The following is a 72,089-nucleotide window of genomic DNA, read 5'->3' as shown; positions in this document are numbered from 1 at the left end:
AAGATGTTGAAATGGAGAGGTTCCTGGTGAGAAACGTTGACACGAAAGAGATGCTTCGGGAAAGGTCACATCATTTACATCATTGCCTCCTGGAGTCATATGGAATAGGTGTGTGAGCTTCTCTTTGCACCGAGTGGATGCCTGCATTCTTTCTTACGTCCGAACGTATCCATTCCAGAGGACAAATGTGTGTGTGTTTATACTGCATGAGGGTTTGAGTGTGCACGTCTGCTCTAGTATCTGACACTCTCAGACAGCCAGTAGCATGGCTCAGTGAGAGAGATGGCGTGATCACTGGACCGTGGTCCGTCTTATCCTGTCACACACACACACACACACACACACACACACACACACACTGCCTAGATAGCCACTGAGGCAAACAACATAATGCACCTCTCCAGTACTGGTTTTACACCTTAAATCAGGATTTTTCTTTTACAAACTAACTAATAGTATTGCACATTACAGCTACATAATTCCTAAACTTCCTTTGCAGATGTACATCATGCAGTTGTATGATTTGGACTAAGATCTTTATTTCTTTCTTTTTCAAAATATGTTAAGCATTTGTCTATGTTTTCTTTCCATTCAAATACCTGCAAGGAACAAACACCCAAGACATACTGTGTGTTAAAAGACAAACAATGATCTTATCTTCTCTAACTCTTCCTCTATCTTCTTTCCCTTCTCTCCTAGATTTCTATCCAACACAACGTTTGAGGGCCAGAGCGGCTCTATATCCAGAGACGCTGACAGCCAGACTGTCATCACAGACGCCCATCACTACATCTGGTCGCTGCAGCTGGACCCCCTAGGCCAGCCCACCTGGACCCGTCTGGGACGCTGGCGCAGGGGCAACGTTCTGATGGACAAGGGGGCCTGGAAAAACTACCAGGGTTCCGGGGCCGGAGGGGACTGGCGCCGAACAACGCGGCTGCACAAGAGGGTGGTGACGCTGGTGGAGCACCCCTTTGTATTTACCCGCGAGGTGGACGGCGACGGTTTGTGTCCCGCAGGCACACTGTGTCTGGACCCTCTCACCAACGAATCTTCGGTTTTGGACAAGCTCTTTCACAACCTGGCGGGGCCCAACGCATCTCTCCCCACGGATCTCAAGAAGTGCTGCTACGGTTACGTCGTTGACCTGCTGGAGAAGCTGGCAGAGGACATGGGCTTCACATATGACCTCTACATCGTAGGCGACGGCAAGTACGGGGGCTTCAAGAACGGCCGCTGGACGGGATTGGTGGGCGATCTGCTCAGTGGAGCCGCCCATCTGGCAGTGGGATCTTTCAGTATCAATTCAGCCAGGAGCAAAGTCATCGACTTCACCTCACCCTTCTTCTCCACCAGCCTGGGGATTCTGGTCAGTGCTGCTCTTTCCCTCATTTTATACAGTTTTCTTTATATCTCCGCTTGTTAAAGGTGCTCCGAGGAACTTTCAGTTTGTGATATTTCTTGCACCGCCTTTGGACAAAAGCGGTGGTGTTTATACTACTCCATCTGTAGTTCCTGGGTGAGCGTACCCATGACAAAGGCATTACAAAAGACTATATATACAAATAAAATTCTTTGCACTGATGATCTTGTTTGCTGTTACATGTAATGTATGATCATCAGAGGAAAAATTAAACTGTTTCAGAGTATTTAAAAGTTCCTTGTAGCACTTATCCTTATCCGCTTCCTGCCATTGACCTAGCTTCAACTCTCTCCGCTTGTATGGTATGCCGGTGGTCAGTATCAATACAGCAATTTTATTACTGCAAGAAGCCCAACCTGATTGGTTTCTAATGCAATTCTCCATAAGGGTATAGACTGGTGAGTGGACATCTTTGTGGGTTGACCCCATTACTACAATTACTATACCTAATCCCACTGGCTGACGGTCTTAGTAATGGTGGTAATCACTCGCTCTTCTCTCTTCCTTTCAACATGCCACTATAGAGAAAGATGTGTTACAGTCGCTGTCTCTTCTACTATCTCTGGTATCTCTCTCCCAAACAACAGTGTCACAGACGGCGTCCTTATCTGCAGTTGCGATGGCATTTGATAACAGTACACTAGTTAGATTGTGCCATTTCCGTAGCTCTCAATATATTTTCATCCCATTCGTCTTGCTTCATCGACTTTTTGCGAGACTCCTGATCCTGCTTCAGTTCCAAACTCAAATTGGTGAAATAAGCCCAGAAAGAAACAGCAGTGGCATATCAAACATCAAATAGACAATACTCTATAAAACAAGATGCAAATACTTTCCAAATGCCATCCACACTTTTATGAAATCGTAGTCTTTACCCTATGGACAGTGACACCATTTTCTTACTTTTATAATTTCCCCCCACTACCCAGGTCCGTACTCGTGACACAGCCGCCCCCATCGGTGCCTTCATGTGGCCTCTTCACTGGTCCATGTGGCTGGGCATCTTCGTCTCCCTCCATGTCACCGCTGTCTTCCTCACCCTGTACGAGTGGACCAGCCCTTTCGGCATGACGCCCCGCGGACGCAACCGCGACCGCGTCTTCTCCTTCTCCTCGGCGCTCAACGTGTGCTACGGCATTCTCTTCGGGAGAACGGTGGCCATCAAGCCGCCAAAGTGCTGGACGGGCCGCCTGCTGATGAACCTCTGGGCCATCTTCTGTCTGTTCTGTCTGTCCCAGTACACCGCTAACCTAGCCGCCGTCATGGTCGGCGAGAAGACCTACGAACAACTGTCAGGGATACACGACCCAAAGGTAGGCTACACAAGTCAGGGACATGTTGAAGGCGCTCAAAGCATATCCAGGGCTTGTCGCACAGAGGGCGTAAGTGACATTTTCAGAATTTTACAGGAGATTAAAAACAAACTTTTTATTGACCATAAATATTTAATAAAAAACAGCATATGGAAGCAATCTCTACCTTAATAGAGATTATGTTTCAAGGAATTCATATTTTAGAAAAAAATAATAATAATTTTAAATATATTTATTAAAATGAAATAAAAAATAAAGTGTTTATTTTAGTGTCCAAATTGTCTCCATCATATGTGGGTATATCAAATTCTACAAACATATTCAAAAACACGTTTTCTGTAGTGTAAATGTTGGTCTTTTCTGCAATCCCTCCATATTGTCAGCTCTTGAGCCTATTTATGATGCACTTACGCCTTTTGTGCGCCAAGCTCGGTGCACTTACGCCTTTTTTGCTCCAAACTCAACTGAAGGTTTTCACTTACGCCTTTATGTTTTCAGCCTTTATTTCAAAAAGTAAAATGTTTAGTGACGTTATTCTTGAACTAATCAAGACCTTTAAAAAGATATATAAAAGTAATTTTCGCAAAATATGTCACTTACGCCCCTTTTGCTCCAAGCCCTCGATATTTACGAAGTCTCTAAGTTTTAAACGTCTCAAGAGTAATGCTTAAAACATATTTACTTATTTCTGAAGCTTTAATTTGATCGACAAATGTGTTTTCAGCAGTTTAAATTTAATCTAAAGTCAATCTTCATATTCACTTTCCATATATTTCATTACTTTATCAATTTGGATTAGGCTATACAGTATGTGTTTGAGATGATTTTCCACCAACATCTTTTTCAATTAAACAACAGGTGATGTATTTCCGCACATGTATTTCCACAGACGTCATTTTTCAATTACAAATATGGTTTTGGAAATAGGTTTAATTTGTATTGTTTGTTCTTATATTCCTGGTACACCTTTTTATTTCATTTGAGTATGTCTGCAAACATCGTTTTGTTTATCTGTAGTTGATTCACAGGCTGTTGTGTACAAGCTTTCAAATACGCATTTGCATTATTACATCACCTTTGTAAGGGCCACTGGGGGCAGGAAATGAATTTTTTTCGTCAAATCACCAAGTCCTTGAATCACTAGAGAGCAAGGATATTGAAAGTCGGTTTGAGAAAAGAAAACACAAATCACTGTGGATTGCACACACACTTTCTGTCTGCATTTGAACGTTAACAATTCCAACTGAAGGAAAAGACAAACACAAGACTGAAGCGTTTTAAGCTCATTAATATGTATGCTTTGTGAAGTCATTTTAGGGGTAACATTTGGGTTTCTTTCTTGCAGTTGCACCATCCCTCTCAGGGATTCCGATTTGCCACAGTGAGAGAGAGCAGCGCCGAGGACTACCTCAAGAAGAGTTTCCCCGAGATGGCCGACTACATGCGAAGATTCAACGTCCCGGCAACGCCAGATGGCATCCACAATCTCAAGTAAAGACAATGTTATACATGCTCTTCTGTCCACATACACCATGTAGAGACACAAACATGAGCATTCAGGCGCACACACACTCACGGGAAATAATGTACTGTACGTTCAGGGTAAGCGTCACTGAACATGGAACACACTGAGAACTCACATTTAAGTATCTTAAAGTGATCTCTTGTTGCCATAACTCCCTGATAAACAATAGAGGTACGAAACTGTGTCATCTTTGAAAAAAAATGGATTGTTGAAAAGTGCTGCATGTCCATGGAAAGTCAGAATTTGAGGGGGGAGGGGAAATGTGCTGTCATTCCCCAACCCGAAACACGCCTGCCTGTTGGCATTCACATCTCAGCCTCCTCCTTACCCTGCCATTGCTGTCATCCTAAGCTGCTTCAACATTCAACTGGCATCCCCCATGGAGCAAAGCAGAATATAGTCAGGAAAGGAAACTGGAACAGAGGCCGCAGCAGCTGGATAGGACACAATTTTAACGGATGAAACAAGATTTATATATTTTCTTTTTTTTTCTTTTACTGAGCTTGTAAAATGCTGATTAAGAGGGTTCGAGGAAATATGTCGTCTTTAGAAAAATTACAACTGAGGGAACGAGACAGCATTCAAGTGTGCCGTGGTAATGCATCTGTGAACACTCAGGTCTCAGCGTTCACTCCCCAAGGCACCAAGCATTAGTTATCACTGAGAAAGGCATGTCTGCACTAGAACCTTAAATCCCACGTTATAGTACAATGTATCTACTATGTACTGCATTGACAGGAGTTTCCCCATGTGGAGATTAAACTCAGAATTCATGAATTTAACCAATTAAAACTGGATTTTAAGACCGCTATGGTTACCTTTCTGCACAGATCAAGTGTTGAATGCGCTATTTAGAATACATGTTATTGCATAGTTTGAAGAAAACAAATTTTAGATTTTTATCATGATCATATTTTGGGTCAAATATGTTTTTTTATTTTTATTATGAGTGATAAAAAAATCCCATCACCCCTGATTGCTATACCGCCATTGCAGGTTTGGAGATGTATTCAAATGTAGATGTCTGTTTGCAGTTGTCATGGTTGTCATCGCTGCACAATATGCACCTATTACGGTATGTGTTTTTCCCAATGTGTGTCTCATCCCAGCAATTGAAGCTGTAGCAACAACAAATCACAGGCTGCCTGCAATATAATCATAATTTGTACGAAAGTGTACTGGCGGGGGCATTATTAGCCATCAGGAAACTTGCTTTTTTAAAGTGGTAGCGATATTGGAAATGCGGCTTTTATTATGCCTTTATGCAGTCTTGAATAACAAGCTCATACCAGAAATGATAAAAAAATCGAAGTATTTTTACCTAGATGCTAACAGGTCTTTCCGTTATGACTTGTCCGTGATCAACCTCCCTGTGATTCAACATGAATGTTACCGCTGTGTCTGACATTAGCCTTGTATTAAATGTCGTGTCACTAGTGGCATTTCCTTGTCATGCCCCTAGCGTGCAAACACATGATTCAGTTACTTATACAAGCTTTACTGATGCAGGTTAGGTAATCTGTCAATGTCAAGGAAGTGCTCTGTTCTTTAAAAAAAAACACAGTAGCATCAATCAATAGCATACCATGGTTTGAGAGACCAAAAAACATAAGCTGTAAGCTAAGTCCCCATGCAATAATCAACCACCAGCTTCTGCTCAAAAGATAGCTGAGGATTTTCTAACACTGTCCTTGATAACAAGCAAATATAATACAGAGAATACAGTATATTGAAAAAGGCTTTGGAGCATGTATATTGTGCTAGGCTTTAGCTGTCAGTAAATACATTTTGAGTTGATTGTGTAAAAGCTTCACTGACTGTGTTGTGACTTATTAATATCACACCTCTACATAAGAGGCTTGAAATGAGGAATGCGAGTAAATTGGCAGAGAGACAGGCAGTAATTTGTCTTGCATATAACGCCAAAGTGAAGTGAAACCTTTTAAAGTGTACGTCCAAAACAAGAAAAAAATAACTTTTTTTTCTTTCTTTACACTCTCTGTAAGGTCAGAGGTTTGACATTAGGACCTGGAGTGAGATGACAAAGTAAGGTCTATTTTAGTGTATGTCTCAGGAGACGTTAAAGGGCCTAAGTTGTAATGTGAGTGCTTTCAAATAAATGTTTCTGGAGTTGGTTCCAGGAAGATGTAAGATTTCTGTGTGTGTGCTATTGTTATACATGCTATCCCAATTAAATGACTAGGGTGGCTATGGATCTGTCTCTGAAAGGCACATTTGAGGTCAACACTGCCACACATTGCATGCTGTAAAATCAGGTAAAAATTGGAGCTTTTGCCATCTCAGTCAGAAATTGTTCATTGCACTCCCTAGTCCAACATTGTTTGCAGCAGTGGATTGTTGTCTAGAGTGTGTGAAGTGAAAGAATATGACTTGCTTTTGCGACATCTTGAAGTGCACTTTGTGTTTTATCAACCTGCTGTGTGTTTACAGGGCTGACCCTCAGAAGCTGGATGCCTTCATCATGGACAAAGCTCTGCTGGATTATGAAGTCTCCATAGACGCAGACTGTAAAACACTGACAGTCGGAAAACCCTTTGCTATAGAAGGTATCATGACACATCATTGACAAAAGACTTGCTTATTTAGGACACACATTCAGCATAGTGGATGTTTTGAGCAATCGAATAGAGAATTTGTAGATGAAGAACATTTTAGATTAAGGTTATGACTCAATTATAATTTTGATCAGTTTGTATTGGTAGATAGTCTGATTTCTGAATTCACAAGTGTGTTTTGCTTTTGAATTATAATTAAATATCATTTGGTCTTCCTGCATAACAGCACACTAACTGACTATGAGAATGTTAGCGCAGACCTCATTTTTACAATATCCATCACTCAACAATTTGCACACCAGTTAATCTTAGGGCTCTCAACAGATTATCTCCTGTAAATCTGTGGTCCTTTTAGCATATTTTCTTCCTCCCAACGGTCAGGTCACCATAGTCCCAGATTCCAGTGTTGTTGGTAATTACTTAATGCACCCTTACGCCTTCACTCACCACACAATGCAAATCAATCAGTGTGCTTCCTACCGAGGCAAGGTACTTCTGTAATTGGCTATTGCTGAATTTGTCACACTTTCCTAGCATGCTAATTCTGAGATTTGCTTGCCAAAGTCAAGTGCTACTTTTAGAGAAATAATGGTGTTTTTTTTCTGACCACTGGCAGTTTTTGCCAAGACTCCCCTTCTTCGTGCTCAGCAGTTATTTCCCTTATTCTTGAGCGCAGCCTTTATCCAATCAAAGCAAAAAAAAAAATGGCAGTTCATAGTGGGTGAAGTGAGATTTTTTTTTTTTGCTGTTGTGACAGAGGAATAATGAGCCTGCACTGTGTATTTCCACTGGCAGGCTATGGAATTGGCCTCCCTCAGAACTCTCCGCTCACCTCCAACATCTCGGAGCTTGTTAGTCAGTACAAGTCGGACGGTTTCATGGACACGCTGCATGACAAATGGTACAAGGTGTTGCCCTGCGGGAAGCGCTCCTTCGCTGTGACCGAGGTAGGAAAAAAAAAACAGCAGCAAATTGTTATTGTCTTGTACGATGGGAGACATTGAAATTGATGTTGATGTACAGTATCTGTATCTTCCTTATCCCCATCCATGGATTATCGTATCACAGGTTTTTTTTTCCTTCCTGCCAAATATATGAAAGGCAAAGAAAATTGGAATGTAATAATCAAACTATTTCTAATATGAAATGGGTCGCTTATGAAATGCCTGCAATTGTAACCAAACACTTCATCTTGCTGCTCTCATCATCCCCTTCTCCAACTTCAGCAGATTTATTGAGGAGCGGGGGAACATTGTTAAGCACTTAGCAGCTTAAGAAGCCACATATCGTCCCTTTGGAGTAAGTTGAGTCCAAAGTGAGAGTGACTATTGTAAGTATTGGTTTGGAAACAGGAAAACACACTGGAAACGTGACTTTGAATGATTGATAATGTTGCTCAGCCTTGGCAGGTCATGTTTGCCACCACACAAATATAAGGAGTATACGCATCACTGTAGTGTTTACAACTTATCTCACTGCCCTCAAGTGCCCGAAACTAAAATCAAATGCAGCTTTAAGTAATGCACTATACAGCATATTTATTATTTCACTGGGTACAGTCTGTATCATAGAACATAAAATGACATATACTTTGGCATAATTCCAAATTCAGACTATACCATCATTGTATGAAAGTAGCTTTCCTTCCCCTTAGCAAAGCCCTATAAAACCCTTCGTACCAAAGGGACCCGCTCCAAGTTTCACCATTTTTCTTGCTGATCTTTCAGAATACTTGCACCGCCTCCATTACCTCCATGTTCAGTAATTGGCCCTTGCTAATTCAAAGCCTGGCCCCCTGACCCTGCAGCTGTGAACCAAGCTGTGTCCCCATTACTTCACTCCTAAACAGTGTGCAGGCCCCCGGTGCTCCGTTGTGTTCTGCTATTACCGAACACTTATAGCTCTCTTAGCAGCCTGGCCGTGTCTCCGCCCAGCTGTGGCTTCGGGAATCCCCAAAAGTGGCTCCAACCTCAGGGCCGACTCAGCTGCACTCTCCCTGTTATCAAGCACTACGTCTAAAAACGTACTTCTTCAAAGGACTCTGTGTCCCCACTCTGTCCCATCTTCCTTCCGTAATTTTGTGGCGTTCTTTTTCATTATTTATTTTTCTTAGGTAGACTACTGTATGACAGTTTTCTTTTTCATATAGCCGTATTGCCCCTAGCTGCTGGTTGCTCGTTATGCTGTCTCATTAAGAAGCACTCCTGCCGTGTGCCTTGTAATGACAGCATTACCTAAATACTTAATACGTTAATGTAAATTACCACCTCATGAGTCTCGTCTGAGTAGCAGAGGAAGTGAAGCGTGTTCCCCTGTTGCAACAGTCAGACCTGTAGCAGATGCAGACGTTGACATAGCTCCAGGTCCATTTCATTTAGCACTATCATGCCTCCACCTGCCCACGGCGACGGCCGAGTGAGCTGCTCAAAAAAAGTATGGTTTGTGCAGTGTGCTGATCATGTGCACACACACACGTCTGGCTCCTTACCACATTATCTGCTTACAGATAATGTGGTAAAATAAATTATATAGATATTATGTATCATCCAATTAAATCAACCCAAACTTTAAACATCACCTTGCTCACTTGCATAATGCAGCCAAGTTCTAACTAAAGCGGCATGTTTTGGCACAGTGACAATGTGCTGTCACAATGAACACTTGACGGTATCGGCGGGAGATTTATGTGATTTCAGCAATATGAACTACTGACTAGGCCGTCTTCAGTTTAGTCCTCCTCAGCATTTCTTTAACAATCTCTTATTGGGATGAATGACTGCTACACCACCAGCGGCCAACCGGCGATTCTGAAGAGAAAGAAAAGAAAGAAAGAAAGAAAAAAAGAAAGTAAGAAAGAAAGAAAGAAAGAAAGAAAGAAAGAAAGAAAGAAAGAAAGAAAGAAAGAAAGAAAGAAAGAAAGAAAGAAAGAAAGAAAGAAAGAAAGAAAGAAAGAAAGAAAGAAAGAAAGAAAGAAAGAAAGATCTGATGGATTGGCTTCAGTGAGGCAGCCAAAAACTCTCTGGCACTGGGCCAGCTTCTCTGTCGCCCCCAAAGAAGTTGATCCCATTTATAGTAATACAATCAATACCAATAAATGACATAGTATTGAATTACCTTACATAAAAGAGGCCAGACGTAACATTACCGAGAGATGAATTGTGATCGAAAGGGACGAAGATTATCAGTGCTATGTGCTTTTATTAGAAGTTATCCATACAATGTTCGGCATATTTATATTATATTTTTCATATTTATTCAATGAGTGAAGTGAACCAAAGGAAGGTTAAGAAAAAAAAAACATGGAAGTGGATGTGTGCATTATGTGTTATGAGTGTTACCTTCAGTGAAAAAAAGACAGAAAGTGTATCTGTTGCCAAAAAGTGGTAGAATATGCTGAAATGTGCTGATACAAGGAACGGCCAGAACTGTGAGGAATCTTGGAGGGGGTTGATATATACGAAATAATTTACACTGCTTCTTTTATGCACTGGAGTTAGTTAGGTATTAAATTAGATCACTGCCATTTATCCTTAGCAAGATTGTCTTGCCGCTAAAGGATAACACCACTGAATATATCTCCCTGTGTCAATTAATTCCCACAAAGTTTCAAATCTCCTTTCCAGCCGTCAGATGCGACTACTGTCTGTGCGGCCAACATTTCATTGCAGCCGGCTCGCCAAGTCACAACACAGCAATGAGGAATTTAATCCATCATGTATTTATTTTTTTCCAACGTGACTCTATATTGCGGTCATTGCAGCCGTGTCACAAGCTGTTCCATACTCGGCAGTAAAAAGATTCATAGGAGAATGGGCTACTGCTGTAACAAGTGCTCAATTAGGAAAAGTGCGCTGTCACAGGAGTAGAGTTTACACTTGCAGACTCATGATACCTCTCTTTCTCTAAAGTGACACGTTTAGAATAGAGTTAAGTGATACAGTAATTTAAGATGGCGGGGGGAAAATGTATAGTCTCTTTTCAGTTTCATAACTCATAGTGAGACTATCTGAGGATTTTCTCTGGAGCAGAATCTCTAGAGAATAAAAACAAAACAGTAAAAAAAAAAGTCACATTGATATGAAATGAAACCTGTGCTGTATTTTTCCAGGGAAGTAACAGAGTGGAAGGTGACATCTGATTTCCAATTTCTCATTGAAAAATACAAGGCTGAATTGAGAACTGTATGCAGGCATTGCAGTTTACACTTGCCGACTTTCTAATCCTGTTAAATCCCCGTTTTGGTGACACTATTATCACTTTTTCCACTGCTTTGTGGTGTAACTTCTGGTAGGAGTTCAAAGCAGACCTCAGCAATAGTCTCCTCACGCTCATTTTCTTTGGAGTAGGAAGCTTTTACAGCTGCAGTGGCAGTGATTGTGGTGTTGTAAAGTCAAGCTATGAGAGGAGAAAAAAAATACATGATGCATTTTGATTGTCGGTGCGGCGTTTTGACGAAGCGAGCTGTTTTTAATGGCACTTTGAAAACAAGCGGGAAGCCAATCACTCCCGGGAGGTCGGCCAAAAGTCCTGTAATAGAGACGGTGGACATTTTGACTGTGGTGAATCCATCAATGAAAACACGCAGTTCAAGGGTACTTATATCACAAAAAAAGAACTGAGTTGAATTACACTGGTATACTCCTGAAAGGGAGAGCTGGAGAAATATGTCTTACAACCTAAAGCGACTGCCATGCCTACTACTGAAAAGTGCTTAGATAAGATAAGGAAGCCCAAACAAAATGGAGGTTTATTATTGTTCTCAATCATAAGTTTTTTTTTTTGCAGATTGCAGTGTGAAGTGGCAAGATGAAATCACTGTACTTTTCCATTACGGGCATTCTACTTTTTGTCACCCCTGTCCTTTCTTCCCTTGTCTGTCTCCAGACACTGCAGATGGGCATAAAGCATTTCTCTGGACTGTTTGTGATGCTCTGTGTGGGCGTGGCCTTATCTCTGCTGACCACACTAGGAGAACACATCGTATACAAGCTGGTGATCCCGAGGGTCAAGGAGCCACGCTACAAATACTGGCTGCACACCAGCCAGGTATGGAGCTTGCACACAAATACACGCACATACAACACAGTCCTGCAACGTTTCAATCATGATTTAGCAATAAAATATGATTGCCGGTTTAAGTTTTCTGATTATTTAAAGGTGCTCCAAGGAACTTTCAGTTTGTTTTCATTCTTGGGCCTCCTTTGGACAAAAGTGCAAGTATTTTTACTATGCAAGCTGTAGTTCCTGGGTGAGCATACCCATGACAAACACATTAAGAAAAAACGATATAAATTAGTCGTTTGCTGTTACATGTAATTTATGATCATCAGAGGAGACATTAGACTGTTTCAGAAATGTTTTAAAGTTCCTTGTAGCACATTTAAATTAGTAAAAAGAAAATCTGTTACAGAATGTATAAAGAAGTATTTGTTCCAAAGTGTTCTTACTTTTGAAGTCCATTTGTATTTAGACGGTGAAACATGAATTTTTGTTGTTGCTGTTTTCCCTCTCTTTCTCACACAGCCTTTCAAGTTCACCAGAAGAATAACCATATATAGAGAAAGAGACCAAGCCATACTCAGTTAGCATTTGACAGCTAATTTGTTGCTTTTTTCCCCCAGAGATTACACCGAGCCCTCAACTCAGTCTTCAATGATGACAAACTATCGACCGTCGCCAAGCCTGAAAAGAGGTACTGTCCTTGTTATCGAAGGCTGGGCCCAATACAGTGTCAGTTCAATCACATAAATCAAGGGGACATGTACAGCACTATAATGTATTCATGCTTAAAGTAATGAGTTTTTTTTATTTAAGAAAACTCCATCCCTGTGTGATTGAACTTAAAATAAACCAAGCCTGTTGTGTTGTAATTATTTAGGACCACATTAAGTGCATGTTGTTTTGACTGGGGACTCAGGCTCATTATAACTATTGTCATGCAAGGACACATCAGAAGCGGGCTTGCTACTGACTTTAAAAAATATGTAGCAACATTTTGGTCAGAATTACCCGATAAATGGAGATTAATGGGTCCCTCCATCCATTGCCATTAGGCGAATAATGCTTCATCAAGATACACAGTTTGATGTGCTAATGTCTCCACTGCAGAGGAAACAAGATGACCTAACCTAACATAAGAACTAGTTAAACCTTATACAGGTCCTTCTCAAAAAATTAGAATATTGTGATAAAGTTCAATATTTTCTGTAATGTACTGATAAACATTAGGCAAGGCAAGGCAAGGCAAGGCAAGTTTATTTATATAGCACAATTCAGACACAAGGCCACTCAAAGTGCTTTACAGGGGCAAGATTAGAATACATAAAACACATTATAAAACATTTAAAAGCGAATAAAAGAAGCAAATAAAATAAAAATTGCAGACTTAGACTTTCATATATTTTAGATTCATTACACACAACTGAAGTAGTTCAAGCCTTTTATTGTTTTAATATTGATGATTTTGGCAAAAAAGTAAAGAAAAACCAAAAATCCCTATCTCAAAAAATGTGCATATTTTATCCGACCAATAAAAGAAAAGTGTTTTTAATACAAAAAAGTCAACCTTCAAATAATTATGTTCAGTTATGCACTCAATACTTGGTCGGGAATCCTTTCGCAGAAATGACTGCTTCAATGCGGCGTGGCATGGAGGCAATCAGCCTGTGGCACTGCTGAGGTGTTATGGAGGCCCAGGATGCTTCGATAGCGGCCTTAAGCTCATCCACAGTGTTGGGTCTGGTGTCTCTCAACTTCCTCTTCACAATATCCCACAGATTCTCTATGGGGTTCAGGTCAGGAGAGTTGGCAGGCCAATTGAGCACAGTAATACCATGGTCAGTAAACCATTTACCAGTGGTTTTGGCACTGTGATCAGGTGCCAGGTCTTGTTGAAAAATGAAATCTTCATCTCCATAAAGCTTTTCAGCAGATGGAAGCATGAAGTGCTCCAAAATCTCCTGATAGCTAGCTGCATTGACCCTGCCTTTGATAAAACACAGTGGACCAACACCAGCAGCTGACATGGCACCCCAGACCATCACTGACTGTGGGTACTTGACACTGGACTTCAGGCATTTTGGCATTTCCTTCTCCCCAGTCTTCCTCCAGACTCTGGCACCTTGATTTCCGAATGACATGCAAAATTTGCTTTCATCCGAAAAAAGTACTTTGGACCACTGAGCAACAGTCCAGTGCTGCTTCTCTGTAGCCCAGGTCAGGCGCTTCTGCCGCTGTTTCTGGTTCAAAAGTGGCTTGACCTGGGGAATGCGGCACCTGTAGCCCATTTCCTGCACACGCCTGTGCACGGTGGCTCTGGATGTTTCTACTCCAGACTCAGTCCACTGCTTCCGCAGGTCACCCAAGGTCTAGAATCGGCCCTTCTCCACAATCCTCCTCAGGGTCCGGTCACCTCTTCTGGTTGTGCAGCGTTTTCTGCCACACTTTTTCCTTCCCACAGACTTCCCACTGAGGTGCCTTGATACATCACTCTGGGAACAGCCTATTCGCTCAGAAATTTCTTTCTGTGTCTTACCCTCTTGCTTGAGGGTGGCAATGATGGCCTTCTGGACAGCAGTCAGGTCGGCAGGCTTACCCATGATTGCGGTTTTGAGTAATGAACCAGGCTGGGAGTTTTTAAAAGCCTCAGGAATCTTTTGCAGGTGTTTAGAGTTAATTAGTTGATTCAGATGATTAGGTTAAGAGCTTGTTTAGAGTACCTTTTCATGATATGCAAATTTTTTGAGATGGGAATTTGGGGTTTTCATGAGCTGTATGCCAAAATCATCAGTATTAAAACAACAAAAGACCTGAAATATTTCAGTTGGTGTGCAATGAATCTAAAATATATGAAAGTTCAATTATTATCATTATATTATGGAAAATAATCAACTTTATCACACTATGCTAATTTTTTGAGAAGGACCTGTACATGCCCACTCATTATGTATTTAGTTTAGTTTAGTTGTTATACTCAAAGCACCATCTTCCAAATACTTTATTGTAAAGGTCACCTTATATACACATCTCAGTGTTCCATAGTCTTTCAACATTTATATGGGTCTCTGGTGTGATTAGAAACCCTCTCTCTTTTTCTCAGTCTCTACCTTTCTGAAAGAACCCCAGTTAGATGTATCTCCCCTTACTGAAGTCATAAGGATATGTACCTTACCCTGAGGTTCAGGCCGATCAGAGCAGACCGGGCTTTTCAGATTGCGGGGCTTAACAAGAGACGTTCTAAAATGGAACGTTTCAGACGGGGCGTAAACGAGGATTTTGAGCAATGGCATGCTGAGAAATATAAAGGGTGTTTTGGACGCAACACCATTAAAAATGTTGTTTGTAGAAACCCAAATTACAATTTTGAACCTGACAATGAGTATATTGTGACCTTTTAAATCTTGAAATACCAAAAAAGTCATCACAAACAGCACACAATAAAGGAAAGCAGTTTAGAATTAAGAACATCTGCCATGATGAACTTGGTGGCAACACTTGAACATCACACATCACAAGGCTATACGCTTTAACCTCCCTTTGCACCAAAAAAAAAGCACGTTATCATTTCCAGCAGAGAGTCAATTTTTCAAACTCAAACAGCCCATTGGCCAAATTATCAGGCTGTGGTTACAAGTGACAGCAATTAACATGGAAGGGCAGTTATTAAGGGACCCATTTTCTTAATGGGAAACTAAATACATCGGTCAGTCTGCTGGAAGCTTATTATCAGTAAGTGGAATTGGAAAAAATAATCTTTTGCAGTCGTTTGCAGAGTATTGTTTGGCACAGTGGGTGACGGAGACGGAAGATTTAGTAAATCATGATGAGAGCCTCTTTTTGGACCGTTTCACTGTCTTATTAAATGCTGTGCAGTCCAGATTAGTTACATAACCCTTCAGCAACGCACTGTGATCCGTAGTGTCACCCCCTTTTATTCACATTTGGTCCCTGCTCACACTGCCGTGTTAATACTCACATTGGAGCTTCCTCTTCGCTATCCGATAAGCATATCTGATGAAAGGTAGGCATAAGTGGTATAAAAGTATTACTGTATCTTTTTTAAAGCTTCCAAGGGGAGATCAAAACAAACCCTTAAGCTTCCACCGAGCCAAATTAATTCAATTTTATCTCACCCTGCTTGATAAACTCGGCCTGTACTCTATTTCACATCCATCCCTTACTTTGCACGGTTCACGCCGAGGGGACGCTCAGGTGAAGCACTCAAAAGTGGGGATTAAATACACGTAATAATTACGGAGCCAAGGCCATGTGAGGGATGCCTGTGGTAATGGGGATAGATTACCCTACTCCTGCATAATTATGCCCATTCGGTCAGGCTCTTCTGCATCCTGCCCGCACGCTGTCTTATGAGTCAGAAATTATTAGCGTCGTATTGTCAGTGTCCTGCAGAGAAACGTCTGTTTTGCCAAGCAGATTCTGAAATACAAATGATCCCTCCATTCACGAGAATGAGATTTACCGTACACCAAACACCTTTCATGTCTCTGTGTGCTACCGCTGCCATACATCTTCATGAAAATAACTATACACACTAGTATTTCATCGGCACAAAATGAGCAAGGCATTATGTAACCAAATGGTGCATATGGGGTAAAAATTCAATTGGCTTGAAAACGACTACCCAGGATGGAAGCATGACATATTTCATTTCCTAACAGTGCTAACAGTGATGTAGAAAAAGCCCCAAAGGTGTCGGTAAAGTGTCCGTCCGTGAGAATTACGAGCAGGGTGTGGGATACCCTGAAACACTCCGTCCAATTAATATCTCTTGATTTATTATCGAGCGCAGTGCTAAGGTCATGTAGCTTGTAAAAAGACAGACATCCACGTTAGAACAATATCAAGGCGATTACAATGCAGCAGCTATACTGTTCTTGATGAAGGAAATGATATCATATATGGGATAGGACCATGGCCCCCACTGTTTATACTTATAGACTGTATACTTATAATGACCAAACTCACAACTTAAAGGTGGAGTCAGCGATTCTGGAGAACGTTTGTTCACAAATCTCTTTTTGTCAAATCTCCTTACGATTTGCTACCTGAGCATAGAGTGTGTACGCTAAAAAAAACTCTGCTGTTACACAGACAAGGCTCTGTAAACTGGTATGTAAACAAAGGGGGCCCACCGTAGCTAGCAACATGCCCATTTACAGAGCCTAGGATGTGCACTCGGGCATCCACAGGTAGTGGATCGTGGGGAGGTATTCACTGATTTTGACCAAAAGCGATTGGCAATTAGTGTTCTTTTCATTTTGGTCAATGTTTTGCACACCACTCCATCTGTTTTTTAAACATACAATATAACACTTTCAATAAATCATAAAAACTTTTAGGAAACTAGCATTTTCCAGCAACCAGAAAAACTCTGCAATGTCAAAATAATGGGTGCAGGTATTGTTTTTCAGTCCTGCTGTGTAATACTTGCGTAGAAGCACACCATCACCAATGCTCTAGAGGAGTGTAATCACAACACATAAGAGCTACTGTGTACAGGTCTCATACAAGAAGACCAACTTTGACATTAACTTTTAGCCCTCTCCACAGGATGGGCAGCTGTAAAGAGCTCCACCTCCCGGAGCTTTCTAGTGATTCAATATCTTGCTCAAGGACACTTCAGCAGGGAGCATATCTTTCTGTTGCACCTGCTAACCTGCACAGTGAAGGACAGCCACCCATATTCACTGTGCTACAAGCTGTGTCTATGTCTTGTTGTGTGCCCGCTGGTAGAGGCATCTGTAACGACAGATGGGTTGGGACATAGTGGTCAGTGGTAGAATATACCTTTCTAATTCCATTTTGTTAAGGACGTCTCATAGAGAACTGCTGCAGGTACAAACCAGCTGACAGAAGTGAAGAAAAGTATCTGTGATTATAGGAAGTCGTGAAAAGAAACAGCCTTGGACTCTGTATTTGGTGCTTGGGTTTAATAACTCTGGGACGGCAAGGACATTTATCTAAATTCCACCGCATGAGGAGAAAAAATTTATATTTATGAAAGGGTAACTGTTGAGAACTTGAAAACAGTTAGAAATGGTATGTGAATATGGCCTCTCTAAAGAAAAGGAGTAAAGGTACCTCGCCCTAAGGAGTTGTGAAAACTAAATCTCTGTGTATAATGGAGAAAACACAGGCTGACTTGCAGTTGTGTATTTTCTAGGCTACTGGTCCCTGAAATAAAACAGAATGTTAAACAAAATAGGTATTTTTGCTTTGGGGGTTAGAAATTGAGATGCTATCTGATGTCAGCGTGAAGTTCTTTGTTCTTTGTTCAGTAGAAAAATGCCTTTTTTGGGGGGCGGGGGGAATCACCATCTAGGAAAATAATTATGATGTGAAGGACATCCTAACATTGCAGGAAAAAAAGGATTTATATGCCAGCATGCTTTTCCGTCTGCGATACACACATTTGCCGGTTCCCTTTCTGTCCTTGATATCATTATCTCTTGTGGGATTCTCTAACAAGCAAAGAGAGAAAAAAGTTAGTGTTTATATATTTCCCCGTGTCATGCTGTGAGCTCCGTTTCATCGCGCCCGACCTTCATGTCATGAAAGTTGGGCATGAAAGAGAGAAAAACACACACGGAAATGAAGTTAGAGGCAGGATGGAAAAAGTTATGTGGAAAGACTAGTGACTAATAAAGAGAATCGTCTCTATATTAGCGTTGCACTTTTTAGAGCAGATACAGAGTGCTTACAAATTAATTTGTTGTTGTTTTTTAAAGAGAGGGAGAGAGATAATTCCTCAGTAACAGCAAAAACAATGCAAAATAAATATTTAAAGAAATTGTTTCAGCCTGGATGTATAACACCTATGGACCTGTTGTCATATAGCAACGTTAGTCAGAGAAACATCCTTCCTATTAAGTGTGGCACACTTACACTACTCTGTAATACTGTGGTGAAATTCTTAAGACTCAAGGCTTTAGAGATCTGATAATGTTAACCACATTGCAAAAGATCCTCTGTTTCGTTGCAGCAATGATGTAAGCACAGCCAGGTGCCGTCTTTTCAAAGGGCACATATATATATATATTATTTTAAGATGAGGTTCTTTTTATGTTCTTATATTCTGATGGCACTTTTGATGTCAGGAGTATCTCATTAAATGTGTCATGTCACTTTTTTTTTATCACGGGCGAAAACACCTTTGGTTCTGAGGGTTCTTCTTCAGTTAGGCTTCAAATCATTTGATAGGTATCTTTCTCCTTTAATGGAATCATGGTCGCTGATCAGATGTGGTCTGATAGATGTGAAAAGTTTCCATTTGAGTGAGTATACTCAATTTTGTTCTTTTTAAAGTCTCTGGCAAGTCAGAGTTATCCTATAAATGAGTGCAGGAAACATTTAAGTTGACAGAGTACAAATATATATTATATTGTATTTGAGCTACTTGGTTGTAGTCTTATTTTCAGTGTCATTTCAGGAGATGTATTTATTTGAAGCAGCAGGTTTCTATTCAAGCGTTTCTTTATGATTATTTTTATATCTTGTACCGCTACTACTACAATATTGTTTGATATCTAAAAATGCAGCTTTTCTTGTTTTGTTTGCTTAAATAACTGAACTAAACACGAATTTGAACCATACTAAAAGGGCACAAGGGCTAGACTTTATTATGGTTTGGTGAGGCATGAAAGCAAGGACAGTTGCTGGTAAACCCAAGATGACACCAGCCTTTTGTAATATCCAATCATGTATTGCAGATGCAACTTTTTGTCAGCCTTCTCCCTTTCGTGTGCTGATGCTGGGTACAAGGTTCACCAAGGGAAACTATGGCTGGACCTTTTTCTTTAAACTTTGTGGTTCTTTAAAGCTCTGATTAAATAGCTACGGGTTTATATCTTTGTTCCTGGGGGTTTGTGGTGATTCCACGGTACTTGAACCATGATTATGTAACATAAAGTAGTTGATGAGAAGGCAGGGGGAATGCTGTAAAATGTACAATGATTGAGGATCACTGCTCCTCCACCACTCCCTGGAGCAGCACAAAGAGAAATATATGTAAGGAAATAATATGTGTAGCCTTTGATAGAACATTACAATGGGGATTGTGTGTCGAAACTGACATCTCACACCTCCAACCCACGTTTCTAGCTAGTGCTCATTAGCTTCATGATAAAGGTAGAACTCCCGGGTACAGGTGGTTGGGATCAGTGCTGGTGCTGGAGGAAATTAATTGGCCATGATTGTGATGTGGTCCAGTCAGCCCTGACCGTCAAGGGTTTCTTTGTATCGTCATGTTGGGGAGGGCTACTCTGTGAGGACACAGAATCTTTCAGCTCCGTGAGAGTCGTTAGTGTGGCACTGATTGGCTGATTGAGCCCAGGTGTGAGGAGTCTATATGCCCTGGGACCCCCAGTGTGCTGTGCTGCTCATTGTCTAGCCTTCTGAGAGTGTGAGAGTGTTCTCTTGGTTAAGTGTTTCCAAAAAAAACTGTTTAGTTCTTTGTGTGTTTTCAGCTGCTTGGCAGCAGTGGTTTAGTTGGTCGTTTTAGTGTGATATATAGGCCAACCATTGAGGTAATGTCCTCGGAAATTTATCTACCAATTTCGTTTTACTTACTACCTGAAAATAGAGCTGATGAGACAAATAGCCCTGCATTAACGCAGCGTCACTTGACACATAGTTGCAAATACATCTGACTTCTCCAAACCAGATGCAAGTACAGTAATCACAGCATTCTTTTTATAGAACGGATGCCTAAACTAAATAGCGAACGCACAGTAGAGTCTCGCAGCTCAACTAAACTTCATTACCCACAAACCCATTTGGAAAAAGAAATGAACCTGCCAATAATGAGATGTAACTTAATAATCACAATTGTGTTCTGAAATCAAATAGAGATGCAGCTAACCCGGCAACTCTACTAATGTTATGTTGGATGGATAATTAACGGTATGATGGATATATCATCTTGTTCATAAGCATGGGCCTAACATAACCTATTGTCAAATCATCCTATAAATAATTGATCAGTTATTTAGCCTTTTCATAAAAAACATATTGAAGAATCCTGTCTACAGCCTTGATTGCCACCTCACATTTCTCCATGTATCTCCCTATCACATCTCCAGGTGCAATGAGGGGAACAACCAGTGGAATCCCACAGAGCCTTCTCTCTGCAACAGACGTACCATCCTTCCTGAGATGCAGAATGACATGGAATACCAATCCTCCCAGGACCTTCCCCCTCCGCCTCCCCCCTCTCCCCACTCTTCTCTTCCCCTCCTGGAGAAACACCTGTCCATAGTGACCAACTCTAACGGTCGCTCTGCCCTGTTGGGACTGGGGCCAGGTCAGGGGTGCTCCGGACAGGGAAAAACATTGGGACATTGTCGGGCTCTTGGTGTAGGGGACTGTGGCCCCGGGCTGGGAGTGCAGCATGGCCGCAATCCGCTGGTTCAGGAACTGTCCGAACTGGAGGGTCAGATCCTCGTGATCAAGCAGCAGCTGCAGACTGCCATGAGGAGGAAGAGGGAGCTAGAACAGTCCCATTTAGAAAACCAGCAAGCCAACCAGACTGCTCCCAGTCATCCCTATGCCATACAGTCCCACCAGCAGACTAACCAACACACAAACACACTCCCGGAGTTCTGAAGCTTTTTCAACCCTTTTTTTTCTATTTCTTTAATTCTTTACTGGGAATAACCCCCGATAGATGAACCCATCTGGTTTGCTCAAGGGAGGTCCCTCTTTCTGCCCAGAGAAACCTGGGAAGGCATGGGACAAGTTTCCCGAAACCTTGCTGTTGGGTTCTGGAATAAAAGGATCCTTGTCTGAGTTGTGTGAGGAGTTTGGAACCTTCACACATCTTTTGAGGCTGAAATGCAGTGATCAGATCCTGCTATGATGCTCCTTCACTTAGACAGGAGGCGATGGACAACAGTGAACAAGGGACCCTGAATCAAAGCTGTTCTTACTAGCTTGTTGCTGTCACTGAAGACCTGTGCAAACCTTACTCTTTTTAACTTTCCTTCCATTATTTTCCCCATTTACTTCCATTCCTACACTTATGTAGTCCATCCTTTTGTCCCTCTCATCCCTTTCCACCTAAGCCATACCTCTTCAAGGATACAGATTTGCTTGCCATGGTGATAAGCTTGATCATAGACATGATGACTCTTTGGTATTTAAGCTTAATGGGCCTAAATCACCTGAGTCTTATGGTGGGGGACTCATAGAGAGTGAAAATGACCTGAATTTGAACCCGGTTACTTATGTCTTTATGTCCTGGTGTCACACTGAAACCTTCTACCTAAAGAAATGCAGTTGCTGGTGACTGGATTGTTACCATTTACCTTTATGTTTCTTGCCTTTTTTTCTAAAGTTCACTTTTAAATGGTTGGTTGGGCAATTGTTATGAGTAAATACATTACTTAAAAAGCTATAAATCTTCAGCAAGGCACCCCTTTATTCATGGATACCTTCTGGTTGCCATCTTGTGGTGGATTATAGGACAATACAGAAAATCTTATTCTAGGGATCACACAATGATGTTGTCCTGCCCCTCACCGATGCACCTACAGTACATACAAGTCATTATTGAACTTGTCAGAGTTTGAGTTATGATCTAGAAGCTTTTCTTCTTCAAAATGGCGTTGGGGTCATAAACAACACAGGATGTGAAGAAGTAATTCATTAAATGATAATAAATCCAAGAAAACCCACAATAGGATTTTTTTTTTACCCAGCCTCATGAAATAGTACCAGTGCTCTTGTCATCTTGTGACATAACAAACCTTGGTTCAAACCTGTTTTTAAATTGTAATTGGATACGAACAGGGGCCACTACAGTCAAACTCGGGCATCTGATTTGGTTTACGAAGATCATTCACATCTGAACACGCTGAAACAGTCCCTCTGTGATGAGACCTGTTTCCTTGCATCTTTTTCTGTTTGCCTTTTGGATGTGTTCTGTTATTAAAAACGTACCTCTCCTCTTTGCACTCAATTTAATCGCAAACTGATTTCCTATGAATTTCTTAAAATGTGACAACCTCATACATCCACGGACAATTTCCTGTTGACATTACAAAAGCAGAACGTAGGAGAGGGAGTCTTTCAGCCTTGTGCATATATAGTTTGCACCTCAGTTCAGCTTTTTAATTATTACATCTCCGTAACCTTGAAACTGTCTGGCACCAAGCAACTCAATTTGAATGCAATCTCTCCCTAATGGCAAAATGAATTTTCTGACTCAGACCAGACTAGAGGTTTGAAGATTTTCTTCAGACTATGAAAAAAGATATCGCACGGACTTGATGTGATGTGTTTTCATCCAGAGGTAACACATGTCCAGCTCTTATAAGGCACACACAGACCAGTGGGTTAAACAGAACAATGCCGGACATCCAGGGCACATCAGGCTAAACTGTGAATTGAGGGTTTATTTGCCAGAAATAATGTTTCCAAGTTGACCATTGAGTTTTTTTCTCTAATTACTCGTTTATTCCTGTCTTCATACTGTAGATTATATTAAGTTTCTTCTTAAACATCCTGCAGGTGTATACATAACCAGCCCACTCAGTGCTTAGCTGAACAATTTTTTTTATAATATATCGTATAAATAATAATTACAGTATATTGGTCAAATACTGCCACACACACATACACAGTCCCTATCTATCGAGCCAGTGTGTGTCCGTAGGGGTAAGCACAGGCTGTCACAGCTGAAAAGAATACCTGACAGAGCAAAAGAGCCCAAGTGCACTGGCTGAGCCCTCCACTTTCTTTGTGTCTCCGTGTGCGTATGCCTTGCTTGGCAGTGACTAAACATCACAGAAGTCGCTGAGGTGGTAACAGGATGCATCAACAGAAAAACAACTATATAAGAGCCTGGTTTTGGCATATTGGTGCTTATTTTAATCTCTTGTCTGGGCAGCATGTGTGGATGGAGACGGGTGTGGTGTAAGGAAAACAACCTCCCTTACAGGATGTCAAACTAGGTACAAGGGACATGAATACGCTGATATGAAAACAGTTTTTAAAAAATATTTAAATTGTCCTGCGATGATGGAGTTACTTTAACTCATGCTCCATGCTAGTGCACATGTAGTAAGACCATGTCAATTCATATCCCCTGACTGAACCAGTAGACTGGGATCAGCCCTCTGCATCCTGTACTTGAACCATTCAAAACGTCAGCATCAGACTTGTGACCACTTACCTCAATATTTATTGCTCGCCCACATTCCAACCATAACATCACATGCATCCTATTTCAATGCAGAGCACGAGGCAATTTGGTTGACTGATTGGTAATTATGTTCAAATGTGACAACACTCTTGGGCTGTAGCTTAGCCATGGTTTAGGTAAAGGCCTATCACAACAAATAAGGTGGGATTTGTATGCACCAGATTTGTATGCAGAATAATTACTGTCTGCCTGTGAGGTGTAACTCTGGGCAATGAAAAGAAAACAAATCTCAAAATATTAAAAACAACACAAGGCCAGACACGTTTCCCACTCCTTATGACAATCAGTTTTAGTGTATCTTTGGAGTTTAACTATTGTTTCTATGTTTCTAACTTATTCAACATTTGTTTTTGTTATAATGGTAAACAAAGTTATACCACTTCAATTTGAACACTGACACATCATGAAGACACAAGACAATACATAGTTGCTACTGACTATTTAATTTGTGGACAAACCAAGAAAAAAAAAATATATGTAGCATTTCAATTGAAAAGCTTTGTTTTGTTCATAAAGTAAAAAGACGATAATAATCACAATGATAATGATACATAATACAAATCATGAATGTCTATAAAACATCTCGACTTCTCTCTTCATGCTGGGCGTATTCTTCCAATGGGAAATGGAAACACAACATTGTATCACAATCCACTGGTGGGTCAGAGAGGGGTACGGACAGCCTCAAGGGAGGAAAGGTGAAGCAGTAATCAACAGCCCGGTGTCCATTAACAGGGCTAGCCAGGCCATAAGTAAGTCACTCTCAATTCAAAGAGCATTTCTGTCTATTTCTTTGTGTACTCTATAATGATGTCTCCCATTGGGATTTCAGTTTACATTTAATTGTAAAGCCATACCAGTAAAATATTCAGGTACTGTAGATCCGGCACAGGCTAGCCCCACTACACCTCTCAGTAAAAAAAAAACAATCCTATTAACATCACAGTGAATTGAAAGAAATTGGGGTGAAACACACTCATATAGTGAGAATTTCAACCAATCATAATTCATGTGTCATTGTGGCCCATAACATGGCAACTGCAAGTGCCAAACCCCATTTTTCTGACTCGGAGGATGTCACTGACTCATCCTTGTCATAACCTCCAAAGGGGAGAAGGGGGGGACGTTCCCCCTAAAACACCTAAACTGATACCAAAACATATCCAGGTTTTACAGCAGGCAAACAGGTCCAAATGGATCATAATAGTCATACAGATTGACAAAAATCTTTACAAAAAATGACCTGACATGGTCGGTTAATGTACAGACAAGAGATAATAAAAAGAAGGATCCCGTCTTTTTTTTTCTGTACAAATGACAAACATCACAGAACAACAACATCGATAGCTTTCTTCATAGCAGTTTTTTCAGACTGAGGGAGGGGGATAGATGCGGTGATCAACCAGGCAAGTCACCTGACAGGATGTGATGTATAACAGAGTGAGTCAGCTGACAGGAAGTGTGCAGGTTTAACACCTTCAGGATTAGGCTACAGCACTCGCTCATACAAAATGTACAAAACACCGTCCTCTAACTACAAACAGCACACCTAGGAGGGAGAGAAAATGTCCCCATGTTTCAAATGGTTTCGAGTATCTTGGAAAAACAATCTGTGCTCAAGTTTGCCTTGTTGTATATTGTTGCCAGTGATGCGATCTGTGTGCTTAGGAGGTTGTATTGAGCATAGCCCAACTTGATGAGAACCATTAGAAACACAGTGCATTTTTGTCCCCCAGGTGAAATAAACAGATAGATCAGATCAAAGTGTTTTTTGTTAAGCATTCGGCGCCACGTGGCATGCGTTCCCTCGTCATTGTGTCTGGAAGTGCTGTGGAGACGCAAACGTGACCCGGTGCTGCCCCCTTAGTCATGTGACCTCCGTCATCGATGCCGAGTGGTTCTAAAAAAAAAATGGAGATGGGGAGGAGGTATGGAGGCAGCGGTAGAAGGATAGGGAGGAATAAGATAAGAAAGAAAGGAAATGGAAGAAGACAGGAGAGGGAAAGGGTGTGAAGGAACAAACCATTGTCATCAAGTTTCAAGAGTGCTCTCTGTGAGGTTCTATGTGTGTGTTTCAGTGCGTATGGGACAGGGGGTGTAGTGCAAATTGTCATTCTTTCATGTTAGTATTTTGAACATGTGTCATTGCTTTGTGAAGAAAGAAAGAAAGAAAGAAAGAAAGAAAGAAAGAAAGAAAGAAAGAAAGAAAGAAAGAAAGAAAGAAAGAAAAAGAAAGAAAACACAAGATTGCCGTTTATATATGGGAATTCTGGGAAATGCAGGACATCACTGATTGAAGCAGGACATTTACGTACATTACAATAACAGCACTTTGCAGTACAAAAACCAAATTACAGTTGACTAAATGCAAAGTATGTGAAGGTTTTTATTTTTTGCTTATAAGCTCATGGTGTTGAGGGAGCTCTGCCAATTAATGGGGAAAGATAATGTCCATCATAGAGATTAGGTTTTCTAGGATTCCAGGTTAAGTGTTTTCTCGGTACCTGTGCGCTGAGGGTCTCCAGAGGGCTCTCTACGCGGGGGAAAGTCATCAGGGGCAGACCACGGTACTCTTCAGTTTTCTGTTTGGCGGCTGCACTGTGGACCCCTTTGAAGTTGTTCACAACACATATACCCTGTAAAGAAGGATCGGATAATACACTTTATTGTCCTTTGCATTACAAATGCAATATAAATGTGTCTTTAGCATTCTGGAACAACATAACAAAAAATATGTAAGCATGAAGACAGTTCAACATTAAAAGGTGTAGTCAGCCAAACGACAGACAGCTTGATACTATTTGAACTGACCACCAAAAGAAATACACCCCTCCTTTCCTGCTCCTTCAGATGCTCCGCCCCCAGAATAGCCTTCCCCGGCAACAGCAGTCGTCACTAACTACCTGTCCAATAGCATTGTTGTTACACATGTCAGGAACGCTGCCTGTAGCCGATTGGTTGAAGAAGTGTTGAGGGACTCGGTCCAACTCCCTTTGTTTGAGTACACATTTACAGAGCCTAGGCTGTGCATTAACACAATCAAAAAAGTCAGCGCATACGCATTACAGACAGGTAGCGGACTGTGAGTAGATATTCACTGATATTGGATTAGGTTGACTCCACTTTAAATAACGACGTAGGTTTACAATGAGACAGGCTGACATTGAGCTGAAACATCAAGGATTCTTTCTTAGTGGGGGGGCGTTTGTTCCAGCTGTGATGTTTTAGTACTAGGACTTTTACCAATGTAACAGCTGGACTGGTGGAAATGTCATTTTGCAGACATTTGGTCATATCTCACGAATGCGTGTACCAAATTACACAGCGAATCCATCCAACAATGGTTTTGTCAGCTTGCCGCTGGCGCTACAGAAAAAGTCACAGGGTCACCACAGTCCGTAGAATTCATCATCTTGGAACTATGAAAAATGGCCGAAAGACTGACGTAGTCATCCCTGGAGCCATGGAGCTAGCAGGGCTAAAAATATTGCCTTGAAAAAGACTCCATACACATAATATATACAGTCAGACAGCACTGCATGCTCTCCCAGTCTACGGTAACTAAGATAAAATATAAGGACGCGTATAGGAATCTGGCCCCTAAAGGACCGTTTACTTTATCATAAGAAAGGAGTGTTACTCAAAATATACAAAACAGTTATCTGAAGGAGTATCATACCATTGTTGGAAAATACCATCGCCGAAGTAATAGCCTTGATCTAGAAGACCTTTTGAAGATGTGACAATACTCTTCTGCTGCAGAACAGTTATTGCTGTTATATAAGTTTATGTGGGTGTGAAAGATCAATCAAACATTGTATGCGTCTACAAAATGCAGCCATCATTTAATGCAGTCAAAGTAGATGTCTCGGGTTGTTCATTTCCGAGCCATGGCACTACGCCCGGCAGGCACAATGAATGAACTGATGCATCCGCTCTTCATTTATATGTCTGTTAAACAATGTATTGTAAATTACAGTTACTTGTACATTCAGTTTCTTCCCCATATGTCCACCTCTAAGGTTAGTGCGTTTGCAAAGTCCATCAAAGGAGGCCGCCCATGGGAGAATTCCCCACCAACTCTCTACCCTGCAGGTCAACCATGCCCTCAGGCAGTGGCAAAGGAGACAATGAAGCGGGGCACTGTATTGCTGGAGGAAGCTCAAGGATTCCTTATGTGTGGCAGTTCATGGGCTCTTGTGCTCCCAGACCAAACAAGAATCACAAGAAACATGACAAGTTCAAGTTGATAAGGCTCATGTGCCCTCAACTCAACCCTAACACTCCTTTCTATTGTTTTCACATGAAAAGTTTCCAAAAAGCTCCAACCCTCACAGCTTCTTTCCCGTGCATTTCGGAATGCTTTCTTCTCTCTTGGTTTTCACCCAACTAAAGCACATCCTCAAAGACGACAGAGGACTGCATTATTGTGTCCCGTCATCCGTGCTCCTTTTGAAATGATGAATAATCTGATTTGAGCTTTCAACTATAAGTCACACTTTTTCTTGCCACAGGAATTCTTTGTATCAAAGAAGTGGGTCCTGATTGAAATAGCTTGATGCTTCATTTCTTTTTTAAATCTTCATAAAATGAGACGGAAAGAAAAGACTTGGACTCTTATTTCACATTGCAACATATCAGATATGTCAGATAATATATATATATATGGCAATGCTACATATCTTGAAAGCCTTGAATTGGAGGTTTTAGATTGAATGCCATTTAAATTTCAAGGGGCTTAGCTTCTGTAAGACCTGGCGGGGGCCGTCAACGTGGGCCTCTACTTTCATCTTGGATTGGTTGGACACCTCTGTCTCATGATTTAAGCGACATGGTGCTGCAGCTCTTCAACCAAGTGCTTAACAACTGATCCGTCAATCCGCTGGCAGAGGACAAACCTCACGTAAGACCAAAAGTATATAGCTGCTGTCTGACGAGTCCATTCAGATCTCCTCTCTGTGAGCGCTGATAGCACAGGGATTTGAGCTATACCTGCTTTGTTACACTCTCTTTGTACCATTAATTCCCCCTTAAGATAGCAGTCCATCAAATCGCCTCAGTTCTTTAGATGACAAAGACTACGTTGAAGTTAGAATCAGCGATTCTGGAGAATGCCTGTGAATATCTCCTCACAATCCGCTACCTGTCTGTACTGTGTCTGCGCTGGAAAACAAAATCCAGTGTTAATACACAGCCTAGGCTCTGTAAACGGATATGTAAACAAAGGGGGGGCCACTGGAGCAGTTACAGTGCACACACTGTACGGACAGGTAGCTGATCGTGAGGAGATATTCACTGATTTTTACAAAAAGGGATTTTGACAACAAGCGTTCTCTAGAATCGCTGACTTCACCTTTAAGTTTCATGGGCACCATTGAGTAAATGTGTAAGAGGGAGGCGGTCCTCCACAGTTCATGGTTTGCTGATACTAAGCTGGAAGTAAGAAGATGCAAAGCTGCTGAGGTGATAATTGACTTTCTTGTGTTCATCTTTCCCTGGGGATCATACACTCAATGTATGAAATATTTGATGGGTAAATCATTGAAGGCTTACCGGGTCTTAAAGCAATCATCTTGCACTAGTGCTATCTCTGCACAAACATGTAATGAGTAGGCCCTGCATATCTGAACAATGAGGATCCTTTTAAATCTATTTAATGTGTCCAATTCTTTGGTTTTTAAGCACCCGCAAAATGAATGACAATCTGCATCAGAGCTGTTCTCTGCGTTCAGTGGCTAATTTCGAAAATCCCTGCATGCTAACACAGCAGACTAGGATGGTGAACAAGATAATCATTATACCTACTGAACATCAGCCTGTTGGCATTGTCACCAGGAGCATGTTAATGTGCTGGCGTTAGCAGTTGGCTCAAAGAACCACTTTGTTTAAGTACAGCCTCACAGAGCCGCGACCCTGCTGTAGACTCCAAGCCTTGTTCATTCTCGTGTTAGGGTATATTTGGCTTGTATTGTGCTATCATATCGGCCAGTAAGTGTTATCTACCTTGAATATGACTGATGACCGCTTAGAGAGTGTTTTATAGTGTGTATTGGCATTGTCTAAGATTTTTTTTTTTGGCAAATTTGTTCTTAACAAAAAGGAAAGCAGCCCAGAGTGTCCCCTTCCAATCATTATCCTCAGTAAATACAGCTGCTAAAAAATGTGAACCAGCTAGTCATATTGATGATATCCTATTGAAAATGCCATTGATTATTAAAAACACAAAAAAATGGCTGCGGAGAAGCAGGTCCATGTTAGTGGGTTTCTTTGTTTGAGTGAGAAAGCCATAGAATTCTGCCACCAGGAGCTACTTAACTAATACTAATAGTGTCCCTGCCCTCCCCCTCTCTGTCTGTGTGTGTGTCTCTCTCTCCCTCTCTCTCTATATATATATATATTTTTCTCCTTCTCACTTTGACACCCTGGACACTGCAGCAATTACGTGTAACGAAGCCTTTCTTTCTCCCCATGGTCTTCCTGCTTCAACCCCACACACAGCTTGAGGGTTTCAGCCGTAATCACCACCCTCTATTTTAAAACTCGGCATCAGATTTTAACAAGGCATTTTTTTTCAGAGGAACACACCACATGAGGCTGATCTAAATTCTACAGCCTTGTATCCTTTGAGCGGTACAGTTCGGTTTGGTACAGCACGACACAGCGCGCAATCATTTGTGTTTCCACTGTTCAAAGTTGGGAAGGGTACCAAAAGAACTGTATACCGTAACTATTTTGGTCACCCTTTTGTTGGGGGAATCAAGCAATCCCAAGAGGGTGTAGATACGCACACTGCAGCAGCCCGTTGATTGGTCCACAGAATCGTCAGGGTGGATTAAAAAAAACAAACGCAATACCCGCCGTATGTAATGTTATCTCCTAGGCAAGTTTGAGTCATCTATTTTTTAATAACACGCATAACTAGACCCCTTAACAGAAGAAGATACCTTCTCTTTCTCTGGAGCAAAGACCAGGAATCGATCACAACACTGAATTAAACACGACCACTATATACAACTATAGTCTTTTCCTCAACTTTCCTCTCACTTTCTGTTCTTCTGCCTTCCACCCTCACCCCTCACTGAGCTCTTTCAAACCCAGAGTGAGTGCCCATCTCAGTTGAAATCACCTCAGTAGCTTCTCTCCTTTCTTCTCTTCTCCTCCTTCTCCCAATCAACTAGTCCATCCCTGCTTTTTTCCCCTCTGCCCAACCTCACCTGTATATTTGAACCTCCTTCAAGCTCAGTGTAAAACCTACTTTATCCTGTTTAACAGCCTCTCCAACTATCATGTCTACCACATACTTTTTTAATATTTACCCAATTAGTGTGTAGGACCTCATTAGACATGCCTGGATTTATACACAGCTAACCTTGAAACTAAACAAAAATTTATGGAAGAATTTAAGTTTGATAAACTTTACGGAAACTCAGTTTAGATGAGGTGGGCTATGCGCTGGTTCTTATCACACAAAACTTATTTTAAACCAATCACAGCCGTTCTCCTGCCTGAACATTGTATAAAAACAATGACTGTTGCCATGGAGATTGTTTGATACAGCCACGCCCACACAGTCCTGCAAAACGATCTAGACAGTAAAAGAGCTGTTTCTTTGAACTACGTTAATATTTATGAACATTTAAAAGATTTATTTAAAAGCTTATTAAGACACCTGCCTTTGATATCATATATTGATTTTTTTTTACTATTTTAGACCAGGTCTCCAAAGGCTTTAAGACGTTAATATTAGGTAATAATTAATCATTTAATGCCTGGTTTGGGTCAGTTCCAAAATGAAGTTGGAAATGACTACCAGAATTGAAATGCCATGACCTGAATAATCCACCACAGCATACTCATTTTCTCTGTTCCTCTCCTCTAATCCCCATTCCCTCACTTTCCCTGAACGTTTCACTCTCCAGTCGTCCTCACCAGAAAGAGTGCGACGGCTGATCCCAGTATAAATCCGGCCACCACGTCTGAACAGTGGTTCCTGTACTCTGAGACCCTGTTGAGGCCGGCGAGGAAGGCCGAACAGAGCGTGCCCAGACACAGCACCGGCTTGGCCAGGCGGCTGGACTTGGTCTTGATGGTGCTGGTGATGTACATCTGCAAAATAAGAAGGGGAAAGAAGAATAAATAAATAAATAAATAAATAAACAAAGACTGTGAGCAAATTCTAAAAAAGATTATCCTACTGTGTCCCAAAGGTTTAACAAGAGCCCCAGCTACCTCTCTTTTGGCAGACAAGAACAGAAGCGATGTCATGCAGTGCAACCGACGGCCTTCAGAAGGAACGGAATTCAATATTTTAACATTTTGTGGGAGCAAAAAAGCCTCGCTTGCGTGACAAAACGGTTAAAGAATAAATTAAATCATGAAAGTCAAATAATTCTCCACAAAACAGTTTATAAGATTGACTTGATAAGCAAAGCTCTTACTATTAGTCAAGGTAAAACTGTCAGCTTTTACCTTTTATATTTGCACTGCTGCCCTCTCTGATACCAAAGAGCTGCACTTCAAAAAGCCATTCTGTATGTGTTCCTCCAGCAAATTGTATGAAAGCACCCTATGCTTGGAATGAATACTCCTGAACATATTTTCAAAAGTCCCTCCTTGCCAGTTTCCCTGTCAAAAGACTCATAGATGCTATGTACTGTAACACCCTAACACTATACTTATTAATTTTCATTCAAAGTCTGTTTAAATTGCCGATCTAGCTAAGTACTTAAATCAGTCCAGGCTTTAAACCAGGCTTTGTGATAGGTCCATGGGCTAAACACATCTAATTATCTCTGATTGCTTGGGTGTTGTTGTTGTTATGTTCCAAAATGTGTTCCCACCAATATCTAAATATGTTAACCAATTATATCCAGTCCCAAATGAGTAATCACAAGTGCATTTGACAATGATTGTTAATTAAGTGTGCTCATGTTGAGCTGAAGAAAATCTAGAGGAGAATGTAAACATTTGTTTTTTTTGCACTCAATTAGATGGAACTGATTTTAAGTAAGCAACACATTATCTTAATGAACAATTATGCAAATAGACATAAATTAAGTATGTTATTCTCATGATATAATTTTGAATACAACTATACAAGCAATTCTTTGTGCAACAAATGCCGGCTCATCTTTCAATTCAGCAGTTATAAAAAAAAAATGAAATCTACTTTAAATATGTCCCATTGTTTAAACCTCTCTGTCTGCATGATGCCGACATTTAAATTCATTAAAGTCCCTATAGTAAATCCACGTCTTTCATCTCACCGTCAGGTAAACGGCGGAGTAAACACTCAGCGAGGCGTCTTTGGAGGGGAAGGAGCGGCGGGCGCTCTCCACCACGACGGGGCTCCCGGTGCAGATGTTGCCGTTGACGATGAACTGGTGATTGAAGCGACACTCGGTGCCGGTGTAGTTGGGCTTGCAGACGGACAGGAAGTAGGGCGAGAGACCTCCTGTCACCACCTGGCCCGCGTTGACAAAGATATCTGTGGCAAACAGGCCGAAGGCAAACACACCTGGGGTACACACAGATACGCACACAAACGCAGACACAGACACACACACACACACACACAATGAGAATGTATAGCACATTGCAAAAAACACAGCCACAGCAAAAGAAACGTTAACACAGAAGGACAAAAGCCTTCCTTGCTTCACACACACATGTACACTGTGCATCATGGTGCAATCGCCTTATATCCGGGATTACACCGGGCGGTGACTATCTTGCTCCCAGTTCTTCTGGCACATAATTCCAACTGTCATTAAGATATTTGGGCGGCAGTGGCGAAGTGGGTAGGAAGATTGCCTCTGGAGTGCAGGGTCGGAGGTTCGATTCCCCGCCTACCCGCCACATGTCGAAGTGTCCCTGGGCAAGACACTGAACCCCAAATTGCTCCCGATGGTTCAGAGAGCGCCTTGCATGGCAGCTACTGCCATCGGTGTATGAGTGTGTGTATGAATGGGTGAATGTGGTAAGATATGTAAAGCGCTTTGGGGCTGAGAAAATCGGCTAGAAAAGCGCTATATAAGTCAAGTCCAAGTCCATTTACCATATAGAGCTAAATCCACCAGAATATTAGCTTGACGTTTATTCCATTTAAAAAAAATGGTGGACTGCGGAATAAGAGTATGTGCTGTCACTGGATATAGGAATGATCGAAGAAAGGCATTACAATTGTATTGATTTGGAATTGTACAATCCATGTGACAACTTGGTTACCCTAAAGGTGGAGTCAGCGATTCTGGAGAATGCTTGTTGTCAAAATTACTTTTTTCTCAAAATAAGAATATCCTCACGATAGGTTATGTATTAACACTGGATTTACTTCAGCGCACACACAGTACGGACAGCTAGCGGACCATGATGATACAATATATTCACCCGATTTTGACAAAGTGAATTGTACAAGTGTTCTCAGGAATCTCAAGACTCCACCTTAAATATTAAGAAGATAAATAAAATGTTGAATCAAATTAGGTTAAATGGAGTATGGGAAAAAAAAGAATCGACAAAGGTAGAGTAAAAAAAAACCTGCATAAACACACAGAAAAAAAAAACTGCATCTTATATGAATGATTACACTGACACTTTCAGCCCACCAAGCCATGACCAGTGTCTGAGTCTGCATTCCTTTTGCTGTGAAATATGACTGCTGATTATCTGGCCTGCTTAGCCATGAAATTACTCTGCTTTGTATTCTCATCCGGCGGGTGTGGGGTGGGGTGGGAGGGCTGGGGAAGAGCAGGAGGGTTGGGATGCCTGTGAGGAGGTACAGGGACACTATTGTGTGAAGGGCATCGAGGGGAAATAGACTGTGTGTGTGTGTGTGTGTGTGTGTGTGTGTGTGTGTGTGTGTGTGTGTGTGTGTGTGTGTGTGTGTGTGTGTGTGTGTGTGTGTGTGTGTGTGTGTGTGTGTGTGTGTGTGTGTGTGTGTGTGTGTGTGTGTGTGTGTGTGTGTGTGTGTGTGTGTGTGTGTGTGTGTGTGTGTGTGTGTGTGTGTGTGTGTGTGTGTGAGTGTGTGAGAGATGAGAGGAGAAACTAAGAGCCTCAACGATTCCTACAAATGTGAGATATTTTTCGCCGGACAGACGGAAATATAAATCATGCGAATTGCCTAATTAATTTCTGATGAGTGTTTCATAAGTTGAAGGGATATTATTTAAAAATGAACAATAGAGTTGAGATTATGCCAGAGGAGTCGACCTCCTTTACGGGAACAGAGTCTGTCAGTTTGCCCAGTTCGAAACTCCACGATTGTGCAAAGGTGGCTGTAAAAAAAAAAAAAAAAATATATATATATATATATATATATATATATATATATATATATATATATATATATATATATATATATATATATATATATATATATCTCAAAAGGTTGCAGATGAATGTCTTGTAAGCTCTTTTAGAAAAAAGAGGTAAAGGTGTGCGATTTATACACCGTATAAGTCACCATGTTGTAAGAAAGCACACATTCATATGCAGCCCGTATATTATCTAACATGTTGGACGAAGATGTTTAGATTAAATTCTTATTTCGTGGCCAATGCAGTTTCAGAGAAGGCTGCAGTGAATGCATGACAGCTGGACTTGATCCCAATTGGCTCCCCTTCACTGAAGAATTACTGAAATCTGTTCAGTCATGCCGGTTTGCTGTATTTAAAAAACGAAAAATCATCAGTGAGCTAGTTTACCCAAGTTCACCTACCTTATATTAAGTTTTGAAATCAAAGCAGATGGCGTGGTCGGCCCAAACCAGATGAACAACCTGACACAACCATTGCCAATTACGCCACACATTTCAAATTGTATTTAAACCTGATAGGAATACAGAACGGTCCAATATTCTTTCCTCGATAAAAATATGCTTTTTTTCCCCCACCCCTTAGAAATAGCTTTATATGTGATTTATACTGAAAATGAACATCATTTTATTCACAGGTGTTTGCAACTGTTGGCCAACCACACACAAAGCCCATTATAAGTTGCCCTTGGATCATTTAATTCAAAGTCTATTACCTACTGAATACACTGGCTTTTACTTTGAAACGCATCATCACGTAAGGCTACCCCCACTGTTCCCAGCAGCGAATTCATCATGCTTTCTCCACAGATCTCATTACAGCTACCACGCATCCAGTATTTCTATATTGGTTGAATGGCACAATCAGGTGTGTGCTTCTACAGGCAACAAATGAGGCGACACACTGCATACGAGCTTGGTTAGAAAGAATTTTACTGCTATTCTCACCGTGGTCGACCTTGTTAACCCCATCTTCTAAAGCTCTCCTCATTTCACCCTTCACTGTGCATCTAATTGTCTAAAGAACAAAATAAAAATGACTGATTCCATAATGTATTTAATATATTATTACAGGTTGTGTTTCCTTAAAGCTACCCTTACCTTTGATGCATTTTTACATTTTTTTTGGATTAGGTTAAAATGGTATTAATAAGGTAATGACACTCTAAAATGCAAGACAGACCCACCAGGAGTAAAAACAAACAGTGATTTCAATCTCATGATATTTTGTGAAAACTTCAACTAATGATATTATTCGGACCGAACGATTTGATTGGCCGACAGACCTGTCTGTTTGCCGTCTGCTTCTGTATGGCGCATTCTCAACTAGAGGGTCTGTTTTGATTCCACGGCAGACAGTAGCGAGTAGCGACCATTGTAGAAAAGGCCCCAACGTTCATAAGTTACAGTGTTGTTATTTCTTACAGTGTGTTAAGATGTGTTTTGTTCAGTGTGTGGATGGCAGTCAGTTAGGGCTGTGACGTCAGTCGGCCAGAGAGTCTGTTTAGTAAGTTTCCTTTCTCTTCTCCCTCGGTCAGATGTGTGAGCATGCAAGTTGCCGCAGTAAGCGATCATTCCACATGGAAACGTGTTTATCTGAGTTTAAATGTGAATCACCCGTGTGCGAGTATGTACATGCAGTCCCGATCGCTGTTATAATATAGTTTGCATGTTATTAACGGCTGCGATTCGAGGTTGGCAACAGCTGTTCTAACGATCTCCTCACGAGCGGAGTTTAAGCCTTTGTTCTTTTCCCGCGATCTATATGATGCTGTGTCTGTGAAAGAAGGAAAATAAAGAGCGGATAAAACCCTACTCCTCCTCTCCTAGTCTCATGCTTATAATCTGACGCCTTTGGCCATAAGTGGTGTTCTGGCCGACACCTCTGAAGGGAAACCAGTGATACAAGCAGATCAGCGCGGTACCGGTACAGCCACCAGTTTCCTCCGCTACAATATAACTCACGAGCGTGCACGGAGGCAGTAGGTTGAATGTCTGCTTGTGTAAATAAAGTTTCTTCAACAAAAAAAATAAAACACCGGGGATGGGAATGAGGGGGTGGGGCATTGGAGGGAGGCGGGATGGTATGATAGTGCTGTAATTCTCAATTGCAGGATCGGTAAGAGTCCCTTGGTTGGTATAAAGTTGGTATGATGCTTGTGCCACACTCTTTTGTACCCTATATGAATTATTTTGTTAAGTCCTTTTTACATAATGCTAGATGTTTTTTCATGAACAAGATAATCTTAAAAAAGCAAAGACTCCAGCTCTGAATCCTCACAGTAAGTGTCCCAGCTGGTAGCTTGTTTTGCATTGGAGCTCCCCTCACAGGTGACTGGCAGCGCGCACATTTAGCTGTCAGCTTAGCCGTGATACACAGCATGTTGCTTCCTGCTTGGTTATAGGAGCTTACTTTTAAAAAAAAAAGACTGTGCCAAAGAAATCATGTTGACGTTGATGCAGACACATGGTTTACTTAGCTCTTAACGTTATGAACAGGGCTCGTGGAGTTTTGAAATGAAGCTACACAGAATCAAAGACTGAAGACAACTGAAGCAACTTGACATCAGTGTGGTATGAATGGTATGAAGTGTGGTAGAGTTGCACTGATGTGATGCACCGAGCCAAAAAAAAAATTGCTTTGACCTCCACTAGAATGGGGCGGGACGAACTCACTGAGCAAACAAAGATACATGTGGATGATTTTAAGTTTAGTTTTAGTTATGAAGAAATAAAACAATATAAAAGTGTCTCTTTAATGTGTAATAAGATGTTGTTGTACTGTACTGCTCAGTAATAACCCAAGTTTAAAAATGTCGCTTTAGAATATTGTTCATGATTTAACCTTTAACAAAATTTAAATTAATGTTCAGTCTATTCCATTAAAATACAAACATACCCTTTAAAAAGGGGCTACCATCAAAATGAAAGCACTGGATTTGTATCCCATGCACACACACACATATTTCCGATATTGTTTTAGCTCTTTTCTTCATGATGGAGTTTGTATGGGTGGTGTGCAGCTGCCACCTGATACCATCAACATGAATGACATTTGGACAGTTTTTGACACTTCTCATTGTCTCACCTATAAAGCGTATGATGCGGCGGATGAGGGGGTTAAGGTAGCAACAGTCTCCCGTCACTATGGTTTTCTCCTGGGCCAGGAGGGCTTCCCTGGTCGATTTCATCACGTACATGGACACCTCTCCGATGAAGATCTACACACGCACACAATCAAGAGCAGAGGCAGGGGGTGAAAAAAATACAAAACTAAAAAAAAGGAAAACAAAGTTAGGCATATACCATTACAGAGCAGAGGGATGTGTTTGCCCCCGCGTCTGTACTGTGCACATACACCACTGTGTCTTAATACAGCCTTTCTTCGAGTCCATTTTAATGTGGACCTTACATCAGGTCTAATGGAAAAACCGCTGCCGGACACACAAGATGAAAACCCATTGCCAACTGCCTCGGGTGATACAGGCTTGCTCTAAAAATGTGTGTGTGTGTTTATGAGAGGAAGTGTGGACAAAGTGCATTATGTGTGCATGTGATTTTGGCCTAGTGAGCTAGTGAGTGCGTGTGCTTGCTTGTGTGAGTGTGTGTGTGTGTGTGTGTGTGTGTGTGTGTGTGTGTGTGTGTGTGTGTGTGTGTGTGTGTGTGTGTGTGTGTGTGTGTGTGTGTGTGTGTGTGTGTGTGTGTGTGTGTGTGTGTGTGTGTGTGTGTGTGTGTGCTTTCTTAAAATTGTTGTTTTGAGCCTCAGGACAGGTAACAAGACTCCTTTGTTTTCCTCCATCCCCAGTGAATCACACTTTTTTTTTATCATCAACCTGTTTTTGTGAAGGCAACTCTAATCTATTTCTTTTCTCTGTGGTGACAATCAGTGAGAGCGACAGATTCTGTGATGTTGGGAAAGCTAAAAGAAACTAAAAAAAAAAACGACAACATGGGGACTGACAGCAGTCACAGAAAACTGGTCCAAAGGTTTTTTTTTTATATGTGTGCTCTTGATTAAGTCCTGTCTGGATGTGTTATCATGAAGGAGGCTAGATTCTTATTTTCAAACACTTTTTGCACAGCACAAGGAGGACTGACATAGAGAATGCAAATACCAAATGGAACTATCATCAAATGCATTGTGATGGGAAAATCACATATTCTGATGCATAATAACCCAGAAACATCGCTTTTCAAAAGGCTACATAACATTACAAAAAGGCCTTTATCTTCAAATAGACTGGAACCACACAAGGCAGGAAACTTGTGTTAGGTAGTTTGGTTATGGCTGAGCAGTTGTGACACATCAGAATGTATTCTGCCATGGCCACAAAGGAAGGTATAACAGCTAACATAATATCAGTGGAGACTACACATATTGGTTTGTTTAAAGGAAAAACTAATAAGCCTAATGTAAACTAAATTATTAATGGGCCTCTTTAAACATCCTGTGTATACTACACAATGAAATATTGAAGTGCAGGAGGTCAGTTATTGGCTCTTTAATTTTTTTAAATAACTTCAAAGCAGTTCATTTCCGATCCTGTCATTTGAATGCTGCTTTCCAGTGAGTTATTTTTCACATACTTTTCCTAAATGATGACATTTTCGAGCAACTATGTAATTGCCCTGAAACGATTTGTCTCACCAGAGTCTGACTCAGCTATGAAAAGGTTATTTAACACTGACTGATGCTCTTAGTTCAACCCATGTAACACCCACTGTCCTTTATACAAATGTCATAAGAAACTGAAATTAACTGACTAAAACCTATCTCCAATATGTGCCATGTCAGAAATCTGCGAAAAAGACTTGGCATTCCACTGACACTGTACAGTTTCTGAGCAAAGAAAGAAGAAAGTTGAACAGACACACATAGAACGTGTCTTTAGTGGGGCGCCTACTTCTAATTCGTAATGTGTCTGATATGGCCTATCTTAATTATGCTAACCAATCCAAAGATGTATTGGAGCTCAGGTCCGGAATGCCCTTGAACGTCCATACAATACTATACCTTTGATATTAAAATGACAGGGAGGTGTACCAATTTTTGTTGCCCGTTTCATAACGTTTTCACTGTGGCAAACCATAAATGATTCATGGTGCGTTTTGTTCCATCATATTGTCTGTCTGCCAAATACAGAGATTTGTGATCAGAAAACCATGAAGCGTGCAGCCTGAGGCGACAGAAAACTGTTACAGTTTAGAAGCCGTTGATTGTATGTGATAATCTTTTCAAATTTGAATAAAACAAACAAAACTCAGTAGTTCAAGTTGAGTTCATTTTCAGAAATGTAATGCAATTCAAATATAAGAGTTTGCTTAATAGACAGCCCTAAATAAACCAAAATGTGTTTAATCTGCATCCCACTGTGTGATTTTGCCAAATTATTCAAATATGTTGTTTTAATGAATATGTTATTCTATATCAAATATCAAGAAATGGTAACTCATTTTAATCACAAGTTCCCAAAGATGTTTTGTCCAGGCCCAAACTCAACTGTATTCCCTTTACAGTGATAACAAACATGTAAAATATAATAGAGGAACGCAGCAAGATCCCACATTTATGTAATGTAATGTAATAATGTCATCAGAATGTTTGGGTTGTCTGTTGACTGATTTCATCAGGGCAATGGGTTCATGCCCTGGTCAAAGCTCAGGAGCAATAAGCCAGTGACCACCACCATGCCTGTGCAGTAGAGGCAGACACCAATATAAATAGATCTAGACACAAATATTTCCCTTGGGAGTCATTGGAGACATAAAACCAGCTAAACAGCTTGTGAATATTGAATTTACACTCATAGGGTTGCCAGAAACACTAACTTCAAAATACATGCTGATGTTCCTCCATATCTGCTGGAGGTGTAAACAGGCAAGTGTTTGCTCACAGAAACACATTCCCTTCATGACGTGTAAATATGTACAGTAAACAACCTTTTCGTGATTTTTTTATTGTCTTCTTAATGAGCTGGTCAATTTGCAACCAAGACACAAAAGGAAGTGAATGAAGCCATCAAGGACCTAAACTGACACGGTTAAAAGGCTTTTATGATTAACTTCAACACCGTCCTGTGCTATTTATCAGCCTTTAGAGAATGTGTATCATGAGATCAGTTAAAGTGGTTACCGCACAAGGCCTTATATGTATCGGCATTAGTCTCTATTGGATCCAAGCTTGACTATGAAGTGTGAAGGACTGCCTTTCTAATGCCCTGTCCATGGCCAAACAGGTTTATGAACCGTCAAAATTGTGACAACCCAATCTAACCCTCCTCCCATTGGTTCCGGCCATGTGGAACATTCCGCATAAATTACTGCCTCTTTTGCTAATTGGCCAACATCCCAGCCATGTCATCAATAATTCTGATTGGCCACTCCTCACAGTTTATGACGCATGTGGCGACAGAGTGATATACAGTGTCCAGGGCAAGTTCTAAGCACCTGACGCAGCATTCTGGAAAAGGGCAAGGTTAAAAAGTTTGGGAAAACATGCGCAGACAGAGAGAAGAAAAAAAAAGCGACATGCAGTGTTTAACAAAACCTGAAAAAGCTGACACTGCCCTCTCTAAGGAGAGCTGTGTGATCAGAGATGAGGAGGATTAATGAAGTAGGGATTCTTCTTAGTAGGATGTAATGAGTTTATGTTAAAACGCATAAAAAAAGGGTAAATGTGTAACCGCAAGAGACAAAATAACTTATGGTAGAAACTATAGATCTGTACTTCAATTTTAAAAGATAAATGAAAATCTGATAGTACACTATCAGACACTATGAAATTGCACTTCCATATAAGCTTTGTATTAAGACTTACAAACATGTTGTTGTTTATACTTTTTAATCATTTATAATTACTATTGAATAACATACCTATTTATTGTCTTATTGTGAAGAAATCATTCACAAGTGAGCACAAAACTGCACACAGATATATTGTTCCAAATCAGTAGCAAATACTATCTTTGTGTGTGTGTGTGTGTGTGTGTGTGTGTGTGTGTGTGTGTGTGTGTGTGTGTGTGTGTGTGTGTGTGTGTGTGTGTGTGTGTGTGTGTGTGTGTGTGTGTGTGTGTGTGTGTGTGTGTGTGTGTGTGTGTGTGTGTGTGTGTGTGTCGCTGGGGACAGCTAATGCATCTGCACACCAGTTGGCTACAGGGAGTCTATAATTAAGTGGTTTTACAGGATTTGTTTTATTCTTCCATCGATAGTGACAATAATACCAGATCTTACTCCTTCCCCACCCCGAGAGCCACCAAGGAAATGTCACAGATAATACACTAATAAGACGGTAAGACAGGAAGACAACAAGACACTGCAGAATAGTAATATCTCATTACAGATAAATGGGTGGCGTGTGTTTGTGGACAAGACATCTTTAACAATCACATCACTGATTGAGTGCCTCTTGAAATTGTAATCAAGTAAGGAAGACATCTGTTTGGAGAGGAACTTGAGATGTAAAAGAAAAAAATGGCAACAGTACAATAATTCACCGCTACAGCCTTTCAATGGTACTCTACTATCTATTCATAACCTTAAGACTACATTTTTGATTTGCTGTGAAGAATTGAATAGAACATGACTTCAGATACTCCAAGAACAGGGACTGATGTGACATTTCTAACACTAAATGACGTTAAAATATTAAGACATTCTCCCTTTAATATGTTTAGACTTTTCTAGGGCTGCAACTAACGATTATTTTGATAATCGATTAATCTGTCGATTATTTTCTCGATTAATCGATTATTAATCGATTAGTGTTTTGGTCCGTAAAATGTCAGAAAATAGTGAAAAATGTTGATCAATTTTCCAAAGCCCATGTTGATGTCCTCAAATGTATTGTTATGTCCAAACCATACAGATATTTCAGTTTACTGTCATAATAGGATTACAGAAACCAGAAAATATTCACATTTGAGAAGCTGAAATCAGAGAATTTGGACATTTTTTAATAAAATTACTTTAATCGATTATCAAAATAGTTGGCGATTATTTTAATAATCAATTAATAATCGATTCGTTGATTAATCGTTGCAGCTCTAGACTTTTCAAATGCTTAACTGTGGTGAGAAGATTGTCAGAATCTTATAATTTATATAGTTTATAAATTGAATCCTGCCACTCTGTAAATTAAAATATGATTTAAAAAGTATGTGCTGAATGTAAAAATACACGGCATGCACACAGAGGAAAGACCACTTCAACACCTTGATGTCTTAGTAAGTAGTACATGCCAAATGGAATATGTTGTTGAAATAAAGTGGCTTTGAGAACACATAAAATAACTACAGACAACACTCACCAACTCAAAATGCAAATGATAAAGCATGTTGTTTAGGTGTTGCACACTTAAACATTTATACATGTTACAGTAGTGGATGTACTTTCTTGTTAAAAAAAGTGTGCTTGATTGAATTAAAGTAACAAATTGATGATGAAGAGAAAAACATTTGATGCAATCTTAAAGTTTAGGTTTTCAGAAGCTTGAAGCTTGAATAATTTAGTTCACATCAAAGCGTTGATTATACAGTCGTTACTTGTGCACTAAAGTCAAAATTGATGTCTGGAATTGATTTTTTATAAACTCTCTTACAACTAATATATATATATATTTCTGAACTACTGCAGCCGTTAACATTTATCTATTGCATTATTAAACTATACTAAAGCCTGTCTCTTACTATGCAAAGACACTGAATCACACTGTCTGCATTCTAGGATTACATCGTCTCTTCCACATATGGCCCATTTGCCAAAGAATGAATTATAATATTGCACAGACACATGCAAATATTCTCCAGGAGGTGTTCAGAAAATATTTGACATGGGTTTAATAATGAACTGACCCAGGGGGGGGCGGAGACATATGGTGCCAGGTCTGGTTGTGTGCTGGGTTGGAGTCTACAAGCACGAAGCAAGACTGACACCTGGTGGCTGCATGCTGCTACTACTACTGTATGAAGCGATTGAACAGCAAAGCACAATGTAGCCATATTCAACTGTCAGTCAAATTTTAAAATTAAAATCTTATTATAATATTCAGACAATTGCCATGGTTTGGTCAAGTGTTCGGGAAAGATTTCCAATAGATCCTTTTCACAGAAGACAATGCTACACTGCAATTGATAACTGATAACATTAACGAGGTCTCACTAACAGCCACAGAGCCATCGTTAACCTTATTAATTACACCTGTGCTTTTCCTGCTATGACCAGCGCTAATCTAATGCAGTGGAAGAGGCCCATCCCTGTCAGTAGGTTCTCTGCAATGTTAATTATGAGCCTGTTCCAACCCCATACTAGCAGACACAGAGGTGGAATGTATTAAAGTGCATATACTCAATCACTGTACAAAGTCAAGCTACTTGTACTTTTAGTTGAGTATTTCTATGTGTCAGCTTTATACTTTAACTTTGCTATACATCACAAATGTTCTACTTTTTACTCCACTACATCTGTTACTTTTCCCACTTACAAGTTTTCATACCCTTCGTGTGGAGTGACATCCATGTATCTCGAAATGTGGTGATTTTGAACTTCATATGTGCAATGTTTAGAACTACAGCAGTAAAATGCAAGTGACAAATTGATGCAGCAGTCATATCCATGAACATAAATAATAGTAAAACACAGACAGGGACAATTTTAGGATAATGATCACTTTGAATTTTGATATTTTAAGTACATGTTGTTGTACTAAGATACTTCAATAAAGGACTTTTACTTGTACCCTTCAGTGTGGCATTGCTACTTTTACTTTAGCAAATAATCTGAATATGCTTTCCCCTCTTACAGTACATGATTATTCTATTCTATAATAATCGTCACTGCTTCGTGTAAAAGCAGCAATTATACCGGAATAGTATTAATACTGACAGGAAATGGGTACGGTTTGTGCAATGTCGGACGCTAAACAAATTGCAACTACAGAGTGTCACGGTTAATTACATTTGACAAAGAGACAGCAACGTGTCTTTCTTTTTTTCTCAGGAATGTAAAGCCTATTTCTTTCTGGACCCGTTTCAGCACCTCCCACTATTTATGTTTAAGTTTGTCCCACTTTTGACCACCTCCCCCATTTCCCTCTGGGAATTGAATTATGGGAGAATATTGTCTATCAACCGATCACTCAAAATCAACTGCATAAACACTGTCTGGTTTATGTATGCTCTATTGTAGTCCCTTTCCAAACACAGTATGGACATACTCAAAACAGCCATCAAAGGACAGAGTATCTGTCAAAGGATCTGAGTCAAATGTAACTTAGACTCGATGTTGATGCATGATTGTCCACATGCATCACACGTACACTGCTCACTATGTTATATTACACTTCACTGGTACATTTAATTCTGAGTTTTGTAGTATGATGCAGCAAAACAAAAGTTTATGATACCTTTCTTATCAGCACACATATATGAAAATATATAAAATGGTGTTCTTTAGTAGGACAGTTTGCCATAAAAATGTTTCCCAATGTCCTCTATGTATATATATAACATATAGGTCTATAGTGAAGTAACATGCGTAAGTAATGTGCAGTTATGAAATGCTGTCACAAAGGCAGGTCATGTTAGGCTAAGTCAGGAGCATGTATTAATTGTAAATGATTGGCTTCAAATGTCGAAAGATGTTAGCAGTGAAGAAACGGTTGCTTTGTCAAGAGAAAACAGCACGAAGGTTGAGTAATAGAGCCTGAATAAACACAAGCATTCCATGTTTGTAAAAAAAAACAGCTTAAGATCCACATTTTTACACTGTTTCACCCCTTCCCTTTTGCTGCATTTTAGCTTACATTTGCATGTAATGTCAGCTGTTCTGCTCTTTTATGTATGTTTCTTGCATTTGTTGTGAAGCACTTTGTGACATTGTCTGCTCTTGAAAGGTGGTATACAAATAAACATATTATTATTATTATTATCTGATTATTGCGATTTACACTGCAGCACATGGCATATACATTTTTCTTTGTCCGTATTAAAAAGGTGCCCCGAGGAACTTCCAGTTTGTGTTCATTCTTGCACCCCCTTTGCACAAAAGCGGTAGTGTTTGTACCACGCCAGCTGTAGTTTCTGGGTGAGCGTTCCCATGACAAAGATATTTAGAAAAACTTTACAAAAATACAATTATTTGCACTGATGGTCTCGTTTGCTGTACCATGTCATTTATGATCATCAAAGGGAAAAATTAGACCGTTTCAGAAATATTAATAAAAAAAAGTTCCTCGTAGCACCTTTTAAACACTTTGGTGAATTGCACATACAATGTTTGTGTGTACTCACCACAGCGGTTGGAGCGGCGGCCACCACACAGTAGAGGATGAGCGGGGGGATGAAGCTGCTCTCCTCTGTGCCCGGGTAAGGCTTCATCAGCTCGGCGTCGTTGCAGAAGAAGCCCTGCACGTGCACGCTGAACAAGTCGGTGCACTCCATGTAGTAGGCCAACAACACCGTGCCGGACATGATCACCAGCTGGAAGAAAAACATGTCGGAGCGAGACAGGAGAGCCACGGAGTAGAGGAAGTTGAAGAAGAGGAGGAGGAGGAGAAGAAGGAGAAGAGGGGAAGGGACACGTGTTAGTTGTATATCCAGGTCCACCGAAGGGCTAGCCTCCCATCACTCCAGTTGGTAAAAAATATTTTTTTCTTGAATGAGTTGTTTCGCTGCCGAAGCCCTGAACACCAGTCCACTACTGCTCTCTCTCTCTGCTGAGACGTGTTTTTAATATGAAATAAAAACTAAAAAAAATCTTCTAAATTCATCAAATTTTTTGTTGCATTTCCTCTCTCTCTTTCTCTCAATCTTCTGCTGACAAATTGTGCACAAGCAGCACACCACCACCATCACTTACCACCTCCTCTCCTCTCCTCTCCTCGCTCACCCCCTCATCCTTTCATCCTTTCATCCCGCAAACATAGGACGTCTTTTGTCTCTGGCCTCTTTTCGCTCTCTTTCTAGAATGAGCTGCAGGCAACATTTTTTTGTTTAGCCTTTACATACGGTTCCCTCAGACGCTGCAAACGAATCAACGGTAGCAATATAAAAGAGTATGACGCGGTAAAAGGAAAGGATTTGAATGCAGTTTCTATAGTATCTGCTGGATTTGTGTCATTCAGACACTAAATGGACGACAATGCGGCCCAATCTAGCCGTCGTGCTGGCACTATGCTATTTGGGTTTTATATCAAAGGGAATGTGATTGGAGATTAGATGATAGAGAGGCTGTCAGACATGATGAAAGGCCCGACAACGTCACAGGAACTGGAAGGAGTAGGATGTCTTAGTCAAAGTACAGTACAGCAAAAGTACAGTAAGCATTCATCACGTAAAGGTAGCAATAGAGTATTAAAGATTGTTTTCCTTTCCATATGACAAAAAACAAAAACGTTAGGAAATTTGGATAGAACTTTTGGATAGCCCGAAACCATTTAAACCTTCAGTAGCCCATACATGTGTTTAAGAATGTAAATGAGTGTGTGCAATGCTCCCACTAATGTATTTTGATTTACAAGTAGGAGATTACTTGCCTCATGAAAGTGGGGGACTGTTACTTATGGGCTTGTTTTGGGTGTATTCTTAGTTTGTCCCCCCCCCCCTCTCTCTCTTAATTTGCCACTGATTGAGTGAGCAGGTGTGCTTCCTCACTCAATCACGCTCAGGTGTTCCAATCAGTCAGCAGCATGAAAGCAGGTGGAGAACCTCAGTCTCTGGCCCTGCTCTGCTCACTGCTGACCTGATATTATTTTTCTTGGAAGTAGGAGTTTACGGGCGGCAGTGGCGAAGTGGGTAGGGAGGTCGCCTCTGGTGTGCAGGGTCGGAGGTTCGATCTCCCGCCTACCTGCCACATGTCGAAGTGTCCCTGGGCAAGACATTGAACCCCGAATTGCTCCCGATAGTTAGCTTGCACCCTGTGTGGTAGCTGCTGCTATCAGTGTGTGAATGGGTGAATGTGTACAAAAACAATGTAAAGCACTTTGAGTCTGTGAAAAACCAGGGAAAAGCGCTATATAAGTCGAGTCCATTTACCATTTGCCAGTGTCCTGTTCTTTGTCCAAATTTGTGGACATAACGGGGACATATGGGGAGGCATATTCTATCGGACAGGACAAGTACGGAAGCTAAGACATGCCATCAAGATGGTTGTGAAATTGGGCCACAGCTGAATAGTTAACGTTGAAAATGTCCTTCCCAAGTCTACTCAGCTTCCTGTGACCAGAGGAAATAAATAAAAAACAGAATAATAAGAAAGTTTGATGATCCCGTCAAGTATCGAAATCGATCAAGTATCAGATTATTACAAACAGATAAAACGGATTACAGGTGGTCAGGTCTGATTATCTTTTAACATTAGTTGGCTGAATAACTTTAACTTCTAAAATGTGTTTACCTGTTCAAACAATATAAAGTGATCATGGTAGCATAAAGAGTTGTTCCTGATTATTTTAACATGGTTTAGCCAGCCATTTGTAATACTCATCTCTACCACCAGGTGGCACTATGCTACCACAGAAGGATCGGTAAAGGCTTCTAATAGGAGGACAACACAAATCTCAGGTTGTATGATACTGGAAATATATTCAATATCCTGCTGTAACATGACATTGTTTGTTTAAAAAATATAAATAATTATATTTTGGACCATGGGGCAGATTATGACTGCATTTGTGAAATAAAAACCAAGTTTTCAGTTTGCATTATGACAATGTGAGGTCAGGTGAGTATAAGGTTAATGCCCTGTAACACTAAAACAACACCTGAGCTGTCCCATATGGCTCTCAAAGCAAAGAAAAATATTCTGGGTCCCATGTGTTGGAATATGTGGTGTATTTTCTTCTTTAGTATTTCGCTCATATTATACATGACCTGAATGAGCAGATTCATAAAGCTGTCTCACTGGTGTGCAGTGCAGACCAAGGTTGAAGGCAAGATTGCTTTCTGTGTTACAGTAAAACCACATTGGCAAGAAATCAGGCTGTTTCCTTTTTAATTTCTGTGGGGGATAGAACGCCTACAACAAACTCTGCTCATCATCCCATCTTCAATTGTCAATTCATCAAGGGAACTATTGAAGGAAAGCCTCCTTTCTTTGAAATTGACACGTTTCCTAAATGTCAAACCAGTGATAACAGAGAAGGTGTTAAGTAAAAGTGTCTATGGGTTCAGGGATATGATTGTACATGCATGACACAGCTAAAACAAATGACTCAGATCAGGCTGTCAATCATGGGTGCATCCTGTAGCTTTGATGCAGTGTGCTTTTCATTCGATAGATGCTTTTCTATGTTTAGGGCTGAGAAAGAGAAATGTTTGCAAGTGAAAGTGCTGGATAGTTGCTGACCATGGTAGAAATTCTCCACATTCTAGGATTGTGTAGATATAGCCACAGTATACTGCACACTGACGTGTATGATTTCTCAAATGCATTCATTTATCAGTGAAACAACTCATGAGCTGAAGGTTTTTGCTAAATCTCAACAGTATATCCAATCCTATCAAATTAGTTTAGCAGATTGTTGTTTAATGCAAAAACTATTGTTTCCACTTTGAAATATAAAGAGTGTGTGAACCAGACTGGACAATATGGTGTTCAGACAGTGAAGGTAAGAAAGCAACTGTATTCACAGAGGGCAGGAGAGAAATGTTGGCAGATCTATTCGTGTGACAGATGGCTGTGTGTGTGTGTGTGTGTGTGTGTGTGTGTGTGTGTGTGTGTGTGTGTGTGTGTGTGTGTGTGTGTGTGTGTGTGTGTGTGTGTGTGTGTGTGTGTGTGTGTGTGTGTGTGTGTGTGTGTGTGTGTGTGTGTGTGTGTGTGTGTGTGTGTGTGTGTGTGTGTGTGTGTGTGTGTGTGTGTGTGTGTGTGCGCGCATTATCAGTTTCATCTGCAACTTTTTAAATAACACTAGGCAAGTTAGCAATCTTTTTGCCTTCTCCTGTTATTACAAAGGTACCAAAATACTTGGCTGCACAGCGTACCTACCTACATCACAGATATATTCATCATTACTAAAGGAAAGGGTGAGGCAGAGCAGAAATTACATTTCCAATGGCAATTTGCACAAAAACAAATCCTCTTTCATCTTAAAGCAGCTTGTCGGCAAGACAGACGGATACAGGATAATGCCATGTTGTTCCACAACAGGGATTAATCTGCTAAAATAGTATTCATATGTCTCCTCTGAAAATATGTAAATTCCTTCGCTTGCAGAAATGCCATGTAATACCTTTTAGGATCATATACCTGAGGATGTCAGGTTTACAAGGAAATGCCTGAACATGGCAGATTAATGAGAGGGATGTACAGTAGAGTACACTTGTCGAAGTTTAATATTATAAGTGTATTACTGTAAAAAAAAGATGAGCTTTGCCTCAAGCTCAATATTGTGTTCAACAGCCTGCACTAAGAAGGAGCCTGAGAAGTGAACATTGCTGGAACAAACCCTGAGCTAGTTGAGAAGACTTTCTTCACATATGTGTTACGATGAATATACAATACTTCTATCATCAAAATGTGATTTTTTTGTTGTTGCTATACTGTGCCTGTTGAATCTGACATCTATTGATTGTCTAACTTTTGATGGAGCGGGATCCCTCCTCGGCAGCTCTTCCTGAAGTACTTTAAAGGGCATTTTTGGGTTGTAAGTTTTCCTGAATGCCGCACATAAACAAAATTGATTTGACTTGACACGTCCTTGAACCATTTCTACCCTCCTACATTCATCCCAATCATATTGGCTCTTCTAAAGCTCTATAAAACTCACACTTCCTCCATCACTCACTCCACACATCATTTCACTTTCCAAACTATAAAGCATAGAAAGCCATAAACAAGTTCCAGTGAGCCATTAAACATGATGAGAATCGTCGGCCTTTGCATAACACCAAGAGAGGCTACGAGAGCAAAACAATCTACAATCTCAGCCTCATCTCACTCGCCCTCTTGACTGCTCTGTCCTTTGGTCTGTAGCACAGCGTACTTGGTTGTGAGTATGGAGTACTTATCTTTTGATAAAGATGTTGAAGTGTGTGCCAACATAGCCTAATGAAAAAAGAAAATAATGGTGCAGTGTATTCCCTGGAGGGCCTGTAGCCATTCCTGTGACTTTTTCATAAACTGTCTTTTGCTTGACAGATTTTACACCTGGACAAATGTCCCTTTCTCTGTAAAGCATAACTTGTGGCTCCATTATATTCCCTCCACAGCACAGCGACATGCCGCATTAACTGTGTGAAGGGCGGACTGACGAGACGGGCTGTCATAAAATGCGTATAAAAAGTTACTGCAGCACGCCATTATCCTTGTCCCTTGCAGGGTACAAATTCACCCTCCTTTACCCCAAATTCTGGCATGAGCATTTCAGTGCAGCCATCTAACTCAGCTGAGGTCTAACATGTGACATTACTCAGTACCTTGTAGGACACCATATCACTTCATAGGAGCGGACAAGCATTTCATACTACACATTTATGAATCAATCACCTAAGTCTTTAAGTCATACAGTATCTCACATAAGTGAGTACACCCCTCACATTTCTTCAAATATTTCATTATATCTTTCCATGGGACAACACTGAAGAAATGACACTTTGATATAATGTAAAGTAGTCAGTGTACAGCTTGTATAACAGTGTAAATTTACTGTCGCCTCAAAATAACTCGACACACAGCCATTTATGTCTAAACTGAAGGCAACAAAAGTGAGTACACCCCTAAGAAAAATTTTCCAAATTGGGCCCAAAGTGTCAATATTTTGTGTGGCCACCATTGTTTTCCAGCACTACCTAAACCCTCTTGGGCATGGAGTTCACCAGAGCTTCACAGGTTCCCACTGGAATCCTCTTCCACCCATTCATGACGACATCACGGAGCTGGTCGATATTAGAGACCTTGCGCTCCTCCATCTCCCGTTTTAAGAAGCCCCAAAGATGCTCAATAGGGTTTATGGCTGGAGACATGCTGGGCTGTCCATCACCTTTACCCTCAGCTTCTTTAGCAAGCCACTGGTCATCTTGGAGGTGTGTTTGGGGTCGTTATCATGTTGCCATACTGCCCTGCGGCCCAGTTTAAGACGGTTGAGTGCACGTTTTCAGCGTCACACCAAGAGGTTGGTTTTGGAAAATAGACGTATGAGTGCTGCCAGCATTGCTGCAGGGCTTGAAGTGGTGGGGGGTCAGCCTGTCAGTACTCAGACCATAAGCCACACTCTGCATCATACTGGTCTGCATGGCTGTTGTCCCAGAAGGAAGCCTATTCTAAAGATGATGCAAAAGAAACCCCACAAACAGTTTGCTGAAGACAAGCACACTACGGACATGGATCACTGCAACCATGTCCTGTGGTCTGATGAGACCAAGATAAACTTAGTTGGTTCAGATGGTGTCAAGTATGTGTGGTGGCAACCAGGTGAGGAGTACAAAGACAAGTGTATCTTGCCTATAGTCAAGCATGGTAGTTGGAGTGTCATGGTCTGGGGCTGCATGAGTGCTGCCAGCACTGGGGATCTACAGTTCATTAAATGCTAACATGTACTGTGACATACTTGAGCAGAACATGATCCCCTCCCTTCATAAACTGGGCCGCAGGGTGGTATTGCAACATGATAACGACCCCAAACACACCTCCAAGATGACCACTGCCTTGCTAAAGAAGCTGAGGGTAAAGGTTATGGCCTGGCCAAGCATGTCCCCAGACCTAAACCCTATTGAGCATCTTTGGGGCTTCTTAAAACAGGAGATGGAGGAGCGCAAGGTCTCCAATATCCACCAGCTCCGTGATGTCGTCATGAATGAGGGGAAGAGAGTTCCGGTGGCAACCTGTGAAGCTCTGGTGAACTCCATGCCCAAGAGGGTTAAGGTAGTGCTGGAAAATAATGGTGGCCACCCAAAATATTTACACTTTGGGCCCAATTTGGACATTTTAACTCAGGGGTGTACTCACTTTTGTAACCGACAGTTTAGACATTAATGTCTGTGTGTCGAGTTATTTTGAGGGGACAGTAAATTTACACTGTTATATAAGCTGTACACTGACTACTTTATATTGTATCAAAGTGTCATTTATTCAGTGTTGTCCCATGAAAAGATATAATGAAATATTTGAAGAAATGTGAGGGGTGTACTCACTTTTGTGATATACTGTATATCAGCTACTCTTTTTCAACCCTGTTTTCAGCCAAATAACCTCGTTCTCAACCCACTGTGCACAACCCAATATCAGATACAGAAACATGACTCAAAATGAATACTTTAAAAATGAGTATTGCTCTGTGTCTGCTGGATATGTAGGCTACATACTGATGCAACTGTCTTTGAACATGTTCCCTCATATCAACTATAACCAACTAACAACAGAAGAATAAAAAGTCAATACACTCAAAGTTGTGGTAGCTTTGATGGCTAATATTACAGTATATAATGTTAGCAACCCAAAGCTAATGTAGACTTTACTAGGGGAACTGCTGAACTATCCTTTAGCATGGCAACAGTGGCCAGTGTTTAGCAAAAGTTTAAACTCAGTAATGTGTTAAGGTCGGCTATAATAAATTCCTTAATTTAGGTCATATGACTGATGGTTATGGTCTGGCAGATATGAAGCCACTTTACGATATTATTTTGTGTAATTACAAACATAACAGCCAATTTCATCATAATAAAAAATCCTAAGCTAATTAAATTGTTGGCCATTACTCTCCTTCACCAAACCCCTCAACCTCTTCTCCTCTACATCTCCTCCACTACAGAGTCTTTTTACTGTCTGTCCTGCTGCGCATCTCTTCACTAAAGCTATAAAAAGAAAATAAATTGAAAAATGTTAGATAAGTCCAACAAGTCCTAGATTTTCATGTTACTGTCATATTGTGTTAGAAGACTGACAGAAAGAGGCATTTTAGCCCGGCTTCCCTCGGATTTAGACCGTGGTTTGACACTCCCGTTGTCAAACTTGTCTTTGAGTCATACAGAGGCACCCTACACCTCTGTTCTTCCTACAATATATTTACAAATGCTTAACATTGTCTGCTATTAATGATGTGCCCTGAATCAAGTAATACATATTATTATAATATCTAGGGCAGTCAAATTAACGCGTTAATTTCGATTAATTAATCACAGAAAAATTAACGCAGATTAATCGCACTTCTATAATGCCCTTTGACCCGGTGCAAAAGTGGTGCGGAGCTGCACCGAGCTGAACCTGTAGCTTGCATACATACACTGCCTGCACGGGTGAAAGGGAGAAAAGTAAAGAGAGAAGCAGGGGGAAAGGGCGGGGCCGAGGGCTCTATGGACGGTTTATGGGATGCTTCGGGCAAATAAGCATGAAGGTAGGAAGACATCTTACTTTATTCTCCACAGTGTCTGTGCATTATTGATTTAGTGGGTGCAACAATGTAGGTTCAAAAGTATCTCTCAATCTTCCTCCGTGTGTACAATTTTGTTTGCTAGCTGTCTCGTCTCCCGCGTAAACGGACACCCGCCCCGTGTGTGTGTGTGTGTGTGTGTGTGTGTGTGTCAATATTTTTGCCTATGAGTACGACGATGGGGAATGAATCGGCATAGGCATCTGTGGCAGTGCAGCGCTGTCTGTTGTGGAGACAGAAGTTACGAGAGACGGATAGCGAGAGAGAGAGAGAGAGCCAGAGAGAGAGAAACAAACTGTAACAGGCTATACAGCTGTTTATAAACAGGTATAAAAGTATCATAAAAGTATGCGATTAATTTAGATTAATTAATCACAGAGCCTGTAATTAATTAGATAATGTTTTAATAATAATAATATCATATTAACAGCATTTACTGAAGATGAATTACAAACCACTATATTCAAAAGCTTTAAGATGTCTACAACAAAGACAGTTCATGTTGCTATCCAGGCTCAGTATTATGTTAAGTACACAACATTTGAGGTTTGGAGAGGGGTCATCATCCAGTCAGTTTTCCTGAGGCTGTTGTCCTTGCTTGTTAGGTATAGATGTGACTCGTTCTGCTTCACATGCAGTGTATTTATCAAGCGGGTGTACCAGGCTGATACAGTCGCAGTTTGAATGTATTTTCACAGAGTGCCCGCTATGTGAGTATCCTAACTTTTTACATAAGCATTTAAGAGACAATTGCGAGAAAAAAATATATTAAAAGGGGACATTAATTTTTTTTTAAGATGATTACATATTCCTCTTGACTCACTACCGTAATTATATTTTGCAATGTGTTTTTTTTTTTTTCGGGGGAAACTTTCCATCTCTGAAATCCTTGCAAAAGAGATTTAGTCACATCACGAGGAAAGCTGTGGCCGCCGAAGATATACGACTTTAGCTTCCTCCATTCTACAGAAATCTCCATGAGGTCAGATAGTAGCACAGCAAAAAAAAAATATCCAGAGAGTTGAGCAGAATGTGTTAGCTAAAAATAAATGGACAGAGCCAGAACTATAACTCTCCCTCACAGCACAGCAGCCTGCGGTGGTTTTGTGCTTTTTGTGTGTGTTTTCATTTATCTGAAAAGGTCACCTGTCTCCTATTCGATCAACACTGTAACTATAGTCCTCAGGCAGTCCCCACTCAAATTTAACTGGGGCCAAGATTGATGACGGGGAAGAAAACTCATATGGTTGCAACATAACAAAATGTAAAAAATGTAATAAAAAACAAAGGGAAAGGAAATTGAAGAAATACTTTATCTCAAATGCACCATACATAAAAGGACAATGTACATGTCATCCCTTCAGCTTAAAGTCAAAATCTCCAGCTGCAGGCATTGCAGATTGCAGGCACGTTTCCCTGTCTTAGCTTCCACACAACTGGCAGCTTTAATTAGGCTGTGTGCTGTTCCAAAACTAAACTGAACATGCTATTTCCCTAGATAAAAGCCCCCTTTTTAGATTCCCCCCCTCAAGTCAAAATCATATTGCATCACTGCAGCTCACGGAGAGACAGAGCAACATCAAAAAGCATCGGGGCACCGGGGGGATGTTTTTTTATTTAAATAATGACAGCCTAGAACATTATTACACCATAGAAGAGATCGAGTAAGATCAAAGAAAGATATGATCTCGAGGGGGTTGACGTTGGGAATTTTAACAAACGGTAGTCAGCATGGTGCAGGTGATGTTTTCAAAAAGACTTGACCAGGCCTTTGCTAACACTGAACATAACCAGGTTTATATTCTTGTGTGTGAAACATTTGAAAAAAAAAGCTTAGTTAGATTAATGAAAGCCTGGGGCTCTTTTCTTTTACATAATCTCATCCGGGGGGAGGTACAGGATATATCCGATCTCTCCTCATTCCGCACTGCTCATTTGCCGTTTATTAATTTCTTTCGTCGTTTTTTGCAGCCTTTCACTTCCTTCTCCTTAATGTACTTCCTTTATCCTTCCCATCTCAATGTTCTTATCTCCTTGCTTGTAGTGTCCCAATTTCCTGTTGTCTGCGCTCCATCCCTTTCCTCTCATCCTATTCTTATTTTTATTCCCTTTCCTTTCCGCATTCAATCCCCTACACAGTAATGTAAAATGGCAACAAATGTTCATCTTGAGGTTGAAAAAGCAACAAGTTACACAACTACAGAATCGTATCACCATTAATAAGCATCGTCCCTTGTCACACAGCCTCCGGCAACTGAAAGACACTGCCGAGCTCTGCTCCAATCAGTACACTCGGTGTACGGTCACGTGACAGCACAACTCCCTCTGTGTTTGCCCTGTTAGTGACAGGCAAGATGAGTAAGAGAAAGAGGTCAGAATAAAAATAAATAAAAAAAGAGCTCCTGTAAAACTGTTAGAAATGGGAAGAGATGTGGGGTGGGGGAGATTGAGGTTTAGGTGCAGGTTTAGTGGGTAAACAAGGGGTTAAAGTGAGAAAAGAGGCAGTGAGGACTTGACAGAGACATCAAAGACAAAACAGGGAGAATTTTAAGAGGCCTTTGAGAGCTGCCAGTGAAGAAGAGGGGGCGTGAAAATTAAAGAAAGCTTGCTACTCAATGGCTTATTACAGTTTATATTTCACTGTGCTCTATTCTGCTGTAACATGGAGAACATGTACATGGTGTGATACAATACTGGGATATTGTGATTGGGATGGGAGATCCAGACTTAAATTACAAGTATACAATTTCACTTTGCTTTTATGTGCTTCTTATATAAATCCTAAAAGTCAAAGGAGTTGTGTGGTTTTCTAGTTTTTTGAACTTCAAAAAAGAGTTGGCAGACAATGCCAGTATCATTGATGAACTATCAGGGGTATCATTTTACAAGATTGCAATAAAATGAATCATTCCAGTCATTTCGGTGAAAATTTAACATCCTTTATAATCTTTATGCATATTGTAATTTATGCCGACATTGGAGAACAATATTCTTGATTTGCGCCACATTAAAGCTGCACTCCTGCAATCTAGAGTAGTACAAGTTAAAGCCTCAGAGGCTAAATTATCCAGATATTTTCTCACTTGTTAAGGCAGCAGAAGCACTGGATCCTACATTTACCAATTTGGAACTCAGAAGCATCTTTGATAAGAGCAGCTAACACTCACTTCGTTAAAATTGCATGAACCCAAGTTTGTAATGCAGGTTTTCTAATGAAACGTTGTGTCCCTTAAGCCCAAGCCTAGATAACCCTATTGATATCAGTCGGGATATCTCTTCAGATGGTCATTAAAGTCCCCACAGAGACACACAGGACCTTCTACTAAACTGTGTGCACATGCTGAATAACCCTCTTTGCGACAGGTGAAATGGAACATGAAGTGCAAAATCATCGTGGAGTGTCCCTTTAACAATGGATTCAAACTGAACCTGTCAGTTTGCAGTTTACATCCTGAGCTGATAACAACATAATCACATAGATATGAAAGATGAGGAGGGGATGGAAAAAGAAAGGATATAAAACCGTATTCATAATCTTTATCCAAGAAGGAGCAATCATCTTATCTCATGAAGCATTGTGAATGTCACCATTTCCTCTTCCCTCATCTCCAAAGTGGTACCAACTGATGTGATGAAGTAATAATATGACAATATAACATTATTAGAAAATCATTACTGGGACTTGTTATGATGTGAATTTTCATCAGACAGCCAAACCATGGCAGATATTCATCTATTATCAATAGCAGCTGCTTGCCTCCTTCTGCTACCGGCGATGAAAGACTTTGACGTCTCCAAACGGTGGGGTTCACACTAAAGTTGGCAATAAAACTGAACATGGGATCATTCAACATCTGATGAACTGATTGTTCAGAAACAATGAACATCGCACAGGCCGTGAGCTCATACTGACACAATGTCACACTGCTATCATCATCATCATCATAGGAACTATCCTAATTCCAAATGAGGAAAAAAACATTATGTTTCATACATCAACTTTAAAGCCCCTCTCAACCCAAATCCACATAATCCTTCTAACTATGGAATTCAGGGAGTTAGCTGCATGCTAGTAAACATCTGAAAAGAGAGTTAGGCATAATTATCATCCATATTAAAGATATTAACTTTTAGGTTTAATACACTTTTCAGAAATTCGGTTTGGATGAGGATGGCTATGCTCTGATTCTTATTACACAATAAGTATGTTTGAACCAATCACAGCAGTTCATTGCCTGAACGTTCTATGAAAACAGTGACTGTTGCCATGGAGACCATTTGATACGGCCACGCCCACACAGTCCTGCCAAACGGTCTGGACAGTAGGAAAATTATTTTTTAATCTGAATTTTACAATGTTATAAACATTAATATTCAATCAGACTTTTGTCGAATCGATATCATATATTGATTTTTTTACTATTTTAGACCAGGTTTCCAGAGGCCTTAAGGTCTGGAGTAAGGGACATTTGCTTTATGTTTCAAGAAGCATATGCTGTATTAAACAGCCTGAATACATTTTAGTTAGATGTCACCAACATAATAATTAGTTACCAATTAGCCCCACTCTAGTTACACACCCTCATTAAACAAATTGCACAGCCATGATTAGCAATGTCCAACTGAGCATGTCACGCTGAGTTCCAGACAAGACACTTGAAAGCTGTAAATGAGCAAATTGCTGTACAATGATGACAGTCTGTCCAACAGAAGGACTTTCTCTACAGAAGCTGAACAACTTTGTGATGATTAATCATGTGTCACAGTCCAAACAAACTGTTTGAAAAAGGGAGAATGACGCTTGAAAATGTGTCTGCATCCACTCTGTGTTTTTATGTTAACAGCAGCTGTACAGAGAGATTTATTTGACACATAAAATAACTTAAAGTCTGGTTACGTGGGAGTAAAAGTGACATTTTTATTCAGGACAAATGGGATTTGTAATACGGAAATAACACCATGGCATACTGTTTGTGTGTGAGCTATTCTGAAAAAGACAAGTAAGAACAGACCATTCAACATGCAGCTGTATTTTTTAGTTGATCTATTGTCAATCAGTCAAGCTGATGACTAAAGGGATAGTTCAGTATTTTTGAAGTTGGGTTGTATAGAACCCCAACCTTGGCATAGTTGCATATTTATTATGAATGATGCCTAACTCGCTGCATATTCCTACAGTATAAGGAGGTTTAAGTGCTTCTCATTGTGACAATACCTCATAGCTGATATCAAACCGGCAATCTTTCACAAACAAATCTACCTGGCACGCCCACCTGTTATTTCAGATGCGGTGAAGTGTTGTAGAGCTCAAAGGCAAATATAAACTTTTCTTAACCTTTATTTATACAGGTAAATCCTGTGCAACAACACAAAGCTTCAACTATGCTATTGATATGCGACTAAAATATAGCAGGGGGAATCTTCAGTCATTGTCTCGGATGTGATATGAACAGCAGAACAATAATGTTATACTTACATAAGAAGTATTGAGGCAAAGAATAAACAATAACCCATGAGGCTGTTCCAAAAGTAGCAAAGTAGAGCATCATGAAACACAGGCCAAATAATTAAATAAATAAAATGAAAAAAGAATCACATTTCACTTACATACTCAGACACACAGCAGCATAACAGGCAATTATATTCATTTTCTGCATGAAAGCATATCATGATGGAAGGTTGTCGGAAAATATGACAGGAAAAAAAGATCAGTCAAAGAAGGAGGAGTGAGATTAAAAGAGATGAGATAAATCCTCAGTGGAGAGAGAGAGAGAGAGAGAGAGAGAGAGAGAGAGAGAGAGAGAGAGAGAGAGATGCAAGGCGTCCTGAGACATCTCCCTGATTAAGGACTTTCAGCTGACATGGTAATTAAATATGGAGGAGCAGCAGCACCAAGCATTACACACACATACACGTTCAGCACTCCACTCTTACCAACCCTTTACGCTCTGGTAGTATTGTGTACCATTTTCCAGAAGAGGTCATTTGCTAATGGTTAAATTGTCACTTGGAGACACACACACGCACATTCAAACCAGGTTATAACTTAATGCGCATATTCATGATTCATTTTACACTGTGTACAGAAGTGCAGATTATCACCCAGACACGTGCATCCACAGTCACACACTCCAGCAGCCTCTCACCTCCACAAAGATGAAACATGGGATGATGGAGTAGCTGCGCAGGGTGTTGTTGGACGCCATCTTGCCTCCTGTCGGGAGACTTCTCCTCTCGGGATTCACGGCAGCTCACTCTGGAAAAGACGGAGAACACATCAAGTGTCAACGCTCATTATCTGTCAATGAAGGCACCGTTTCTACCTATTGCACTAGGTATGTCGTTAGGAGTATACTCGCTGAAATGAGGTATTGATGGGGACCACTTTCAATATTGACAGGTCACCTAACAGCTCAGAAGTGTATTGCCATCACAGATTAATATATTTCTTGGTGACTGAAACACAATACAAACTAAAAAAAAAACAATGGATGAGGTGCAGTCTTAGTGCTATTCTAAAATGACTTAGCTAGGCTTATTAGAAAGGCACCTCTAGCCCGACCAACTATCCATCTTGGAGATGATTATTCTGGCTCCAAGTGGCAGGGAAGGACAAGCAGAAAAGTGCAATTGACCTTTTTCCTGAGCAAAAAATCCTTCTGGGAGATCATAAGAACTCCCAGAGCAGCAAGGACATTCAATCCTTTGTGTTGTGTCCTAGGTCTACCCTTGGGTCTCCTTCTAGCCCACGCAACCAAACCTCCAAAGAGGGGTGGAGTGGAGGCTTCTTTAATAGTCCCCAACAAGCAGGCCTGGCAGTGACACCCACAGGGCTGATACCTACAATGGACATCAAAGGAGTTCCCTGATGCATAGTTAACCTCTTCAAAATATAATTTATGAAAAGTATCTGACAAGTGTCCTTCACACTCAAGCTGAGGAATGGCTGCATGGTCTGCTTTCTGTTAGCTGTACTCCAGTGTTGCTGTTTTGTTTGCATTGTAATATATTTATCTGCCAGATAAAGTCTATTCTGTTGCATTTCAACAAAACTGAGTCAACCAAACAATAAACTTGCTAACAGGACATGTTTGTTATCATCAAGATATTTTAAAAAAAATTGGAAATCTGTATCCAAAATCATTCAATCACCAACAGTACATAAAATCGGACAAATTCTCTCCCCGGTTGTAAGGAGTCCGTGTTTTCTGCTGCCTTTGTCATCCACCTGCCAAAATAGTTTGACTGCATTTCATTATGGCTTCTAATTCTCACAAGCAGTAACTTGCAATTTCCCCACAGACAACAGTGATCTCATTAGTGAGAGCTGCAATCTAATATAAATACAATGCGTGTCGAATGAGAGGTTGTCTCGCAGGGTTCAGTGGGCATAGATTAGGTGGGCCTTAAAAAAGCGGTTCTGTAAAGCCAGTAATTCCAGTATCTGCTGTAGTAATTGTTGACTTTTTGTATCAATCAACAAAGCTATGCCCCCCCCCCCCCCCCCTGTAGATATTTACCGCTAATAAATGTGTTGGAGAATGTAATCATACTTAATTCCTCATTTAAGAGTAACATCGTGGTAGCAGCATGAAGAGGAGGATTGGTTTGGGGCCAAGTTGGAGATAAAGGGAGCAGTGGAGGATTCCAAATTCTACAATCAAGACACTTTTTCACTCTTGATTATATTATTTTAGTTTAGTTTTTGTTTTTTTTGTTGGTCACTCAGTTTGCATTACAATAAAACAGTATAAAAGCAAAATGCTGACTTTATCATGCCAGGCCAGCAGGTGGTGATGATGTGTGATGTCAAACACCATAAAAGAAGGTTGTGAAAACGAAACTGGAAATGGCAAAAGCGGATTCATACATTTGTGTTTAATATATCGATTGCCCTCTGCAAGGCACTCGTAAAGACGGGTCACCTTAGTATCAATTAACTCTGTCAAGACCGCAAGCGCCTTTTTTTCTTTACTTGCGCGTCTCACCAGCAACGCTCTCATTCTCAGCAGCTGTTACCGGCTCAGCAAGTTTATTAAAAGCTCTGTTTTCAGTAATCTTAACTCCGTTTTACACTGCTTTTGTGTTGAAGGCAGGCCAAATATCGAACTCCAATGCACTTTTCTGATTGAGAAATAGTGTCACTTCACATCTCCGGAATGATCCAATTCGGACAGGTCTATAGAGGAAGGCCATATAGAAAGTGAATCTTTCTAGAACACCAGCTGCTCATTTTTAGCCACTGTAGAGACAAGCTCTGTGTAGGACACCGGTCAGTGTTGATGATTTAGCTATGCAGTGCAGCATTAGCAACACTATCTGAACAGTGACCTACAGTTCCTTCTGCAAATCACTGTGCATACTTTATGTGAGCTGTTCCATGACATAATGAACGTCTGCTATTGAACAGCTCATATAAAGTTCCACTGACAGAGGTGAACACCATTAAAACTCTCATCACAGTTTGAGGTCCAAACACGTAAATCTCACTGAGTCATTGGAGGCAGACAGACAGAGAAGCTGGCAGGTCTAACAAGTCCCTAAGTGCCTGTCCCATTTCATTTAACACTCAATCCAGGCTAATCAACCTGACTTTAGAGAGAAAAAATCTGACCATCAACCCCCACAGCTCTTCACTTAGTGTGATAGGCAGCTCAGCAGGACAAAGTATGTTTGGTGTCTGCATATGAAACACCAAGCAGCACTAAGACATCCTGGCATGGTGAACTAGGAATGTTAGGCACCTGTGCATGTGTGCCAAGAGGTGATGGAGCTGCAGAATAAACCCATACCGTTTGTTCCAAATCACATACTCTTTCTTAGAAGAATAGACTAGAATATTTACTTTCATTGCAAGACAACAAAATGTTGTTGGCTTTTCTTTTTACTTTTCTACAAACAGCTGATCATAAAAAGTATGTAGTTAGCATGCAGTAGGCACACAATTGGTATACGTTAACTTATTTATTTCATCATAACATCACGCCTTGAACTTGCCTCTTGCTTATATATCAGTCGCATTGCTGGTTGTTTTCACTCGAAGGGTCAGTTTATTGTGGGTCAGAATCGCCAAAAAAGCAGACACTAAAAAATCTTGAGCGGGTGTAGTAGGGCATCCGGGTATTTATAAGCATGCTGCATCTGACTACATGTATTGGGACATCTTGAATCTTTTTCTTCCAAACTAAATAGCAGGGAAGTATGGGTATTGGAATGCAGCCATAATCGTATTTATCTGCCAACTAGAATGTCGTAATTCATAGGAAAATCATTGCACGTCATCACAGTCTCCCGCTCTCCTGTTCAAGGACACTTCTGCCGGGGCGAAGAGCTGTCAGGTGAGGCTGAACTAATGTTTTTCAAGTTGATGGATGGTCTCGCAGTTCGCTAAAACTGTGAACTGCGAGCACCCCCCCAGAGAAGTCTTATGCGCCATGCAAATTGAATTGCTTCCAGTAAATCCCCATCAAAAAACACTACCGCTAGACATCCGCACGATGCATCTCAGTGCACATTAAACAGTATAATCAGCCCCCAGTGACTCAGTGACTTTTCAGATTAAGGAAGGTGGGGAAGCTTCAACCAAATAGAGGAAATTGAAAAGTCATGCTTGTAATTGTTTTTAAAATGTAGTTAAAAAAAAGACCCTCAAAATAAATGACCATACTAATCAATTTTACTGGCATAATTCCGATACACCAAGATATGTGGCGTCTTTTTAATTTTCTCCACACAACCACCTACAGGAATTCAATTATTCATCATTTCAGCAGCTTACTCTACTGAGCCATACTTTTTTTTTATCAAGCCAGTCAAATGGAAACAGTTTGTATAGCCATCAGTGATTTCTATCTCAGAGGAAAATATGATTCGTTAGAGTTTCTTCTATAACCTACACTACCGCATTGGTCCCTATAGTGGTAAGAGCAATATAGCTTAAAACTGGTGCATTATAACTGAAAATATTAAAACTAGTGCATTCTAACTGTATAACTTAAGATCTGTAACTTTACAACAGCTTAAGGGATTGGGCTCACTGATTAAGTCACAGTGCAAAAGAACATATTTCCATCTTAACCAGTAGTCCAACAGTTAGCCCAGCAAACAACCATAGGAACACACATTTCACAACTGTCATTGCACATATTGTGAAACACATAGCTGCCAAACAATGATCATGATGTTTAAAGACACCTCTTCATTGTCTTGTTCCTACCTGTCCATCATTACTCAAAAGTGACACATGAGAAGGGCAAGCATACAGTGGTACCTCAACTGATAATGCTCATAAGCAGTTATTGTTCATTTATCTGAGCTCTTTGTGAGAGCAAGGAAGATACATAAAGGCACGGTGAAGCATTGCCAGATAGTCATCAAAATCATTAGAGAAAGGTCTAAACAAACTACATTGTTCCTAGGTGTGCACCTGAACTTGCAACCAAAGAGGACATACAGTAATTTGAACAATGCCAAGTCATACAAGTAAAAATAGTCGCTGGCTGAAAAGTAGGAAAACTTGGTTTGCTTCAAATTATTAGTTATGTCCATTTGATGCCAAAAATGGCAACACACCTGAAATCTTTTTTTAAGGCATGTGCTCTGTTTTTGAGAAGGATTCAATGGTGCAGTCTAATCTTGTATTTTGTCTTGTCCTGTGGGAGGGCTGCAGACGAGAAAAAAGAAGCAGTTTGACAGATGCGCTCTGAGCTTGGCGGTTTGACTGGGGGCTCTCTGACAGATGATTCAAATCAAAAAACTTAAGGGGGCTGCACTCAATGTCAAAGAGTTTACACATTACACAACATCCATTTATTTCTCACTCACCAGAGCAGCCTCACAGCTCTGAGGAGTCACAGCGCTGAAGAATTGGACCTAGTCACACTCACAGTCAAGTAATTTCTCTTTTTCTCTGGCCTAGGGACAATCGCAGTTTCAAAAGATGTTCCTAAGATCATAACCAAGGAGCATTTTCCTTCCAATTCCAAGAGCCAGTTAATTGCAGTTACATGAAAGGTGATCAGACCTGTCATCCCAGAGGCCAGTTTATCAAACGAGAAGCCTCAAATCCTTGTCAGAATTCATCAGGATCTACTCTCTCCACTCAGCCGGCCTGCGATGACTGTGTTTAGACATGACTGCTTCTCCTCTCAACGGGCCTGACTTTGAAATATTGAGCCCAGAAATATCAACTGATTGACCATCTCCTGCTCCCCAGTCGAGCTGTTCCGCCTGACTCTCTGAATGTGACTAAACTGTCACAATGACAGAGCTGGTGGTAGAGCTGGAAGTCACACGCTCGACATGTGAAAATGAAATATTACTTTCCGTTATCACTGCCAGCATGTTGGTGGTGTAGCGGTGTGGCCTCTTCCCCTTAAACGGAGGAGCTTAGAACCACCCAGTGGCTGATTTCCGCTTGTCAAATGTGAGAATCTTCTGCTTCCCTGGTTTCAAATGTCCGTAAATGGAACATTTTCTGGTTTGATGGATGGACATTCCAAGCAATGTGTCACCTTGAGGTGGGCTATGGACACTCACACTTCAGACAGTTTATCTATGAAAGAAATTGCAAACCCAGAGAAAACTAAAGAGATAAGCAAGACAAAACATATCTTAAAACATTGGCAGATAAAGCTTCAAGGTCACCTTGCAGGAACAGTTTAACATTTTGGAAAATATAGTTATTCCCTTGCTAAAGTAAGATGCTAGAAAGATATCACCCTTTCAGCTTTAGGGTAAGAATTAAGCATGGCTCTGTCCAAAAAGATGTTTACAAATTTAAAGCGTTTTAAATAATATTTTAAATCGCATTTATTAGGAGTTTTGTTGTTACTGTAAAGTTGTCAGGCAACCAGAGACAGAAGGAGCTTCCTCTCCTAAATAAACACACTGTAGTTTGTCCAGAAAATTAGTATACAAGCATTAGGGCCCGTGTCCACCTAACGCCTTTTTCCAGCGTTAAACACTGGCTGTGCGGTCAGGAGTGTGTCTACTGAGCGTTTTTTTCGGGCGCTTTTTTCAAGCGTTTATGCGCTGGGAGAGAGAACGCTGTGAGCGGGGGAGAGAAAAAGCTGATCATCATCTGTCACTGTCAGACCTATGATCAACACTGGTTTAACTGTTTAGGCTTGCTGTTTTCTATTTAAAATCGTTACATTTTAATATGAGTAGTCTTATGAAACGGAGAGTACTTTCCACCATCCTCTGTTCGGATGAGGAGTTATCGCGGCTCCTGCAAACACACGGAGAAAGTTGTAGGCTGATGTGTGCGCATGAAACGATTCGTAGGAGATAAAAATACAGCGATTCAAGTGTCCGCCTATTCTGCTCCCACAAACAGGCTCTCCTCCCTCTGTTGTGGTCATTTTAAGTCACTATTTTTGTACAGCTTTGGGTAAACAGAGACGGAAAAAGTGGTTTCTCTTCCGTCTTCTTGGTTGCCAAGGCGACGAGTCCTGACGATCTACTACCTGATTGGCCAGGTGAAAAAAGCAGTGGTGGGTACTCACGCACAAAAAGGCAAAAACGCTCGGAAAAAAAACGCCGGGCGCTGCGCCTTTTCTCCGAGCGGCCGCCTTTTGCAGAGGCGGCCGCTTCTCAGAATCAATTGAAAAAAGGTGCTTGCGGTCGGAAAAAGGCGTTAGGTGGACACGGGCCCTTAGAGGTGTTGTTAGGTTCATATACAGAAGCCATGAGAGTGACTTAAATCTTCTAAACATCTAAATCAGTGCCAGAAGCAAATAAGCGTGCTTCCAACTTTAGATTCTTCAAAAAAGACAGAACGCTCAGTAATGACAGTCATTGTGACTGGATTGTACATAGTGCTCTCAATGGATGTTTAATCCCAGATAAATATCACAATATTGTCCCTGATTTCAATTATTACTTCTGTTTGTTTTAAAGAAAGTTAGAGGACCCTAAATGAGGCTATTTAGGAGCTCTTTTTGCAGGAAAGTCGAGGCATGTGTTGCTTGGAAAAATGCCAACTCAGCATGCCAGTCGGTATCCAAAGCTACCCTTCACTGTTGAACCTCTTTCTATTGGACTTCAGAAAAATCATCAGGATTTTTGGAAGGTGATCAAATTCTCCTGCTTCCACCACCTGGTTAGTTTTTTTTATATATTTATTATAAAACCGTGATAGAAATCATGACTGAGGAAAAAGTTTATGGCCAGCAGGGTACATACAATTTATTTTGAATTCAGCAGCTGCTGTTCCCTCTCACAAACAAAGAGCTGTCCCATGGCTACCACTCTTGCCAACTGAGCATCTTTGTTGCTATAAATATTCGGTTTCATACTCCCCTTGTGGCTTTCTCAAAAGTGGTTTTGTTGGAAATCAATCTGTTCTTTCCATAGACTGTAGAAAACAATAAGAAGAAGGGTTTTTGCACAATTCTTCTTTAACGTGAGAGGACTCTTCTTCGATCTTCCATGTATCCACCGTTAAGAAGAATATCATCCCTAACTGTGTCAGGCTTTGACAAACTAACTATATCATGCACACACACATAGCACTGTGTTAGACATAAAATAACATTGTCATCCATCCTACAGTATCTCTCCTCAGACCTAAAACATCAGACAGGACAGTGAATCAGCGGACAGGGCGAAAGGAATGGTATGGTGAGAAACACAGAAAGACAAGAGAAAAACAGACAGAGGAGGAACAGAAGATACAGTGAAGTCAAGGAGACCTGAGTCATGTTGAAGGTGGTTCATTTGAGGGAGAAGAACTTTTGCTGGGTCTTTTGGGACTTGCTGCTCGCCCTTTGCAGCAGGAGTTACAGGGAGAGTATTTTTAAAAAGTGTTTTTTCTTTCTTCTTACTGGCAGCCTCAGGTGTTGGCGCCCCCACATATCACACCTACCATTTTGCACATGTATGGAAAGTTATAATTAGGGTTTAACATACACTGTGTGGATTCTAAAGACCTTAAGTGTTTCTTTCATTTTCAAACTGATGATGCTCATATTGGAGCCTATATTTAGTGGGGATATCCAATATCAATGATTTTGACTGTGACAACATAATAATGAAATGCAATGAATAAACAAAGTGAGTGACTAAAATGTTATAAAGGCCCAATTAAAAAGTGCCCCGAGACATACTGTTGACTACAGGAAACCTCATTACTCTACGTGAATTATGATTGAACAAACCCAGGACATACTTTAATTGATTTTTACAGGATTGACTCTGAACTCTAATTGAGGATATTTGACAACTCTGTCAGCATTAGATCTCAAATCTCATTGGCTCACTGCACTGACACTCAGATGTGCAGTAGCAAAGCGCTCATTCATTCCCACAAAGACCCAGGTTCAAGCCCTTGAATTGGTCGCGCATTCCAACAAAACAAAATTAACGGCCAGTGTTTAGGGTGTGGGGACCTGCTGAGAGATCATTTCCAAAGAGCAAGTTAATCTATCTCACTTGCTGCTGAAAGTGTGCACCACCGATTGAGCGTTGGACTTCTGTCACATGGATGCAGCATACCGTCTCTTGTATGTCACATATTGTTCATCCTTAGCAAAACAAACCTACATTTTTGACTGAACTCTTGTTTGCTAGTTGCATTGTGGGTAATGTTGTCACCATGTTTAGTCAAGGAATAAGTCTCTGCATTTCTAATTGCATACTTTTTCTCAGTACTATACTACATACTGCAGCTGCCAGTATGTAGTTTGTGTGCTCTGTGCAGTATGCATACAACTGGGACGTACTATCTAATCCTTACATTGTGCCTTAAACTTTTGACCCTCTTGCTCATTGACCAGAGCTGGTTGTTCTCTCTCAGCGGATCAGTCAATGTGTTGTAACATCGTACCGGATGTAGTAGGGCATCTGGTTATTTAAAGCATACTTAATTGGGCATGCATGTACTGGGACATCCTAAATCTTCTGGTGTAATAGCATGTTAGTCAGTTATTGGAACGCACAGGATATGTCTGGCTCTGCTGTTTTGATTTAGACTATCAATTGAGAGTGCCGCACTGATATTGGAGAGCAATACTAAATCAATGGAGTACTCTTGAGACGCTCTCCACAGAACCCTATTTTTGAAAGCATACATGATGGAAACTGTGTGTCTAACCGAGATGAAGATGAGTGTTTAATTCATGACATAGCACTGCAAAAAATGTCAATTAAGTTGTGCTGTCTTTGTACCAACTCTGATACACAAATTAATTAGCATCAACAATCTATCATCGGGATTTAATGGGAATGGGAATCACTGTTTTTTTTTGTCCTTGCTTTGCACATCATCTGGCAATGACAGTGTAGGACATGAGAACGCCATAAAAAGAAACAAGTTCCGATGTGAACAGAAACAGAATGAAGATCAGGAATACCCTTTTTTGGGATCAAAAACTTCTCACACTAAGAAAAAATACAAATCCCCAGAGAGAGACTTTACAGTATGTGAGAAAGAGAAGCCGGATATGAAGAAGCAGCAGTGCAGATTTGAGAACAAATTGTCATATTGCTATTTCTTCAGATACTAACCAGCCACATCTACCACGTAGGGCGTAGGCCTATGGTCTCTAAAGTAGAACGCTTTTCTGTATTCCCATATATCAACGGTTTGCCTCAGCCCCTGGCCTGAGTTTCACCCTCATGTCTTTTTCCTGATCAAGCAAATTGGTGGTTGTCTCCGAAGCTCATTTAAGCTCATGTCCATAGCCTTGGTCACTTCTGTCTCAATGTCATATCTCACATTTCATTATGCACCACTTCTTTATCCCTAGAAAGTCTCTAGAAAAGTAATAAGCGCAGTGCCATGTCATCTTAATAAGGTCAATGCCTTTCCATTTGCTTTTGGTTCTTGCTTCCATCTCAATACAATCTAATTGTATTGACTTATTGATTGTTCATGGAGGGGTCCTAAGGCTATATTACATCTTATTATATTGCATTTCTTCCAAATTAAATTCCATATATTTAAAGTCAACACTTTAGATCATGCAGTGAATTTAATCCAGCAGGAACAGTTGTTTTGGCTTTACATCCCAACAAATGCCGTTAACAAACAGTTGCAAATGCCTCAGGTAAATTTCCATATGTATGAATGCAAATGTTTATAGTTTGAAAAAATGCATTTCCATGAGTCCTCTGAGGCTTCTGTACGTGTGTGTGTGTGTGTGTGTGTGTGTGTGTGTGTGTGTGTGTGTGTGTGTGTGTGTGTGTGTGTGTGTGTGTGTGTGTGTGTGTGTGTGTGTGTGTGTGTGCGTACGTGCGTGCATGCATGCTTGGGTTTTCACTGAGTGTGATGAATTCTAATTGATGCCGTGCAAGTTTTTTTTCTCATGCTGCCTTTAACAATCTCCAGATTTATATTTAGATCAAACAAGCTCTTGATGTCTGAGTGTTGAGCTATTTTACTTTGCAGTGACAGCAATCAGAACTATCCCAGCATCGTCCGCCTGATCACGCTGGAGAAGTCTTTCCCTTCTCAGAGTTCTCAATATTCTTACATAATTAGCCAGTGCAGGTTCTCATCACCCTTGCTATTATTTATATATATTTCTTTTTAATTTAAATGCATTTTTAAAAAGGTGCACTATGCAGTCTAAAAAATAGATAATAGTTTGCTAGTAGGATATCTCAAATCCCTGCAGAGAGTCCGGTCAGAACTCTGGTGGTGGCAATAAAGGGGGTTCCAGATGATGGACGGTTTAAGGGGTTTATTGAAGCACGTGGTGATACATTAACACCGGTGAACTTGTGATCTAGTTCGTATGGTAATTTGTGGTTTCTGTAAATATAAACAGAAGATAACATATCCATAATGAGATACTGTAATTCTGTACAATCAACTCAAATATAGCTTACTTGCAACTTAACATTAATAACATAATGGTCATCTATAGACAGTGCAGATATCTTATGATATGCATAATTAACAACAGCCATCTTGCTAACATTCTCTTAGCTTTCACTTTCATAACTATGACAAAGTCAACACTGAAACAAGGGGAAATAACTTACAGCTTCATGCACGCACAAATCCCAACAGAACAAGCTGGTTAATACTAAACTGTGCATTTAAGCCTTAAACTAAATAGTTCTTGGTGAGCTAGTGGCGGCCGTGCCGAGCGCAAGTCAGTCTTCTCCGTCTGATTCCTCGAGCAGAGTCACGAGACATGTCCGAGCGCGCCCTGCTGGCCAGTAGTTTTCCGCTCACTGTCATGGCGTCTTAAAGTGACAGGAGGCCTTTTAAACACAGTCTCTGGGTAGGGGGATTTGTTTACATTTGCAGAGCTTGAAGTTAGTTTACAAACCATATTGTCTCTACATTGTAGGCCTATTGAATAAATATGTTATCATAATTTAAAACAAAATTATTTTGCAGGCAC

The 72,089-nt window shown here is 40.6% G+C and overlaps 2 protein-coding genes across 2 annotated transcripts in view; one reads left to right on the top strand and one right to left on the bottom strand.

Moving 5' to 3' along the window:
• The window catches only part of grin3a (glutamate receptor, ionotropic, N-methyl-D-aspartate 3A), a gene marked incomplete at both ends in the record, with an annotated part of 44,109 nt that extends 22,650 nt beyond the window's left edge, over positions 1–21,459 (top strand). Inside the window, 8 exons of the mRNA XM_080046794.1 lie at positions 700–1,369; positions 2,353–2,736; positions 4,082–4,227; positions 6,713–6,828; positions 7,633–7,784; positions 11,722–11,883; positions 12,459–12,529; positions 20,937–21,459. Of these exons, the coding sequence (XP_079902920.1) occupies positions 700–1,369; positions 2,353–2,736; positions 4,082–4,227; positions 6,713–6,828; positions 7,633–7,784; positions 11,722–11,883; positions 12,459–12,529; positions 20,937–21,459 (2,224 nt within the window). The remainder of the gene's footprint in view (positions 1–699; positions 1,370–2,352; positions 2,737–4,081; positions 4,228–6,712; positions 6,829–7,632; positions 7,785–11,721; positions 11,884–12,458; positions 12,530–20,936) is intronic.
• A 4,466-nt stretch (positions 21,460–25,925) lies between these two features.
• plppr1 (phospholipid phosphatase related 1) lies at positions 25,926–60,935 on the bottom strand (the record flags this gene model as incomplete). Its single annotated transcript, XM_080047335.1, has 7 exons — positions 25,926–25,958; positions 26,563–26,694; positions 31,988–32,164; positions 33,325–33,575; positions 38,461–38,593; positions 46,658–46,846; positions 60,876–60,935. The coding sequence occupies 7 exons, from the start codon at positions 60,933–60,935 to the stop codon at positions 25,926–25,928; spliced, it is 975 nt and encodes a 324-aa protein (XP_079903461.1).
• Between the last annotated feature and the right edge of the window lie 11,154 nt (positions 60,936–72,089).

This window comes from Ammodytes marinus (assembly GCF_949987685.1).
Source record: "Ammodytes marinus genome assembly, chromosome: 18".
Taxonomy (NCBI): domain Eukaryota; kingdom Metazoa; phylum Chordata; class Actinopteri; order Uranoscopiformes; family Ammodytidae; genus Ammodytes; species Ammodytes marinus.
This window is presented reverse-complemented; position numbering and strand designations above follow the sequence as displayed.